This window comes from Prionailurus viverrinus, chromosome F1, assembly GCF_022837055.1.
Source record: "Prionailurus viverrinus isolate Anna chromosome F1, UM_Priviv_1.0, whole genome shotgun sequence".
NCBI lineage: Eukaryota > Metazoa > Chordata > Mammalia > Carnivora > Felidae > Prionailurus > Prionailurus viverrinus.
Window position 1 is genome coordinate 33276395 of NC_062577.1, and position 71409 is coordinate 33347803.

At 45.6% G+C, this 71409-nt stretch overlaps 1 protein-coding gene, 2 long non-coding RNA genes and 1 other non-coding gene across 6 annotated transcripts; 1 reads left to right on the forward strand and 3 right to left on the reverse strand.

Moving 5' to 3' along the window:
* Positions 1-3593: 3593 nt before the first annotated feature.
* Positions 3594-3700, reverse strand: LOC125155915 (U6 spliceosomal RNA). The gene has a single exon (XR_007148423.1). It is a non-coding gene; the product is annotated as a U6 spliceosomal RNA (small nuclear RNA).
* A 43470-nt stretch (positions 3701-47170) lies between these two features.
* Positions 47171-52017, forward strand: IL10 (interleukin 10). 2 transcript variants are annotated; one of them, XM_047841145.1, is made up of 5 exons: positions 47171-47781; positions 48574-48633; positions 48889-49041; positions 50055-50120; positions 51194-52017. In XM_047841145.1, exons 1-5 carry the CDS (start codon positions 47617-47619, stop codon positions 51284-51286), a joined length of 537 nt encoding a protein of 178 aa, XP_047697101.1. In that variant the 5' UTR covers positions 47171-47616; the 3' UTR covers positions 51287-52017. The 2 variants fall into 2 exon arrangements, with proteins under 2 accessions (XP_047697101.1, XP_047697100.1); XM_047841144.1 differs by having other exon boundaries at positions 50055-52017.
* Positions 48499-49636, reverse strand: LOC125155667 (uncharacterized). Its single transcript, XR_007148300.1, has 3 exons — positions 49551-49636; positions 48895-49169; positions 48499-48716 (listed from the first exon to the last, which is right to left on the reverse strand). It is a non-coding gene; the product is annotated as an uncharacterized LOC125155667 (long non-coding RNA).
* On the reverse strand, positions 49917-59961 carry LOC125155668 (uncharacterized). 2 transcript variants are annotated; one of them, XR_007148301.1, is made up of 4 exons: positions 59797-59961; positions 56054-56146; positions 53591-53723; positions 49917-50068 (listed from the first exon to the last, which is right to left on the reverse strand). It is a non-coding gene; the product is annotated as an uncharacterized LOC125155668 (long non-coding RNA). The 2 variants fall into 2 exon arrangements; XR_007148302.1 differs by lacking the exon at positions 56054-56146.
* Between the last annotated feature and the right edge of the window lie 11448 nt (positions 59962-71409).

The window sequence follows — 71409 nt, forward strand, 5'->3', positions numbered from 1 at the left end:
CAAAATAAATAAAATACAAAATTTCTTTTAATGTTTATTCAGTTTTTGAGAGAGAGAGAGGTAGTGAGCAAGCGAGGGGCAGAGAGGGAGGCACCGAATTTGAAGCAGCCTCCAGGCTCTGAGCTCTCAGCACAGAGCCCCACGTGGGGCTCGAACTCAACGAATCTCGAGATTCTGACATGAGCTGAGCTGAAGTCAGACGCCTCACTGATTGAGCCACCCAGGTGTCCCTTAACATGAGGTTTTAAAAAAACAAGCGTCCTTACCAGTGTGGGCCGGTGAGGGTGGGGAAAGAGGGGATGGGAGAGGAGGGGGAAGACATTCTGCTCTACTGGAAACAAAGCTCTACGAGAATTTTCTCTTTTTTAACCATTAGAAAAGTGATCCTTGCTCTGCTAGGGAAAAATTGTGGAGACAACAGAGAAAAAGAAGCAAAGAAAAGTGGTTGCTCACAGGCCTTCTATCCAGGAATAACCTCGATGTCTGTTGTTTTTTTTAACTTGGGGTCACCGAGAGAAAAATGGAGGGTGCACACAATGACCTATAACCCTGTGCCCCAACCCCCACAAGGGCCCTAACCTGAGCTCACCTTAGTCACTTATGCAGTCATTCAACAAATACCCACTGGGCCCCTGTCATGTGCCAGGCACTGTGCTAGGTTCTGAGGACACGGTAGCAGACAACACATGCAGCCCTGGCTCCCCACAGGCCTCTCAGTGGTAGACGAAACAGATGGTTAACCAGTCATTGCCATCACGTTGCCCTTACCACTCAAGAGCTGGCCTCTGAGCTAAACACTTTCAATGTATTGTTTTATTTCCTCTTTATAGCCCTGTGAGGAGATACCATTCTCGGCCACATTACACAGATTGAGGGAATTTAGGGGAAAAGAGCTTAAATATTTGGACAAGGGCCATAGAGCTAGTCATGGAAAAGCTGGGGTCTGCACCCACAGCGTCTGACTCTGGCGTGGGGTGAGGATTAGAACAGTGTTGCCCTGGGAGACCCTGTGTGATCAGAGAAGAGCTCCTGAGAAAGTGAGGTTGACCTGAAAACACAAGACAGAAGTACCAAATTCCATTGTTTCCTCCAGATCACCCACCAGACTCTAGCATCCCTCCTCAGCAGTCTCCCTCTATCTTTGCCCCTAGTATGGTTCTTTAAGACCCTACATCTGCCATTCTCACATGCCTTCCTTCTCAGCCCTTCTATCCTGGAGTATTTCCCCATCAACCCTTCTCAGACCCCCTCTTTGCACTCAAGCTTCTTACCCAGGACCCTGCCCTCTTTCCTGTCAGGGCCATCTTGGAAATTCCCCTTTCCTCCCCTCATCCCCAAAATTTCAAGCTTAGCTTGGAATTCTGGCTTTCCCAACACCAAATATTAATCACATTTCAGGCTAAAACTGCCATGCTCAAGTTTCCCCAAATTCCTGGGAGGGTGGGGCAGGAATGGTATGAGGAGGAATCTGGGACTTTTCAGCACTTGGTCACCCCAGAAAGGCAGGGCAAGAGTCAGGCCTGAGGAAACTTGAAGAACCTGGCACTTCTTCCAAAGTGAGGTGCAGACCAAGCCTTCTCCCCAGGGGTAACTGGCTTTCATTCCAGAGGGTCCACTCCACCCCAATGACCCAAAGAGAAGGTGGGTGCTGATTCCAGGGTGGCAGATACCAGGGACATGTGTCACTGACTCGCACCGGCCTCTCCTCAGCACTGCCAGGCCTGGGGAAGCTCAGAAACACCCGGCAGGTGGAAATGCCCGCATCCACCTGCTGCAATGGAAGCCAGTAGGAGAAAGAAGCTGACGACACTGGCACAGGGACTAAGCTTTTGCCAAGAGAAAGACACACCCAGACTGTAAGCCTTGAATACTTCCTCTTCCAGAGGATTCCTCTTTCGGGAATTCTAACCTCAGGGAACTCCCAGAGCCTGAGGAGGAAGAGTAACAGGTGGAAAGGTGCTGAAGTCACTCACTCAAGGTCTCATTCTAGGGAAACGCTTAATGGAGGAGCAGAAAGAATTTTTAACAAGGTCAGCTCTTCCTCTGAAGACCTGCTTACCGCACATGAGGCACTGCTCAAGAATGTTTTATACACTTGAACTCAAGTCATCTTGGGTCCAGGAGAACCTGCTTCACTGTGGCCTTTTACAGGTCGGGCCCTGCTGCTAATCTGGTATTTTGACACCATTTTCATTTACAGAATCTCTTTTATAGTCACATCCTTCACTGATTCAGCATACTGAGCATTTACCATATCCCACACACTGAGAAGACAAGTTTCTTCTCTTAAAGAGCGGAAAGTCTAGTGGGAGAGACCGGGAAATAAAAGGAATAATCCATTACAGAGGGAGAAGTGCTTTAAAGAAGGGAAACACATGCTGTGGGAATATAATGGAGGGTTACTTAATGCAAACTGAAGTGTGTGGGGATAGGGGGTATCAGAGGAGGCTTCCTGGGGGAGGTAACACCTTGACTGAGTCTTCAAGGATGCATAGGAGTTAGTCAAGGAGAGAGAAGAAAAAACCATGTTAGACCGAGACCTGGAGATGCCTGAGAATGGTAAGTCTGGGAAATACCTGTTGATCAACATGGGTAGAGCTTGGAAGTGGGGTGGGGCGGAGGGTGGCAGGATTAAATGAGGCAAGATTACGAGACCCTCAGAGTTTGTACCAGAGGACCCTCACTATGCCAGTCCCCAGCTGTCCTTCAAGCCACCCCAGCTGATGCCACATGGAGTGAAAACACTACTGAGCCCCTTATTGGGCTTATTGCAACTGAGAAACGGAAATTTTAATTGTAATTAATTGTATTGTATGTATGGACATATATGCTTTCTTTTCTCTTGGGAAAATGGTTGGATCATGTTGTAGATGCCTGTTTAGTTTTTAAAGAATTTTTGGTGAAGAATATGTTCAAATTTTATGCTCTGTTTTTAAATTGAATTGTTTCTTTTTTGTTTTTTTTTTAAAGATTTTATTTTTTAGAAATGTTTATTTATTTTGAGAGAGAGAGAGAGAGCTCAACACCGAGCCCGATGCCAGGCTCAATTTCACACCTGTGAAATCATGACCTGAAGCTGATATCAAAAGTGGGACACTTAAGGGACTGAGTCACCCAGGCGCCCCCAGTTTTTCTTTCTTTCTTTTTTTAAATATGAAATTTATCGTCAAACTGGTTTCCATACAACACCCAGTGCTCAGCCCAACAGGTGCCCTCCTCAATGCCCATCACCCACTTTCCCCTCCCTCCCACCCCCTCATCAACCCTCAGTTTATTCTCAGTTTTTTAACAGTCTCTTATGGTTTGGTTCCCTCCCTCTCTAACTTTTTTTTTCCTTCCCCTCCCCCATGGTCTTCTGTTAAGTTTCTCAGGATCCACATAAGAGTGAAAATGTATGGTATCTGTCTTTCTCTGTATGGCTTATTTCACTTAGCATCACACTCTCCAGTTCCATCCACGTTGCTACAAAAGGCCATATTTCATTCTTTCGCGTTGCCAAGTAGTATTCCATTGTGTATATAAACCACAATTTCTGCTTTTCTCTTTTAATGTGAACCCTTTATTGCCCTGTGAGGTCATGGCATTAAAAAAAAAAAAAAAAGGGATACTTCACAGATTTGCATGTTATCCTTGTGCAAGGGTCATGTTGATCTTCTCTGTATTGTTCCAATTTTAGTATATGTGCTTCTGAAGCCAGCACAAATTGTTTGTTTCTTAATATAAAATTTAGGGGGCACTTTATGTTTTCTGGATACAAGTCTTTTATTAGATATGAGCTTTGCAAATATTACCTCCCGTTCTGTGGCTGGTCTTTACATTCATTCTCTTATTAGAAGTGACTTCTGAAAAGCAGAAGTTTTTAATTTTGGCAAAGTCCTATTTATCAACTTATTCTTTTTTTTTTTAATTTTTTTTCCAACGTTTTTATTTATTTTTGGGACAGAGAGAGACAGAGCATGAACGGGGGAGGGTCAGAGAGAGAGGGAGACACAGAATCGGAAACAGGCTCCAGGCTCCGAGCCATCAGCCCAGAGCCTGACGCGGGGCTCGAACTCACGGACCGCGAGATCGTGACCTGGCTGAAGTCGGACGCCCAACCGACTGCGCCACCCAGGCGCCCCTCAACTTATTCTTTTTATGGACTGTGCTCTTGGCATCGTATCTATGGGATCTTGGTTAAGCCAAAATCACAAAGACTTTCTCCTATGTTTTCTTCTAGAAGTTTTATAATTTTAAGTTGTATACTTAAATTTATGATCCATTTTTGTGTATGATGTGTAGTAGGGAAAAAACATTTATTATTTATTTATTTATTCAAAATGTTTATTTATTTTGGAGAGAGAGAGATAGAGAGTGAGGAGGGGAGGGACAGAAAAAGAGGGAGACAGAGAACCCAAGGAGGCTCTGCATTGACAGTGATGTGGGGCTTGAACTCACCAATCGTGAGATCATGACCTGAGCCGAAATCAAGATTTGGACGCTTAACCAATTGAGCCACCCAGGTGCTCCTCCCCACCCCCTGAAAAAACAATGGATATCTAATTATTACAGCCCCATTTGCTGAAAAGACTATCCCTTCTTCACAAAAAGACTTTACGTCTTTGTTGAAAATCAGTTATCCATATGTATATAGATGTATTTCTAGACTCCTTAGTCTGTCTCACTGATCTGTTTATCTCTACACACTGTCTTGATTACTATAGCTTTATGATATGTCTTGAAGTCAGGTTATGTTAGTCCTCTACATTTATTCTTTTTCAAAGCCATTTCAGTTACTCTTAGTCCTTTGAATTTCATAAATTTAATTTTAATTTTATTTATTTAAAAAAGTATTTTAAATGCTTATTCATTTTTGAGAAATACAGACAGTACGTGAGTGGGGGAGGCACAGAGAGAGAGGGAGACACAGAATCTGAAGCAGGCTCTAAGCTCCAAGCTGTGAGCACAGAGCCTGACGCGGGGCTTGAACCCACGAACTGTGAGATCATGACCTGAGCTGAAGACGAATGCTTAACCGACTGAGCTACCCAAGTGTCCCTGAATTTCATAAATCAGCCTGTCAATTTCTATAAAAAGTATCTATTGCAATTTTGGTTCCAATCTATTGGAATTTTGGTTGAATCTATAGATCAATTTGGGGAGAACTGCTATATTAATAACACTGAGTCTTCTGATCCACAAACAAGGTACATCTTTTCATTTATTTAGGTCTGCTTTCTAGTTTTCACTGTAACTTTTCATATCTTTTGTCAAATTTAAACTTTGGTATTTCACATTTTTATGCTATTGTAAATTGCAGTTTTCAACTTCAATTTCTGATTGTTCATTCCTGGTATACAGAAACACAATTGATTTTTGTACATTTAGAAACACATTTTTTTTGTGTATTAATCTTGTATTCTGCAGTCTTGCTTGACTCATCTACTAGTTCCATAGCCTTTTTGTAGATTCTATAGAATTGTCTATGTAGGCTATGAATAAAGACAGTTTTACTTCTTCCTTTCCAATCTGGATGCCTTATTTTATTTATGTTTTTGCCTTATTGCAATGGCTAGGATCTCAAATACAATGTTAAAGACATGTGGTGAGAAGAAATATCCTTGTATTGTTTCTGATACTGGGGAGAAAGTATTCAGTCTTTTTTCATTAAGTATAATATTAGCTGAAGGTTTTTCATAGGTGGTCTTTAGTAAATTGATGAAATTCTCTTCAAATAACCACTTGGTGCTATAAATTTCACCCTAAGTATTGTTTTATTAGCATTCCACAAATTCTGAGATGTGGTATTTTTGTATTCATTCAGTTCAAAACACTTTCTAATCCCTCTTTTGATTTCTTCTTTTATCCAGGGTTTTGTTGTTGTTGTTGTTGTTTTAGAAGTACATTATTTACTTTCCAAATATTTGTGGATTCTTCAGATGTCTTTTTCTTACTGATTTCTAATTTAATTCCATTGTGGTCAGAAAACATATGCATGTGTGTGTGTGTGTATGTGATCTTCAATTTACTTTTGACTAGTGTTAGTACAGTATATCTTTTTCCACATTTTTTTTACACTTAACCTATTTGTGTGTTCCTTGTGGACAGCATATGGTTGGTGTTTGTTTGTTTGTTTTAATTTTTTTTAACGCTTATTTATTTTTGAGACAGAGAGAGACAAAGCATGAACGGGGAGGGTCAGAGAGAGAGGGAGACACAGAATCTCAAACAAGCTCTAGGCTCTGAGCAGTCAGCACAGAGCCCGACGCGGGGCTTGAACTCACGGACCGCAAGATCGTGACCTGAGCCGAAGTCGGACGCCCAACCGACTGAGCCACCCAGGCGCCCCTTGTTTGTTTGTTTTAAATCCAATCTGATGAGTACTCCCTTTTAACTGGAGTATTTAGACCATTTACATTTCATGTGATTATTGATATGGTTGGGTATAAGTCTACCCTTCAGCTATTTGTTTTCTATTTGTACCATCTGTTTGTTAATGCTTTCCCCCCTCTTTTTCTGCCTCCTTTTGATTTCATTGAGTTTATTATTATTATTCAATTTTATCATCTTTGTTGACTTATTACGTGTAAATCTTTGTTTTCTTATGTTAGTTGTTGCCTAAATTGTAGCATACCTCTTTGAGTTATTACATGCTTCCTTCAGATCATATTATATCACTTCATGTAAACTATAAAACCATACGGTAGCAAACTTTGTTTCTCCCTTCCCAGCCTTTATGTGATTATTGTCATGTTTTACCTGCACTGATGTAATGAACTCTAAAATAACATCTTTGCTATTTTGTAAATAGTTATTGTTTAAAGAGAGCCTTAAAAAAATAATCTGATACATTTATTTATGTAGTACCATTTCCATTGCTCTTTATTTCTTTGTGTACATTCAGATTTCCATCTGGAATCGTTTTTCTCCTGCCTAAAAGACTTTAACAGTTCTTCTAATGCAGGTCTTCTGGCAATGAATTCTTCTAACTTTTGCATTTTTGAAAAAAGCTTTATTTTACCTCTGTTTTGAAAAATATTTTCACTGAGTATAGAATTCTAGATTGACGCATATTTTTTTTGCTTTCAGTACTTTAAAGATAATGCTCTGCTGTCTTTTCGCTTACACTCTTTCCAATGAGTGACCTGCTATCATTTTTATCTTTGTTCCTCTGTACATAATTTGTCTTTTTCTTTTGTTTTTTACCTAGTTCCTTCTAAGCTATGTTTGATTATGGTTTGCCTTGGTGTCAATGTTAAGACTATTTTTCCATAGGATTTATGCTATTCCCATTTTGCTGTCTGATCCCCCAAATCATGTTGATGTTCAGGTAGGACTGATGTCACCAAGAAAGCCATGTATATAACAATTAAAAAGGGGGTATACTTTTAAAAAATGTTTTATTTATTTCTTCAAAGTAAGCTCCATGCCCAATGTGGGGCTTGAACTCACGACCCTGAAACCAAGAGTCACATGCTCCACTCACTGAGCCAGCCAGCCATCCTTAAAAAAGGGGCTATACTTTAACCAGTTAACTTACCAGTAGGTAACCAGTTACCTTGGCCAAGTCACCAGTTAACTTGGCCAAGTAGGTATTCTTAACAGTAAAATTTTGATTGCTTCTTCTACTATTACTGTTTTAAAACATGACCCTGCCCCAGATTCTTTGATATTCTTCCCACTGAGAAGAGAGATCTATATCTTTTGTCCTTGGATCTGGGTTCTGTGACCACTTGACTAGTGGATTGCAGCAGAAGCAACACTGTACCAATTTCTGGGCTCAGACTTTCAGACACTGTCAGTTTCTTTTTGTTTCTTAAGATGCCTGTTCTTTGATCCCAGCCACTCTCCCATAAGTAGCCCTAAACTGCCTGGAGAGAGGCCCATATGGAGAGAAGGCTCACAGCCCATCACTTTGGCTGAGCTCCCAGAGAGCCAGCACCAGCCATATGAGTAACACATTTTGAAAGTTGATCTGCTAACCCCAGGCTAGCTGTTATAGCTAGTATGGTGTGGAACAGAAATAAATTGTCTGCACTGAGCCCTGCCCAAACTTCAGATTTGTGAGCAAAATGAAAGCTTATTGTTTTAAGCTTTCATGTTCTTACATGATTTGTTACATAGAAATAGATAAAGAGAACGTCCTCCCTAAAGAACTGGATTCTAAACCAGTGTCTCAGACAAGTAGCTTCTGCTCTGATCTACTGCGGTTTCCTCTTTTCCAACTTCTAATCTTTTATATGACCTAAGGTGTTCTGCTCTTTTTTCCTTCTGCTCCAGAATAATCCTGTCCCTCTAGAGAACTCACACGATTTGTAGAAAGCACTTGTTCTTCAAATCTGTGTGTGTTTCAAGTGTATTCTAATTACGGCTCTATTAACTGGTTTTTATACAGCTGTTTCCCTCCATTACACTCCACAGGCTCTGCATGTTCATCATTGTCTCTTGCTAAGTTTTCTAACCAACACATTCTACATTGTCGTCTATTTTCTCTGACTAAGCAATGTTCTACTTACTGGCTGTAATATTTACCCACGTTAGCTTTTTAAACTCACATTTAGAGTAGGAGTCTTTATTTAAAACTTGCACCAATTCTGCATCACTGAATAAGTTAAGGTTCCCTCAGAACATCAAAACCGTGCCAGCTATTTGGATCCAGAGAGTCTAATATATATTAATACATCCAAAGATCCTGACTTGATAACTGTATCAGTATGTCTCTCCAGAGAAGCAGAACCAAAACCTCTTAATAGATTTATTTCAAGGAACTGACTTACATAATTATGAGGGCTAGCAGATCTGAAATCTGTAGAGCTGGTCAGCAAGCTGGAAATTCTCCAGCAAGAGCTAAGGTTGCATTCGTAAAGCAGAATTTCTTCTGCCTCCAGGAAACCTCAGGCTTTGCTCCTAGAGTCTTTCACCTGAGTGGATGAGGACCACCCGCATTATTGAAGGTAATGTCCTTGATCTAAAGGGAACTGATTGTGGATGTCCACCACATCTAGAACATATCCTAACAGCAACACCTGCATTAGTGTTCATCAGATAACTGGGTACTATAGACCAGGCCCAGTTGACACATAAAACTAACCATCACAGTAAACAAAGGGATAAAAGAGAGTTGTAAAATATCATGGAAGTTGCAACTGCAGGGCTCTGAGGAAGCAAAACAAAGATTAAATTATTAAAACTTAGAAACTTAGTAGATAGGCCATGAGGAACTGAAACTCAGACCTCTGAGTAGGAGGCATCGCTCAGCCAGGATTAGTTGTCTGAGTTCAGAAGAGGGGACTTAGGTCACTGGGACCCAGTTCTTTGTGGAAGGGCAGTGGCTGGCTGTTGTTGGTGTCCCCAAGGAGACACGATGAAGGTGATTCCGTAGGTGTTAGAATAACTGCAAAGCGGATTCAGTTGCCGTTCCAGGGAGAAAACGCTTATGCTATGATGACGAAGTTTTGCTGGGGTAATACTTATAGGCAACACAGACAAAAAACCCTCAGCAAATATACAGCAAGGAGCACAATTCTTGTTCCTCCTCCAGCCTTGTAGTCTCCATCTAGTGACCAAATGGCAGAGCCAACTGGAAAAGCAAAATATGGCTTTAGGAGTCCCAGCTCTAGGATCGTTGGTGTTCAAGGTTACCAAGGCTGCCAGCATGAAGAAGCAATCCCAGAAGTTCTGAGACTAGATGCCTGCCCACTTCCCCAGACAAAATAAAGTCATTTTCCCATTTTAAAAAACGATTTGAAACCGAGAGGCAATAACATAATAACTGATACAGTCCATTCCTTTGGCTGGCTATTCAGCATCCATAACACTACTCTACAAATTTTGAACTTTGACATTACCCCAAAAACCTTTGTTCTCCCCCCGAAAGGCAACTTTTCTGCCTACAAACCAAGACAATGTTGCCTTCTTACCAAATTCAAATCTGTAAAGTCCTGACTACCATTGCACCCCCCGTCTCTGAGCAACATTTGTTATTTTTCAAATTCAATTTCATCTGAACATATGTTTTCTAAAAACCCAATTGACTTCCAATAACACTTGAGAAAATAGTAAGGATAAGAAGGAGAGAGAACAATAAAATAATATATACAATTATATATACACACACATATACACGTAATAAGCAAGTAATTGGGCATGAGGCCACAAATGATGTTTACAACTTCCTTCTTTCACTATCCATTTCATGTTTCCTTTGTCTTCATCCAGTACCTCAGATAGTTGGTTTTTTGTTGTTTCTTTGTTTTGTTTTTGTTTTTATCGTGGGGTAATCCATCTTGCCTAAAGGGTCTGAATCATCACTGGATATGCCTTTGGCAGGGGTGGGTGGGAAAATTGTCATCTATTAACTTTTACTGTTGACATGAAAATACTAAAGTCACCCCTGAGAACTCCCTGGATTCCAAATATAATCCTCCCCATCGAGACGCAGTCCCTGATTTTTCTTTGTTAATCAATATCAATCACCCCAGCCAGTAGAGTAACTCTCCTCTTCGCCTGTGGGTTTAGTAGCATGAGGAGCACAAAATGATCAGGTGGCAGTCTCATTTTCCACATCAACGCAGGATTGATGTATGCTCTAGAAGAAGCGTTTGATTTTTGGGAATCAAGACTCCAAACGAACAGAGGTCAGAGTCACAGGGATTGGAAACCAAACGTCTGTGGGCAGGCTCTGAGATCTAGTAGTGAGAAGAGCCAGTCCGCTTCTACCTCTCATTCCCAGACTCATGTAGATAGGCTATGGGACATTCAGAACTACGTATTTATCTATGATCCTAAGTATAATCTACATCTCTTGAGGAAGAACTGTCCTTTCAGGATATAATCTCTCAACTGGTACCATACCTTCAGTAGGCCATTAAATCTTCCTACAAATCAGCTGCTTCTGGGTAGTGGGGGATGTGGTTATACCAGTGAATTCCATGGGCATGAATCCATTGCTGAAATGACTTTCTTGATCAGAAGCAATCTTGCATACAGTATGCCATATTGTGTAATCGCAGATGATGCTGGCAGAAGATTGTTGGGCAGGAAGCGTGTACTCAGAATACATATCTCCTCCAAGGAGGAAAAAATTTTGCTCTCCTCCATGACAGAAGGGAACAGTCAACTCACCCCTGTGGGCTGGTTGGGCTCATTAGGGAATGGTGTCATATCAGGGGCTTTGCGTAACTGGCAAGTTAGGCATTCAGCAGCATTGCTGGTCAGAAAAACCTTGATTAGGGCAAGTTCCTGTTGTTGAGCCTACACACACCCCCATCCCTGCCATTACAGCCACTTTATATACAGATCCATTAAACAGGCACTGGAATAACTGGAGAAAGATGTTAACTGAAGTCCACAAGATAGGTCATTTTGTCCCCCTCCAACCAAGGGACTCTTCATCTGTAACTGACTTGGGTCTAGAAACTGGATGAGAGGACACTCAAGTTAAATTTTTGGCCACCAGTCTTTTTATATAGATTAAACAACATTCTGGTAGTCTATCCATCTTTTTCATTCCTAGGTGCACCATGATCAGTTGTCCAACTGAAGATTCCTAGTCTCAAAACAGTTTGATTACCACTATGTTCATGTTGTTTTTTATGGTAAATGTCCCCTTGTCTTTGGTGGCTAAGTTCTGTCATTTGGCCTCTGCAGTGTGGGAATCCCTTCATTCCCATTGACATCAGCGGGCCCAATTCAGTGTAGGTATCTTCACCACTATATCTGGCTTAGAGAAAACAGCCACCACTGTAGAGTCTTTTATTTAAAAATTTTTTTAAAATGTTTTTATTTATTTTTGAGACAGAGAGAGACAGAGCATGAGCAGGGGAAGGGCAGAGAGAAAGGGAGATACAGAATCTGAAGCAGGTTCCAGACTATGAGCTGTCAGCACAGAGCCCGACGCGGGGCTTGAACTCATGGAGTGTGAGATCATGACCTGAGCTGAAGTTGGACGCCCAACGGACTGAGCCACTCAGGCACCCCTAGAGTCTTTTAGAGATGCAAGTGCTAATATCAGCAATGCATTTCTCAATGTTTTGTCCTCTGGGCCCTCCGGTTGATGTGCTTGGGGGGTAGGTGTGCAGATCTCATGCGATAAGGTCACTTTATCATTCCTTTCTTCCTGTCCTGAATGCCTTCTTCTACGTCATGTCAGGGAAGTTCTAGCATTCCAACCTTATTAAGCACATTCCACCATTGAGTCCAAGGTTCTGTCAGCCAACCAAGAAATTTTTGCCACTTCCAGTTGCAAGAACTAACACATTAAACAGAGTGTCTGATAAATGCACCCAATAAACATGATCTGGTCCAGTTCTATATTCTATCATCCTTGGTCTAGAGCCCATAGAACACACTTCTACATATATTTCCCAGGTTTCTGCCAATTTGTATTATAAAATCTTGTATTTCTTTTAGCAGATAAATTATTTCCTCTGAGTCAGATTTTGTACTATTCCCCCCCACTAAAGAATGCTATTTGACTCCACTAATAAGTCTAGTGGAAACAAAAATGGTTGTGATGGGTCTTGAGAAGAAGACCCCTTGAAGGCAACTGCCCCAGGTGAAGTAGCTATAAGGTTTCCAAAAACATGGATGGGATGGTCGATTCCATACCTGGCAATTGCTGAGCTGCAACCCACCAACCACCGATTGATCTGGGGAGATTTCTCTCAATATAGAAACAAAGGGAAGTATCCTGAAAGTCATTTAAAGGAAATATATCCTTCCACCACCCCCATCCCAGTCCTACAGTGACTATATTTTAAAAAATTGAAGTATAGTTGACACGTACTTTTACTTTACTTTCAAGTGCACAACATAGTGATTCAACCAGTCTATACATTACGCTATGCTCACCACACGTGTAGTGTAGCTCTGTCTGTCCCCATATAATGCTATGATAACACCATTGACTATCTCCCCTATGCTGTATATTTTATCACTGTGACTTATTTATTTCACAACTGAAAGCCTATACTTCCCCCTCCCCTTCATCCATTTTACCCATCCTTCCACCCTCCTCCAATCTGGCAGCCATTAGTTTGTTCTCTGAATTTATGGATCTGTTTCTGCTTTTTCTTTGTTTATTCACTTTTTTTGTTTTGTTTTGTTTTAGATTCCACATATAAATGAAATCATGTTATTTATCTTCCTCTTTCTGACTTATTTTACTTAGCTTAATACCCTCAAGGTCCATCCATGTTGTTGCAAATGACAAGATCTCATCCTTTTTTTATGGCTGAGTAATATTTCATTGTGTGTGTATATATACATACCACAACTTCTTTATCCATTCATCTATCCATGGATACATGGGTTGCTTCCATATAGCTACTGTATTGGTCTAAAGCAGGTCTCATGTGATGCACCGAGACTCCTATGGTGCCATCTAGTGGCAATTGCTCATTGAACCTTATCTTCTCACACGCTACTTTTAACAGGTGGTAAACAAAGCAAAGATTCACGTTTTCTAGTGATTCTCCTAAAACTAGATACATATTCAGAGGTTGGGAATGGGTAGGTTGCAGAATTTCTCAGAGACAAGGTGAGGCTCACACCCTCCCCACTACACCCACATTCGCCAGGACCAAGTATAGCTGACATGACAGATCCCAGAGCTTGCCACATATGGGATCACACATAAAGGTTTTGGGGGTGGGGGTCATTCATCATCCCTTCCTTTCAATGAAAGCAGCCTTAAGATATTGAACTAGCTCGAGGTTAAATAGATACAAAATGGCAGTGACGGGTAATCCAGCCCAGATCTTCTGCCTGAAGATGCTACATCTGTTTCTCTTCTCTATTCCTTAAGATGCCCTGGTCTGCAGGCAGCAGCACCCATGGAGCCACCTTGAGGGACGTCTTTATCAACATACTCTTGATCTCTGGGTCATGAGTTCAAGAACCACATTGGGGGTAGAGTTTACTTTTTAAAAAGCACACATAACAATTGTTTTTCAGGAACAAAGAGCAGCTTTGCTTGCTCCCCCTAAACGAGACCTTACTCCTGGGTTCATAAGGAGTCATGGAAGTTTGTTTCCAGAACCTTCTGCCTTCCTTTCCTGTCATCCAGGATCATCATGCACCCTTTCACTCATGATACCCATGCCCCCTGCCTTTCTTTCTTGGGCAGCACCTCTAACACCTGTAGCCTCTTTGTTACATATTTCTTGCCTCTTCCTTATTGTGCCACAAGGTGTCCTTGTTGTCTACAGCCCAAAGGTCCTAGGGCTGATGCAGGTACACATACAGAACACCAAGAGCCTCCAAGGGAAAAGCTTTGTCCTTGTGGCAGCAATTTCTGGATTGCTCTAAATTTTAACCCATGGTGAGTCCTATGGTAGATGGCAACCTTGTTGTATTCCTCACACCCTTACTTCACTACACTCTATCCATCTCAGTTCTAGACCTCTGCTTATTAGTCTTTCCCTAACTTTCCTCTACATCAACACCAACACACACACACACGTATGCGCACACATACACATGAAATGCCCTCTTACCTCTCTTCCTACTCCACTGAGTTCTATCCTTCCTTCAAGGTCACAATCACTGTACATGCACAGCTAATTCTGCTTTCACATCATTTTATATGAATTTTTATGGAACTAACTCAAGAACTGAGACAACTATATTCTGGACTTGCACATTTAATCTAGAACTTTAAAATCTACCCCTCTCCCCCCCCACTCCATTGTTTTAACATTGCAGGTCACTGCTTAGACCTGGAAATTCAGTGGTGAACAAAATAGGTCCCTGCCTTCATGGGGTGGGTTCACACTCTAGGGCAAGACAGATCTAATACAAGTGAACACAGGTAAATATATAATTACAGGCTGCGATGGTGGTTTGAGATAAGGGTGCCAAGAAAAATAGAAGGAAGTCTATTTATAGATTGGTGAGACCAGAAAACATCTGAGGAAGCAATGTAAATAAACAGACGCAATAAAAGAGAAGGAACCAGACAGAGAAAGAATCAAGAGAAGATAGTTACAAGTGGAGGGAACAGCACGTGTGAAGGCTCTGACAGAGGGAGGAGCGTGGCACCCTCCCAGAAAGAACTGATAGGTAGCTATGGGATTGTAGTGCAGTGAGCAAAGGACAGCGTAGCTGAGAATAATGTGCAGAGGCTGAGTCAGGCAAGGCCTCAAAGGCTATGGTAAGGAGATTGAATTTATTCTACATGCCATACAAAACCATAACTTATTTTAAGCAAGGAAGTAACATGAGCTGGTTTATCAGGAGACCATTGGATGGTATGTAGAGAACGGCTTAGAAGGCTTCAAAGTGGAAGAGGAAGGCAAGTTAAGAGGCCGTGGCAATGGTCCACAAAAACAATGATGGTAGCAGTAAAAAACATGGTGGAAACGGACCAATTTCAGAGGTAGAATCACAGGAAGTGGTGATGTTTTATGCCTGCTTTTATCCTTATTGTTCTGGGGCAGATTTTTAACCAGCTTGCTCAAGGAGAGTCCTGGGAATTGTGTTTTCTGAATACATATATTACGAGTGACAATTTGGGTGAAAGATTTTTAGGTCACACAACCTCTTTCCTTTGCCATGCAGAAGACTGTGTCTTTGTCTTCCAGGCTGTAGGATTCTAGAGGAGAAATCTCGGGTAAATGTGACTTTTTCTTTTCTTGCTGCATATTTATTTATAGGGTTTGGGTTACCTTTTAGAGATCAGAATTCTGCATGAGTAGGTCTGGGAGTAGTTCTTTTATTAATCCGCCCAACACGATGTTATTTAGCCTAGCCACATCCATTCCCCTTTCTTTTGGTGTCAGCAGCCCCGTCATCCTCCGGGAAACCATCTCTCCCTTACTTGCAAGTCATGTGGACACTGGATAGAGCTGACAGGCACTCATTCCCTGAGTGAGAGCATACGGCCAATGAAACCAATACCGCCATCCTTCTCAGCTGCCCAAGCTGATTCGATGGTGAGTACCTGACCCAAGCCCAGCCAATCAGAGTCTGAGGATTAAGCCAAGGTTAATGTCACACAGATATTAGAAAGGAAGAACTCTTCCCTCCCACCGGGCTTGGAAAGCTGGAAGAATATCAGTATGGAGTGACTGGGTGCCACCCCATGGGAACAACCTACCCAAGAATGAAGCCACCCAAGAGAAAGCCAGAGCTGGAGAAGTGGATTCCTAGTGAAACTTTGAACTTCATTAGGTGAGCCAATAAAATCCCTCTCCTCTTTTGCTTAAGCCAGTTTGAGCTGGGACCCTGGCACAACCCAAAGGTTCCTGACAAAATACAGCTAGCATATTGAATTTTAAAAACAGGATTTTACTTAAAGCCAATAAATGTCCTATCTATGGCTCCTTCTACAAATAATTTTGTTCATTATTTTAGGAGCTCCTGTTATTTGTGGGTTGGCTTTTTGCTATCTGTCTTTCAAAATTATTCTATTCTTTCATTTTCATTTCTTCGTCTTTTGCTTTTGTGTTCTAGGAAATTTATCTTCATCTTATCTGTTACTAATTTACTTCCCTGCAGTGTCCATTTGCATATCATGGCTTCCATTTTAGAGCTTAATTCAATAACCATGTTTTCCAGCCTAATAACATTTTTCTTCCACTTAGATTGTTTCCTTTTTATAATGGCTTGTTTTAGTCACACAGGTGTAATTTTTTTTAGCATCTAGCATATGACGTTCTTTGTTTTTTAATTGTTTTTAATGTTTATTTATTTTTGAGAGAGAGAGAGAGACAGAGACAGAGCATGAGTGGGGGAGGGGCAGAGAGAGAGACAGAGATACAGAATCCAAACAGGCTCCAGGCTCTGAGCTGTCAGCACAGAGCCTGACGCGGGGCTCAAACCCACGAGTTGTGAGATCATGACCTGAGCCGAAGTTGGACGCTTAACCGACTGAACCACCGAGGTGCCCCTGGCGTTATTTGATAAATAAAAAAAAAGTGAATAGAACTGTCATTTATTTTCTTGATCAATGATTTCCCTTATTATATTATTTAACTCCCCTTAGTCTACTTTGTCTTTATAGCATCTACTACCTGAAATAGAAAATAGATAGACTGTAGATGGATGGATGGATGGATAGACAGATAGATAGATAGATAGATGATAGATAAATAGATAATCTCCCAGGACCTAAAACAATGCTTGGCACAAGTTGGCACTCAAGAACTATTTGTCAGACGTGTAGATGAATGATATAAGTGCATTCATTTGCTCACAGCATCCCTGAGAAAGTTAACTAGCACAAAAAGATAGGCAACAATCCAGGGTAGCTGAGAGCTGTAAGAAATACATACATGATTAAAATCCAGATAAACTATTCAGATACAGTTATACACTGGAATGTGAGCCAGGTGTGGGCACAGAATATCACTTAGTGCTTTAAATGATCAGAACAGTTTCCACAGAGACACCAAGGATTGAGTGGAATTTGAGGAAGGGATACGATTTGGAAAAGAAAGGGGCTGGTGAAGTTTTCTTCCGAAAAAGGATTCCTCTGAGACTCAGGCCAATGCACCCACTGCAGTCAGTGCCCATTCAGTCCTTCAAAGTCACAACTCCCATAAAGTCATGAAATTTCAGGGCCCTAACAGACGCTTTTAGAGTGAAAAATCCCAGCCCATCTTCTTTTCCTTCACTCCCAAATGAAGGTGCAGAAAGCAGCCGAGACTGGTTGAGAGAGGTTTGTTTGCCAGGGTTCTTCTCTCTTGTGTCTCTGATTCTTGGGTTGTTATGACAGGCATCTCTGATCAGGACCACTTTTAGGCACCAAATCCTCTCCTTATTGGGCCCTATACTATCCCTGGAAAGATGCTGACATCAGTAAAAGCTTACTGAGAGTTAAAGATGCAGTCTATGACTCAAATGATGCATACCTGTTGTGATAAATGTGCTTATCATCATTAATTACAATTTGAATGGTGTCTCTAGAATCGTGCAGTGTACAATTGAACAGCTGCCCTGGGCACTTTTGTTATGACTAAAACCTGCCCCAATTCCTTCCATCTCTAGTCACTTTCAGCTTCTCACTACACATATGATTCAAGGCACCCAACCTGGTGGGGACTGTAAGGAGACATAGAAAACAGATGAAAATCAAGAAAAGAACAAGTTGAAATGGTTAACATTGAAGCCAAGGAATGTCTGTGTTGGGAAGGACTTCATTGGCCTCAACTCTCCCAGTGCCGGAGTTCTCTATTGCCATGACTTGGACAGATGTCATCCAACTCGGCTCCGTGAATTCCAGAGTCTGCGATCGTCATCTGCAAACTCAGCGGGCAGGTGTAAATGACAAGCAACTCATATTTAAATATAATGAAAATCAATGTATGTAATATAGTTAAATTCGTAAATCACTTCCGGATTTCACACAGTTAGATAGGTTCCTGTGCTGCTCTACAAGACAGATGGGAGGGGAACCTTTCTGAGCCTCCTGCCATGAAGGGAAGGGAGAGACAAAGATGACTTGGTATTATAGTGCTCAGACTGGTGTGATTTTTCCCTCTTACCCTGGTGGAGTGGCTCCCAAATGCCGATCCCTGGAACAATGCTGGACTGGCTGCTCCAAAATCCCCAAAGAGCTTGATATAGTTTCCCAGGTCCAACCCCCGCAAGAGCCTGAATTTAGCTGATCAGGGGTGAGGCCTGGGCATCTCTATTTTTTTAAAGCTTCAAATTATTTTGAGGTACATCCAGGCTGAAATTCACTTCCTTAGAGAGCTCAGCCTGGATAACCCCATTCCTGGTGATAAAAAACAAACCAAAACCAAAACCAAAAATGTTATGATCCCTAAAACTCATACAAGCAGATAGTTCTTATATCTTCTGGCAGCGTTTTCTGAAATCATGTTGTTTTTTTTTTCTTTTACTACTGAAGGCAGTTTGAGTAATGCTTTCCTGCTCTCCCCAACCCAGCCATGCCCCCAAAGCATCACCTGTCACACGCCTGTGACTGGGCCTCTCCATCTCAGCTTGCCCTCTTTGTTGCGGGCCAGCCAAGATGCTGACAGGAACAAAACTGACTTGTTTTTGAGAATAAAGATACAAGCGATGGCTGAGATGACGCACACATGTTCACGGAGGGAGACTCTCACATCCGACCTGCCTTCTTCCGTCCACAGAGAGTCACGTTGCTACTCTAACCACATCACTAATTCCGAAAGACGGGGACTCCTACACACAGCCTCCAGGTCAACGCTCCTGGTTGGGGCAGGCATCTGGAAGACATCCAGTCCCAAGTTCCTAGCACCTTAAGTTATCTCAGCACTAACTGCTAAAGCCCACGGGCGTAACTGCATTGTGGAAAGCAGTATTCTCAATTTGTAGAATCTCTGGGGTGCTTGTTGAAAAATGTCAACCCTCGGGCCCCACAAAAAAACCTTCTGAATATCTGAGGTGGGGCCAGGAAACCTGCCTTCTGAACAAGCAAGCCCAGGTAATTCTGAACAAGGCTGATTTTGAACTTCACTCATTCAGGAAGGATGAAGGAAAAAGGAAAGGAAAAGTATGTAGAAAAAGGGAACAACTTCTTCCCTGCCCTCCCAGGGCCATTACCATCTCATTGTGAGATCTTGGCCAGACATTTCCCTCCCTTTCCTATGCATTGTCTTCCTTAGGAAAAGATCTTACCAAAATATTGGTCTTTTTTTTTTTTTTTTTTTTAGGCTAGCTTGTTAACCTTGCATCGGGGTCCAGTTCTAGCCATTTGGGCAGAGGGGACAGAAAAAGGAGAAAGGAAAGTGGGTAGGAATATACAGGGAGAGAAGGACAGTGTTGGAAGAAAAGCCCAAGCTTGAGACATGCCTATGTAAAAAAAAAAAAAAAAAGGAGGAGGAGGAAGAGAGGAGGAAGTGGAGGAGAAGAAAAGGTAAGACAAAAGAAATCCATACCCCTATTATGTCACTTAGAATCAAATAATTAAGTGACGATTTATCTATTAAGTTCTTTCCCAATGAGCCTGGGTTGTAAAAAATCAAGTCAAAAAAAGTCACAGCTCCATCACTTATTGGGTAGGTGACCTTGGGCAGATGACGGAACCTCTCTGATATTTAGTTCCCTTATCTGTAAATTGAAGGTAATCACCTTATAAGGCTGACTGTTTATTTTAATGAGGTGATATATTTAACATGCCTAGAGGTGCCTGGGGTGCTCAGTCAGTTAACCATCCAGCTCTTGATTCTGGCTCAGGTCATGATCTCATGGTCGTGAGATTGAGCCCCATGTCAGAGATTGAGCTCTGTGCTGGGAGTGGAGCCTGTTTAAGATTCTCTCTCTCTCTCTCTCTCTCTCTCCCTCTCTCTCTCTCTCTCTCTCCCTCTGCCCCTTACATGCTTGTATTCCTTCTCTTGAAGAAAAGATAATGGAAATAATTAAAAAATTAAAATCAAATATCTAGCACAGGTGTTGGTCCACAATAAGGCCGTCAAAACCCCTAGATATTATTAACAATATAACTCTGTAATATACATCTTTCTGCACTTCCCTCCCTTTGTTTCTTTTCACTTACTCCAGGCTCCAACTTGAATTGCTTACTTTTCTCTAAAGCCTTGATAAGCATGGGCTTTAGAGTCTAACAAAACTGGTCTACTCCTGTCGCTATCACCAACTTGAGCTATATGACTTTTGTGGGCCTCCGTCTCTTTGGTGAGGTGAATAGTAGCCACCTCACCAAGTTTCTGTAAAGGCCTAGTGCAACAATGCATGTGAAGGAGCCCAACTCCATGCTTGGCACTTAGCATTCTCTCTCCTTCCTTCTCTCCTCCTTCCCTCCAGGCTCCCGTATTCGTCCATGCTCTCCACCTCAATGCCTTTGCTCATACTATCTCTTCCATCTGGAATGCCCTTTCCCCACTTTCTGCTTGTTGGAATTCTTCCCAAAGCCATACTCATACTACCCAATCCCAGCAGACAAGATGCCCACATAAACCACCCTCTATTAACAAATAGAGCACTCACTGAGGTCAGGCACTGTTGTTAGTGCCTAGGAGTGCAGAGATGATTGAAGTTTAATCCCTGAACTCAAAAAAAAAAAAAAAAATTCAGTTGACTAAACATAAGAACAAAAGTAATATTATGAGGTGAGAGTGGTAATAGAAGTTAAGTCTAAGGTGCTAGGAGAATACAGAAGAAGGGGCTATGGGGTCAAATGGATCGGGGATGTCTTCACAGAGACAGGACCTTTGGGTTTGATGTGGATGATAAGTGATGTTTGACAGGCACAGAAGAGGAAAAATGTTGTCTAAGACTGTCCTGCAGATATGAACATCTGAGAGAGGCAGGAGGGCCAACATGGCTGAGAAAGGCTCATCTGGAGTAGGAAGAGGATGGACACAGGGCTGGAGAAGTAGGATGGGACCAGGGTATGAACAGTGTTGACTTCGACCTGGGAAAGCTCCCAAGAAGTTGGCTCCCTTCTACCTCTGCTTGGCATCTCAGGGCAGCAGAGAACAGACTTGCAGTCCCATGAGGAACACTATCCCAGGACAAATCAGTCTCTGGAAATCACTCATCTCTAACCCTCATCATATCATCGGCTAAGAGGACATGGGGAATAAGACTGTAACTCAAAAGATGTATGGGTATACAGATCCCTTTCTGCTGGCTTTTTTTTTTTAAACTACAAATGTATTTTTCTTTTGATTTCTTAAATTCAATTGCAAAATCTAGAAAATCCCACTCTACTCATGAGGGAGTGAAAGTTGGAAGATTTGGTGCTTTCTGAGGAAGATTGCAATTTGAGAGTGAAAATGTCATCTCACCATTCAGCCATCTCTCTCCATGAGCCAGAGGTCAATGACCGCAGCACTGGTGCAATGCTTTATCTTGGGACCTTCTAGACTATGTTCCTGACCAGGTATTTTTGTTGGTCTCCAGGCTCTGCCTGGCCCCATGCCTAAAGTAGCAATCATTGCCTTCCAGATGCTGACTCTTGATACTTATGACCTCCTGGGTTTAGCACACAAGGCCAGGCAAGGTCCCTGGCCAACTTCACCATTATTTTCCCTCATGTTCCTTGTGCTCCAGACACACCGAATGCCTCACCATGTTCTAGACACAGTGGTGGTTTCACAGTGCTTGAAATCTGCTTTGTATGTGCCTATCTGGAAGGCTCTGACCACCATCACTCCCAGCTCCTTTCCCCTGTTCCCAACCCATCAGACACACTCACGTGTATAACTCACATTCTCCCTAGCAAATTTATACTCACCCTTCAAGTTCAGTCATGTGTCACTGATCTCAGTGAAACCACCCTCGGCAACCCCCTTCTCTCCTAGTAGTAAAACGACTCTCTCTTGGAAGTCTTGCAACTCTTCTCTGCCCTGGAATACAGTAACATATCTGAGGACTTCTCGGTGATTCCCAGGGAAGCTGGGCTCCTTGGGGCAGTGCTAGAGACTTACACATCTCTAGCCTAGCACCTAGCATGAAGGTTAGTCAATAGTAAACACTGTTTGTTGATGGTCTCCACCACTAACTTGGAACCTCAGTGGGGTAAGGACTCCCTTTGTCTTGTGTAGTGATATAGCCTCTGCACAGCCAAGACAGTGCTTGGTATGTAGAATGCACTCAATTAAAATTAGTTGAATTAATTAACTGGGTGAATTAATTGTATTTAATGAAATTGTGAGTGAGATTAAATGAAAGACTTGAGCAAGTTAAGTTTCCTGAAAATTGATTTATTTGGAGATTATCATGATTTAAACTACTTATTGATCACATGTTCAATTTTTGGTTTGCACGAGCTGTGAGATATATGAAGATAAATGAACAAGAAAGTTATGGATATGTGGGATGGTGGATAAGATTTTTATAACAGCAATATTGACACAAGGTAAGAAGCAATAAGTTCCATGGGAGAGGGGCAGATAAAGTGCTATGGGAACCCAGGGGAGAGGGGACTTCTCCCATAAGATTAGCTAAGGGTTTTCAGGGAGAACAAACCATTTGACTTGGGACACCATTTATGATGTGTTCCCAGTGTGACTCTGGTCCCCTGGATGTGGCTGATTGGAGGGTGGACACCTGACCTGGACTGAGTCATTAGTCTCTCTCCCAGGAACTGGGATTAGAGACTTCAGTGCATTAATCAATTTTTTCTGATCCTTTGAATTAAAGACAAGAACCTCTGGCGCTGTGTAGTTGCAGTCTTTTACAAACCACTCAGAATGCAGAAAAATCAGGCCTGGGGAGAGAGCAGAATGCAGGAGTGCTGAGGAAAGCAGAAAAGAGTGGCCATGTGGCCTCAGTGAGTGAGAGACTGAGGCCTGGCTTTCTGATGACTCACATTCCTGGTACCAGCCCCTCAGTGATCTGCAGCATCTCGGTCCATGAATCTTCTGGAACCCTCCAAGATCCTTGCAGTAAATACCCCTTCTCTGCTTCAGCCAGCTGAACTGTATCATTACAGCCAGCAAACCTTGGTGAAGGCTGGGTAGGTGTGAAGAAATGGGCCACGTCCAGGATGGAGGCTAATGAGGAAGGGATATGAAGGCATAATTTATTGGTCTTCACTTCCACTTCATATTCCCTCATTCCCCTGATTCCCCTCAGTCCAGAGCCCCCTCCGTGTCCTCTAAACCTGTCCCACAATCTAGTAGTGAAGAACCTGTGTGCCTCTAGCTAAAACAGCCCTGGTTGTTCGTGGATGTCTAGAAGCCCAGTTCTATAGACCCCTGGAATAAACTGGGTATCTTTGGTCCCAGAGAATGACTCTACCTCCAAGGTCCCTGTAGCAAAAGTGACTCACTTGATGGAACAGATCTAAGAAGCGTTGGCACACAGGCATGCTTACGTATGTCCACACACGTGGATGGTCAGGAGCTCATGGACTCGTATGTAAATAGTCACTTTGTATGTCTTTGTGGAATCGTATCGGTGCCTGCAAGCTTCTATCTATGGATAGAAATCATAGAGAGTCATCGTTACAAAGAAAGTACACTAAGCTCCTACCTTCTGGTGGCTTTGAGGTCTACTAAAGTGCACACCCGGCAACCTCTTTACAAAAACTTAACCCAGCTACTCCGAGCTGAATCACACCTTCAATCAAGGCTCATACTGTGTGGGAGGGCTCCAGGAGGAGAGGGTTTCACTGGTGTTTCTCAGGGGGTTGTGGGATTCTGACATTTAGCTGATTAGAGGGGAGGGGAGGGGACAGGTTTGATGGGGTCCTGAATCATATATGGTTGGAAGGGAAGCTCTCTAAGAAAAACATATCTAAATGTGTGTGTAGTTACTAATGTAATACTAGGTACGGGGCTTTGGGTAGGGCTGGTGCCAGTGAGAGACTCTGAAGCTTTAGTTTTATAGCTTCGTAGGAAACTGACTTGGGAGTGGGGCAATGGGAGCTCAAACCTACACTTCACTTTTCTTTTGTCTGTGCTTGTCATTCCCATACAAATTGAAGTCCCTGGAGGACTGTAGTTCTGCAAAAGTACCACGTTGCTCACAGAGGTGATGTCAGGGCCATAGTGTGGGCTTGCACAAACCTCCTGCAGGCTGGAGAGGGTGAGCCTCAGTTACACTTGTCCACGTGAAGAACAGGAGCTGAGTAGCTTGAGAGGGAGAGAAACGAGCAGTTGCCACCACTCGCATCCAGCAGTTCCTAAAGTCTCTCATCCCGACCCCTTTAGTTCTTCCTCTCACGGATCTTCCCTCTTACTCTCCAGGTCACACAGTCCCTTCCTTTGGGGAGGGGGAAAGACTCACTTTCGTTTTGTACTGCCACTTCAAGCTGGGGTCTAGGGAAGCACCTTAGCTAAGAACTTGAGCTTGGAGTAGGGCCGCCTGGGCTTGAAGCCCAGCTCCACCACTTAGCTGAGTGACCTTGGGCAAGTTATTTCAGCTTTCTCGCTGACTTCCAGTTTCTTCTCCATAAAACAGATAAAATTAGACCCCACACTATAAGGTTATTGTGCAAATAATTCAAGAGAAATATCTAACACAGTCAATACTCATGAGGTTGACTCCCATGCATTCTAACTGACCAGCACTGTAGGCCAACAGCTGTTGGATTTTAACGCGCTGGTCTCCCCACCTTCATGAGAATCACGCCCTCTTGTTGGAGCAATCTCTTCCCTCACCCCTCCCTTTGAGGAACTCAAAGTATTTCTTAGATGTACTGCCTTGGGGCAGTAGACAAGGCAATTGGGATGATTCTCCCCATTTTGTAGCCAACTAAGATAAGGCCCAGATTTGGTAAGGGCAGAGCCAAAGCTTAAGAAAGAGCACAGACATATCTACAAGTGAAACCAAAGCCCCATGGCCCCTTAATACAGGTCTCCGAACTGGAAAGCAGGGTAGGACTGCACCTGTGGAAGCTTTGACTCTGCCTGGTACCTTGTTGGGGACAAAGGAGTAGGCAGCAAGTGATCCATGGGGAAGTCATCTGTCCCCACAACTTACAGCATGTGTGTTTTGCTTCCTCCTTCAATTCCAACACAGCACAACCAAACATAGAAGGTTCTGGTTTCCCTGAGCAGTCAAGAGGTCTGTGGCCCTGATCAGTCCTTAGCTTTGCCACTAACTAGCTCTGAGATTCAGTTCTTTGTTTCTAAAATCAGAGATTGGGCACGATGACATCCAGGTGCTTACCTTGGTGCTTAGCTTAAACCTCTTCAGAAATTGCTTTATCTTAAAGTCATTTGGAAAAAGTCCCAGAATGTTGCACTTCCTATAAACTACTGCATCTTCTCTGGGTTTTCACTGTGTCGCAAAGAGCCCTAGTCCCTGAAGGGCCATGGCCCCAAGTGGCCAGCTGCTGTCTTCCTTTGGCCATGGAACCACTAGTGTTTGTGAGTGATAAGAAGAGATGGGTCTGGACTTGACAGCAGGAAGTTGGGCTGGGCCTTGAGCAAGGGGGAAAAAAATCAAGAAATCATGGTACTTTAATTTGAAAAGTAATTTTTCAAGTAACTTTTTTAGGCAAATGAGCATAGACATCTGCCCATTCCCATATTGGCAGGAAAAACAGAGTGAGGGGCTCAGAATCAAACTACAGTAGCAGAAATTTAGACATTTGCAAGAATAGCTAAACTGGGTGTGGAATGTTGAAATGGGTGACCACAGGTAAATGCACAACCCCTTTGGTGGCTCTGACTTCTATGTGTTCTGTTTAGGAAAATGTATGACATGACCCCACCCCACCTACCCCCACCATGGATTCCCTCCCTGCCTAAGAATTCTAGAATTCTGCATGGGTTGAGCAAGAAAGCACATAGGAGGACTGACTTGACAAAAGGAACAGGTTTGGCAATGAATGTGTCACAGTGTGACCCCAGACAAGTTACTTAACTTGACCATGAGAAAATCAAGGATGTTCACATCCTGTCCAGCAACAAAAACCTCTGCACTGCAGGGGGTGACCCCGGCCCTTAGAGACTGATTCCAGCATAGGAGTCACAGAAAGTTCTTCTTCCTCAAAGTCTTACCCCAGACGCACCCTTGGCACAAAAAGGCTTTGTGACCTGGGTCATCATGCAATGCTACCAGCCTCTTGCACTAAGCATCCTTGAGTTTATAGCTCTGAGCTGGACAAACGATGAGGATCCAGAAGAAAAAGATGATGGCCTTCAAGTATTCCTAGAATGGACTCTACCCCCAGGCGCTGCCAGACTAACGGGGATGACAATGAACACATTGAAATAATCCTACAGGAACTCATGGAGAAAAAAAAATACTAAGTGAAAATTAACAGAGCACAAACCACCCACTAGTAAAGGATGAACAATGAGCTGAATTAATCAAAAGAGGCTTCATGGAGAAGGTGATTTTTAAGATTGGTAGTAGAAGGAATAATGAGAAGGGAGTCACTGATTCAGACACAGCGAATATGAGTGGGTGATGGGAAATAACCTGAGGGTAGGCTCTGATCCTGGGGTAGGCAAGCACACAGCTATTTATGTTCAGAGGCCATATGAGCACACAGCAAGTTACTCCCAGGCCCTGGGTCTCTCTCCCCATCCATGGCGAGAGAAACAAGGTAAACTAGGTAGTCTTTCCAGCTCTAGCATTTTACATTTTACAATCCTGAAGTATAGGGAAATGTACAAGGGTGATTTGGTTTGGGTAGAGTAGAAAGCAGATGGTAAATAGGAGGAGATAGGTCAGGCTGTTGAGGCATCCAATCTGAGCATAATACAGGTGTATCAGCTTGGGCTGAACAAACTCAAAGCCTACACCTGACCAAGTATCATCCAGGATTGGTCCTTGAATAGCAGTCCCAGAGCAGAAGGCAAACCGTGTAAATGACAGAAGAAACCCAGATGGATGAAAAGAAAGTAAAATGTGTCAAGAAAATGGTTAGGGTCTCATCCTAAACAACAATCACGTCTAACAGCAGACCACTGCTCACAGACTGTTGCTGGATGAATAATCCCAGCCCTGGATGCCAGAGCTGTTACTCTAATTCTCAGATTCTTCAGCTGGCCCATGTGTCTGGATCTAGACTGTCCCCCTATGCCTGAGCTGTTTGCAGAGAGAAAAGAGAGTTCTTCCCTGCGCCCCTCCCCCACCAAGAGAGATGCCTAGTCCAGAGCAGGACTGGCAGGATGGGGGTAGGGCTTGGGAAGCCTTGAGAGATCTGAAGAGCATAAGATTTTAAGGGCCCTTCATCCTGCCTGTGAAGGATGTACTCACTGGCCTATGTCTTGAGATTCCCAACATTCTCCATCCCACAGCACCTTTGCCAATTCAAAGAGGCACCATGGGAAGAAATAGGTATAGAAAATAAAGGGCATGGCAGGATTACAAAGCAAGGGGCTTGGTACAGGTCATGGTCCAGGGAAATCCCCAAACAGAAGTGCCCCAGCTGGTTTCCCCATCACTTTGGGTAACTTTCCATTGCCACACACCCACCCATACCCCCAGGTCTCTTCTAAAACACTATTGCTCACTTAGTGACCTGTTGGGAATCATACAAAGCAACGAGCCCAGTTTCCTAAACTTGAGAAACTACAGTCTACATGGAAGACAAAACTTACACCCAGTGTCCTAGAAGGGAGAATCCAAGAGGGGATACAGTGACCAAGGGCCAAACTGAAATCAACAGGCTCAGAAAGGGGTGTATCAGTGAGAACGAAGCCGTGGGAGGCAGCTTCCCTGGGGAGACACAACTAGGGCACCATCGCGTGGTAATCAGTGAATGTACAGGAGACAGGAAGGAAGGAAGAGTGGTTTAAGAGCAGGGAGCAGAACATTGGGGTATTTGAGGGGACAATCCATAGAGAGAAACCGGAGTGAAATGAACAACCATTTGTTGAGTGCCTACTGTATGCCACTGGCTATACCAGGCACTTTCCATCTTTTATTTCATGTTATCCTCCCCCCAAAGGTGACAGTGTCTTTATTTCCATTTTGCAGTTGGGGGAACTGAAGTGTTTGTATGAATTTAGACTTGACCTGGTGGTCCATGAGAAGCGTCTGCCAGTGACTGGGGACTACCTTGATGGTAATGATGCAGGGGTAAGACTGGCTTGGCTGTGGTCTCCGGGGTGATGGAAAACATTGCCTATCTATCACCTAAAGGGTCAAGAGGGGCTATGACCCTGAAGCCCTCTAGATGGCTTTGGGGCATTGAATGATTGATCTCAGACCTGGGGTTTCACCCTCATGACTCAGGTGCACTAAAATTAGCCTCTGCCCCAAGGGCCTTTTACCCACACCTGGTGTCCCACTCTCCTTCCCCTGGTGCTCAGCTTCTCTGTCTTGTGAACAAGCACGCTCCTCCCTGGCCCGGCAATTGGATGAGGTAATTAATCATCACTAACTGTTAATGAGGCCAACGAGGTGTTATCATCACAGCCACCAAATTGCGGCTATGACTAACGGACTGGTGTCAGAGATTCAGAAAGCATTGATAATTATTATAATTATTTTTTCCAGTCTTCATGTTTTTTCCTATTTTTGAGGTCCCAGGTGTGAGCTGGAGAGTAAAGGGAAGACCCAACCTTTCCCAGAACTGAAAAGGCGCACCATTTTGTTCAGCCTCCCACCCAGCCTGTGGCGGGACAGGGGAATGCCTGCTGTTGGCTAGGGTCCTATTTGACTCTCCCAGCAGCACCTTGATGAAGGTCAGCTTCACTGAGCAATCTGGAGGCTGGGGTGAGTCAGGCCAGATGGGGGAATCGGAGGCATTCTACCAGAGCATGGCCGACCAGGCATACAGCTGGGGAATCCCTCAAGGGAACCGTGGACCCGTGCTGACCAAATCCGGCCTGAAGGAAAACCCTGTCTTGCTACATGACTCCTGATTCATGGCTTTCCCCTCCTGGAACTTGGCTCACGTGCTATCCCTGAAGCAGCCATCACCAGCTGCCTCACATTATTTTAAAAATAGCTCCCCCAAAACCCCCAATTCCTCAGACAGCAAACTCCACCTGAAATAGAGACACTGAAGTATCAGCAAGTATCAAAGTCATCTTCAGGAGGCCTTGTCAGATGCAACCCCAGGACCTCGCCAGCTAATTGTCAGTGGCCTGCTTGGTTGAGTATCCTACAAACACTATCCATAAATGCTTCTAATCCATGCGATTGATCCTGAATGCCATTTGTTCCACGGTTAATAAAATGCAAACCATTCTCTAGGGAGGGATAGAAAAAGGAACAAGGGAACTAACCTTCAGAGGGTACTTTCTTCATTCTGGCTACCATGGGGTGGACTTTAAATACTTCATCTCAGTTCAGGTTCGCACAGCCCTGTGCGATGTAGAATTGTGACTCTGATTGGAAAGAGGCTCAGAGGCTCCTGTTTGGCCAAGGCCACTTAGAAGTTGGCAGAGCTGGAATTAGGACTAAAACGTCTTTGATTCCAAAGCCCCTGGTTTTCCTAATATGCCACTGGCTGCTCCAAATCTCTATTAAGGGACAACAGAGGGTGTGGTCTCCGCAGCCACACTGCTCAGGTTCAAACCCTGCTTCTGATACTTACCAGCCGTGTGAGGTTGGATTGGGCACATCCCCTCTCTGACACTCAGTTCCCTCGACTGTAAGATGGGCCAGTGGAGATACCACATCAATTACACAGCTCTGTAATAGGACTGTTGTAAATATTAAAGGAGTTAATACACACACACCTGATACATTCCAAGGGTTAGCTTTTGTTTTGTTGCTATTACTTGAAGAATACGTGATGCATATATTAGGCTCTGTCCTGGAAACAGCTCTTTTTCAAATATTTTTACTTTTTATTTTTATTTTTGAGAGAGAGAGGGAGAGAGACCAAGCAGGGGAGGGGCAGAGAGAGAGAGGAAGAGAGAGAGAGAATCCCAAACAGGGTCCACACCGTCAGCGCAAAGCCCGATGCGCGGCTCGAACTCACAAACCATGAGATCATGATCTGAGCTGAAAATCAAGAGTCGGATGCTGAGGCAACTGAGCCATCCAGGCACCCCTATGAAAACAGCTCTTAAAAAGGGAAGGAACATGCATGTGCTGAACCCCAAAGGGGCAGTGAGGGCAATCATGTTTTGTCATTACCCAGTTTTTCCTAGGGTGACCCTGTCTGAGAGCATAAACTACTACTAACAAATACAGCCCTTACCGTGATGGGAGGGGGCCGAGGCCATGCCCGGGTTGGTACTGGGGAAAGAGAAGATGGCTTGAGGAATTCAGATCTGTCCCCAAGCTCAGGAATACTCAGCCACATTTATTCAGGAAGTGGGTAGGCGGTTGGTATGCTTGTATGTTATTTCCAGGGTGGACCACTTCTGCTCCTCCCTAGGCTTCCCAGTAGCTTAGGACAAGGAGAAGATATCTCAAACCCAGCACTTGAAGTCACACTATTACTAGGATGGGGTAATTCCAGAGAAGTGAACATCTGCCCATGCCAGGCATTATTCATCTGTCGGCTTGGGAAGGACAAGTGAGACGAGAAATCCAATCAATCGGGAAAGGCCCAGAGCCTGCCCCCACCCTGTCCTCAAATGCATGCATGCGTACTCACACACACACACACACACACATGCACGCACGCGTGCACAGGGGAGGGGAGGCATTAATGCCCTAGTGTACCTAGACACCCTGTCTGCAACATAACCAGTGAAAACTATAGAAGTTTTCTTGAGAGAGTGGGAAATTGCAGTTATGACCTACTTTTTAGTATTCAGTTGACCAGTCACCTTTGAGAAAATGGTGTTTTTCCAGGGAGTGGGGAAGAGAGCACCTGGTAAGGGTAAAGCTGTGGGTGAAGGAAACCACACTGAGGCTTTAGAAGCCAGAGAGCTGATGAGAGGGCCCTGGAGGGCTGTGCCTGGGGTACAGGAAGAGATGGGGCTGGGCACAGTAGGCAGAGAACCAAACTCAGATCCTGGGGACCCTCTGGACTCAGCCAGCGGCAAGGCCCCTGGGAATTTTCCCAGCCTTGCCCCAAGTATGAGCAGATTGTGTTCGCCGACTAGCCCTCTGTGTCCGTTCCTACAGCCACATCCCTGGAAACAATCTCCTTCCCAAAGAGGAAGTGAAAGAAGCCACTCTGGGCTTGTGATTGGAACCTGATTATTAGTGGACGTGACAGGCATTGTTCATCCTTCACACGGTGATCAGCAGATGAGACAGTAAATCTGAGCAGTCCCGGGAAAGGCCTACTGTCCACAAATGCCTCACACACACACGCGCTGCACAAGAGAAGACAACTTAACAAGAAGGAATGAAGAACAACATCAAAGGTCATCGATGAAGTCACCCTAAACGTGCTGGAATTTGTTCTACGAAAAACCCCTATGAACTCCAAGATCTTGCCTTGTGTCCTGCCTGCTCTGCCTTCAGACTCCAGGCACACGCTAAGGAGATTCTGGGGGCGGCAAAACCCCAGCTCCCTACCTGTGCCTCCAACTGCTGCTTCCCCAGCGGGTCTGGCCATGTCGGGAAGGGAAGGGGGAGGGGGAGGCGAGGAGATGAGGTGTCAGAGGCCCGAGATGGGCTTGTAAACCCCCAGACACCTGCCAGAGGCCTAAACCTGCGTCAGCGTCTGCACTATCAAAAGGAAAGAAAGCAAGTGTGCCGCAACAAAATCACAGTAGCCAGAGTGGAAAATATAGCTCTGACACAGGCCGTTGGCTCTGGGGAAAATTCTGCCGATGAACCACATTGAGAGTCAACGTTATTTATCTTCTATGAGTGCCAAGCTTGGGGAAAATTTTCTCCTCGTGTCCTATTTGGGAAGTGGTGGGTATTTTCCATTAATCGCATGCCCTTAGGAAGGCCACAGACAGGAAAAGGGGCTAGATATCAGCAGTGATGGAGTCTCAGGGGGCTCGGGTTTCCTTCTGGGACACCGAGAGGATGGGGGGAGGACCATGCCCTTATAGCATCTTTTTTTTTTTTTAATTGAGATATAATTTCTTATTACGTTAGTTTTGGGTGCAACGCCGCCTCTTAACATCTTAAAAGTTCTTGAAGCCACATTGTTCATCTCAGTATGGTGACATGGGCAAAGAAATGGACTAAGTAGCAGGAGACCCAAGTTCTAACTCTGACTCTGCCACTCAGGCAAGTTCTTTAAAGGCTCCGGACTTCAATTTCCTCATCGGTAAAAAGACAGGGTTAATACGGAAACTACCTGAGAAATTAAATTCCCAGATCCCTCCCAGTTCCAATACTATCTGGGACTCTGGGTGCTCCCTGAAGCTAGCAGCAGGCTTAGAGCCAAGCAGGATGGAGTTTTTGTTGAAGAAAATTTTCTGACCACCAGGATCATTAGACGTTCCAGACCCTTTCCTGAAAGGCTTCAGGGCAAACTTGGTGCCAGGTTGTGTAGTCGTGTCTGGAGAGCAAGGACTTGAACCAGATGACTGTGACTTCCAGTTAAGAAGTCTTCTGGGTCTCCTATGTAGGAGCTAGACTGGGGGAATGAACTACACGGACAACAGCCCCTTGGATTTGAACTGGACTATTTCTGAGTCTTGAGGCTTCTTGGAATCTGGCGGTGGCCTCCTAGAAGATGCTTTTAGAGGGTGAGTGCGTGGCCGAAGCAATGGGTTGGGAGGAGGGGTGGAGTTCGGAGCGAGTGAGGTATAGAAGGAATGTAGAGGAGTAGTGTAGCAGTTTCCAAGAAGGAAAGTTTAGCGAACAGGTATGGCTACTTTGAGATGAGTCTTGCACTTAGGGGAAGCTATATGGCACAGTCTTTTGAAGGGTCCAAGCTCGGGGGTCCAACGTGGCACATGGTAAGAAGTCGAAGAGTCATCAAGGTAAACCATCCAAGCTAGGTAGTAGTCGAACGTGGTTATCAGCACAGGCCTGTGGACTCACAGCCTTGGGCTGGGCAATGGCAGGTCCATGGCATCAGTTATTCATAGAAGAGCTGCAGAGTCATATACATGCACACACACGAGCGCCCCCTCACACTCACGACAGATCCCATTGCCTAAATTTGCCATCTCCGGATTAAGAAGATGAATGATAGATCTGCAGACAAGTGTGTTAAGTCAGATACTTAGCCAGCTGAGCCACCCAGGCGACTCTGTAGGGTGTTCTTACAAAAGAAAGCAAGCTCCGTGGGATGAGACTGATAAAGAGAGGCTCGGAGAGGAGGCACCCTGAGGGATACGCCTCATGGAGGGGAGCAGGTGGGTACGGCCACTGCAGATCAGTAAAGCCACGAATGACGGAGGCAGAGGAGTTGCGAGAGAGCAGGGCGTCTTCTGACAGTAGGCGAGGGAGCCTTCTCTTTGGGGCCAGAGACCTTGTGCAGAAAATCTGTGGGAAAGAAGGCAGCGAAGACCTTTGGGCGTGTGAATGCCCAGTTTGGATGCAGGGATTCTGTTCTGAAGGTTCGTGCAAACGGGAGATGGGTGATGAAACTGGCGCCTCAGGGAGACGAGCCTACGGTCTGGAGAAACCGGAGACGACTTAAAGAAGGCCTTCTGTTATCTGGCGGGCTGGGGTTGAAGGGAACAATCCACATAAAAAGTTAACTTGGTTAGAAAAGTAATGCCAGTAACCACCAGCTAGGGCTGAAACTGCACGTGGGCTTTCACTTGGCCAGTGGCCGGGCGGGGGAGGAGTAGCATAGGGGGCCAAGGGTGGGGTCGATGTGAAGAAGTCGGCACCCCTCACACCATTTCCGCACCCCCTAGATCTCGGCTGCAGCGCCCCGGTAGCCTCAACCCCAGCTTTCCTGCTGCTGCGGCCTAGACGGGGCAGCCTCTGGCTCCGTGTGGCCTCTCGTGTACAACCCGGGCCCTCCTCCTCACCCCCGGTTTACTCGAAAGCCCTTTGATTTTACATGAAATGAAACAAAAGCCCCAGCTGTGGTTAGAGTGACCAGAAGCTCCTGGGTCCCGCTCCCCCCAGCCTAGGCCTCCCCCCCCCCCCCCCCCCCCGGGGCCCTGCCTCTTTATTCCCCTGCAACCCCCACCCACGCAGGAAGGGCTCGGCGAGCAGACCAACTCTTCCTCCACTGGTCCCACCCTTTGGGATGTTCAAAGTCATTTCGGGAGGCCCAGAAGGGAAAGCGAAATTGTGGTAGCATCAACAGTCATAGCTGTTCTGATAGTAATAGCCGTGGTAGCTGTCGTACCTGTAGTATAGTGACGGAGCAGTCTGGAAGCAGTGGGTCTTGCCAGGGAAGAGTCACAGAGTCCTCGTTATGTGCCAGGCACCGCGGCAAGCATCTATCCCACATCCTTCTCACAGCCAGGAGGCGGCTATCGCTCTAACACATATGATCAGTTCTCCTCGGTGGAGGCATATGTGGGGCTCTAGATGACAATGACAGCGCCCCATCCAAGCCAGCCAGCCGGTGACACACCGCTAAAGATATGCTATTATCCCTGTCCTGCCTTATCGCAGGCCCGAGCCCCACCCGCACCCCCTTCCCCAACACACAGTAGGACCTTGCAGTTCCCTTGATCGGGTACCTGTTGGTTCACTGCGGGGCAAGGAGCTTATGTATGGCTTATGCACAGGTGTCTGAGTCACTTTTTTGGAAACTGGAATGAGGTCTCCATAGGAACTCATTTTACGAATGCTGATTTGTCATAGCATGTGATGCAACTGGGTTATTCTATATAAACAGCATCAACCTCAGTTCAGGTTTTTGGGAGCTGGGGTCTACAAGATTTACAAAAGATAGTCTCTTCTGTTTTAATTGAGGTACAATTGACCTACAATGTCCTATTAGTTCATGTTTACTACATTTGTACACACTGAGAAGGGGTCACCACGATACATCTAATTATCATCTGCAGCCATAAAGGTTAATACAATGTGGTTGACGATATGCCCCATGCCGTGCATTATATCTCTATGACTTATTTTATAACTGGAAGTTTGTACCTTTTTTTGTTAATTTTTTTTAACTGTTATTTATTATTGAGAAACAGAGAGAGACAGAGCATGAGCAGGGGAGGGGCAGAGAAGGGGAGACACAAAATCCGAAGCAGGCTCCAGGATCTGAGCTGTCAGCACAGAGCCTGATTCGGGGCTCAAATTCACAAACCGTGAGATCATGACCTGAGCCAAAGTCAGACGCTGAATGGACTGAGTCAGCTAGGTGCCCCAGGAAGTTTGTACCTTTTGACCCCCTTCACCCGTTTCACCTGCCTCTCCACCCCCTATCTCTGGCAGCCGCCAGTCTGTTCTCTGTATCTGCAAGCCTGGGTTTGGGGGTTTTCATTTTTGTCTTGTTGGGCTTTTTGGATTCCACATATACGTGAGATCGTATGGTGTTTGTCTTTCTCCATCTGATTTATTTCACTTAGCATAATGTCCTCAGAGTCCATCCGTGTTGTCACAAATGGCAAGATTTCACTTTTTTAAGCCTGAATAACACATCTACCACATTTTCTTCATCCATTCATCAGTGAACGCTGGACACTTAGGTTATTTCCGTATCTTGGCCATTGTCAATACTGCTGCAATGAACATGGGGTGCAGATATCTTTTCAAATAAGTTTTGTTTTCTTCAGATAAATACCCAGAAACAGAATTTCTGGGTCATATGGCATTTCTATTTTTAGTTTTTTGAGGAACCTCCATCCTGTCCTCCACAGTGGCTGCACCAGTTTGCATTCCCACCAACAGGACAGGAGAGTTCCCTTTTTTTTTTCCACGTCTTCATCAACACTTGGTATTTCTTGTCTTTTTGATGCTAGCTCTTTGACAGGTGGGAAGTGATAGCTCATGGTGGTTTTGATTTGCATTTCCTTGATGATTAGCGATGTGGAACATCTGTTTATGTGCCTCTTGGCCACCTAAGGAGGATTCCTTTCTCTTACTGCACACACGACCAGCCTTAGGCAACATTCAAAATAAGACAAAATGATCTCGGGTCACTTCCTATCACACTGGGACTCCTCTCTGGGAGGCATCCATCCACTTTCTCCTCGGAGGGGACCCTCTGTTGAAACCCCTGCCTTCTGCCCTGCTTGATCAAGAGCTGCCCAATGACCTGTTCACCTTCCCACCTATCCCAGATCACCACCCAGCCCCGCACAGAACTCAGCCTCTGGGGTGAACACCTAAGGGGTCCCTGCTTTATCTTCCATAGCTTCTCCCCCACCTCTGGATCCGATCCACTCCTTGCCTTTTCTTCTTTTCCCCATGGGACACACCTGAGGGCTTGAAGGACTCTCACTCATTGCTCCAAAGCCTGTGGCAGCCGTCAGCTACCCCACCCCGGGACTGAGGCAGGACTCTGACAGGCTTCGTGGCGCTCTGCCATGGCAATCTGGCACCACACGGCCACCTCCACCAGGAAGACCTATTACCTGAGACTCATGGCACAAGCCAACGACACCAGGAACACCTCCTCCCCAGCACTGGCCTGCCTCACAGCAGATACCAAGATGACACAGCCATTTTACGGCAAGGTGCAAATAATTTCTTGAGAATGTGAAGGCCCTTCTCAAAGAGACGTGAAGCGATCTCTCAGGCTTTCCAGTAATATTCTTTCTTCCCAGAGACAGTCAATGTGAAAATCCACTTCCTGAGGGTGATCACCTCCCTCGCACGCCCCCGCCGCCCCCCAGACCATGCTCTTGAGGAAAAGGCAGCATCTTGTCATCTGGTTTCCACTGCGCTCAGCAGACCTGACTCACAATGAAACTGCAGCCTCAGGCACGCTGGGGGCCAGGATTGCGAGAAGGAAATACAGGTGAACACACGCAAACGTCGCCCGAGGAAAAGGTTTTGTTTCTATTACAGAATGATGCTTCCAGGGCGGGGTAGAAACTATGAACCGGAAGAAGGGGCCTGGCATGGAGCTGACTCGTGGGTTTGGCATGTGTGCATCGGAAGCACGTGTGGTGGCTAGCTCCTGCCAAGAAGGATGGGGAGGGAGGGAGGAGTACCACAAAATCCTAGGATGCTCGATTTGGAAAGGACCTTAGAGAAACAACTCTGTCAAGCCCCCCAATTATCGATTAAGAAAGCAAGGCCAAGGGGTGGAAAGGAATGGGTCTGGGGTCTCATGGAGGAGGCCCGGGGCTGGCTGCCATTCTCCTATGGGGCGGACATCTGTGTAACGTCCTCAGAATGTTGGGGTGGAGGCCCTGTCCCGTTCTGAGGCGTCAGGTCCACAAAGAGAGAGATCGAGCTCTAGCAGCTGTGCATGCCGATGGAAAAGCATCAAAAACCACCGCTCATTCCGTGCTGGGCATGCACGGAGCACTTGCATCCACACACTGTTGCGTTCAGTCCTTGCAACAGCCGCGTAGGGCCAGTCACCGTCTCCGGTGGTAGATACTACAGCATGAGAAAGTGCAGCAACTTGCCCGAGGTCACACTGATGGTAAGAGGCAGAGGTGGGTGGCAAAGTTAGCTTGACTCTAGGACCCACACACTTAACCAACCACACTCTACTGCAGAGACCAGCTCAAAGGCAGGGCACATCGTGTGGTTTCCAGCAACCGAACACTTGGGCCCAGGGCGTGGGTCTGGCAAATTGGGGAAGATGGGTGTTTTGCTGCCAAAGACCCAGCCTTTGCCGTCAGAGGAGACATAAGGTCTGCCACGTAAGAGAGGCTTGAGTGCACCATCCCTTAGCCAATCAGGGAATCTTCAAAGCGATCAGTCAACTATTTGATGCCAATTTATATCCAACCTCCTGCGTGAGAATCCTGACCTGACTCCCAGGAACAGTCTGAGATCACCCAAAAGTCAAGGCACGAACAGATTCTCCTTACCGTTTTTAAAGAACAATATATATTTTTTAAAGTACTGATATAATTGCAAAAGCATTGATACATCAGAAGTATCAGAACCTTGGTGGACTCCCTTAAATATGTTGTATAGTTTAGTGATGTGTCATTTTGAACTTTTTAAGAAGTTTATTCATTTATTTCGAGAGCGAGAGAGAACACAAGTAGGGGAGGCATAGAGAGAGAGGGAGAGAGAGAGAGAGAGAGAGAGAGAGAATCCTAGGCAGGCTCCACACTGTCAGTGCAGAACTTGGTATGGGGCTCGAACCCATGAACTGTGAGATCATGACCTCAGTTGAAATCAAAAGCCAGGGGTGCCTGAGTGGCTCAGTCGGTTAAGCGTCCGACTTCGGCTCAGGTCATGATCTCGAGGTCTGTGGGTTTGAGCCCCGCATCGGGCTCTGTGCTGACAGCTCAGAGCCTGGAGCCTGTTTCAGATTCTCTGTCTCCCTCTTTCTCTGACCCTCCCCTGTTCATGCTCTCTCTCTGTCTCAAAAATAAATAAATGTTAAAAAAAAAGAGAGAGAAATCAAAAGCCAGGACCCTTAACCAACTGAGCCACACAGGCGCCCCTATTTTGAACTCTTTTCGAAGGTTGAAGCATATCAGGGCCTTGGGAGTTCTTAGTCCAGCTCCATAAAAATAGAAATTCTGCTTCCGCTCCTTTTTTTTTTTTTTTAATTTTTAAAAAATGTGTACTTATTTTTGAGAGAGATGGAGAGACAGATCGTGAGCGGGAGAGGGGCAGAGGGAGAGGGAGACACAGAATCCGAAGCAGGCTCCGGGCTCCGAGCTGTCAGCACAGAGCCCAACACGGAGCTGGAACTCAAACTGTGAGATCGTGACCTGAGCCGAGGTCGGACGTGTTACCGATTGAGCCACCCAGGTGCCCCAGCTCCCACTCCTTCTACACAGTTTCCCACGGTCAGATGGGCAACTAGGAATCAAGCTTTAATTTGAACCCACAGTGTCTGACCCAGTTCCTAAAAGGGTGCGCACCTCGTTGAAGTGATTTGTCAGTTAACCAGATCAGGAAGAGCTCAGCGACTGTGTACGCCCCTTGACTTTGCATGGGGTAAGAAGAACAGTGGAAAGCAAAGCGCATTGTTTTGGGTGGATAAATCCCGGCCATCAGACTGGAAAACATCTGATGGTATTTTCAGTTTGTTCTGAAAACTGAGAAAGCACAAGGCTAACCAAAGAGAAAGCAGAGAGAGCAAGAAAGAGAGAGAAGAACGAAAAGTGGAAGTGGAAAGTAGAACCCCAAATAAGCCACAGTAGAGTCCCTCTGATAGCCCTGTGGCCCCTGACCACGCCCAGCCCCGACAACCTGGGCTTCAGCCTGGGGCCCCTTGGAGAAGGGGATTTACAGTAATAGGTAAGGCACTGCAAATCAGCCCCAAAACTCCCATGGGTTCTGACTTGAAACCACAAACCCCGCGTGTGAGGCACTTCAGCTTCCATGACATACGTTGATGGTCGCAGGAGCTGCGGCGCGGCAGGACCACGCTGGCCATTTGGAAACTCTGAATAAGGAAGGCAGCAGTGAATCGGTGGGCTTCTCCCTCTCCACCAAGGTCCGGTGTCCTGCTGCTATATCCTCCCCTCCCCCACACACCTTTCTCTGAGACCAAACGTTGATCACCCTCCTCCCACTCAACGTCAGCCAGAGATTTTTACTGAACACTTAGGCAAGTGGTTCTCAAAGGAGGGGGAAGTCCAAGGACCACTAGGGGGTCCTCCCCTTTCCAACTGTACATCTTTGTGGCGCTGGATTTTCTTCATACGCTTCAAGCTAAGGCAATGGATTGCAACAGATTGAATGGAGAAGAGGATGTAAGAATACAAGCTCTTCTATTAAGCCGGATATTTCAAAAAATGTGGAACAAATGTCAGACAGGGTCCCTCTTCTCACCAAAGGTGCTCTGACTTGGAAAATATAGTTATTTCTCATAAAAATATGTTATTCGTGTTAATGTGTAGTTTTTATTACGACTTGGAAAACTCATAAATAGGTATTTTTAATATCCCAGTTTTAGTTACCAACACAATAAATATTGATGGATAAAATCCACATAAGTAAAAGCTCTTTGGGATCTCCGGTAGTTTTTAGGAATATAAAAGGGTCCTGAATCCCAACAGCTTGGGGACAGCTGACTTAGGGAAACTGGGACCACAGCAGACACCACAGCCCAATTCCACACCCTTCCCCAAAGAGTTTATTACCTGAGGCTTCACGTAAATGACACAGTCACAGCAGAAGTGTCGTGAATCCAGTATGGAGGAAGCATCTGGCTCTTCACACAAGTAATACGGTTGTGCATCTAAAGCACACATCAAAATATGTGGAGTGTGATAGAGGATTTAGAGTCAGGGGTATGTTTTGGAGATCAAGACCAGAATAAGCAAGATGAAGGGGCATACTCAATTCTATGCTCTCTTAAATAAGGTTTCTGGAGAGAGATGGTGTTTGTGGGGTTCCTTGGTGGGAGGGCATGCCAACCTATGCCTCCTAATACTATTGCAGTCACATCTCAGATAAAATACAGTAAGAAACCCTCTTCTGTTTGCAAATATCCTAAGGCTTCAAGTATTTCCCTAGGACTAACCTATCGCAGCAACCCTCGCCCCCATCTCTAGGTCCCAAGCACAGAGCTACATACCTGGAGAGCACATAATAGATTCACAGTTGGTTTGTAAGGGGAAACTTATTTCCATGACTTTCAACTTCTCGGCATTACAACTACACACAGCGCTCGCGTCTTAGTGCCCTCTAGTGTTGGTGCTGGCCATGAGAATTCAGAGTGATTTAATGCTCCTCTGAGTCAAGGAATTAGATGCTGATTTGAGAAGAATAATGCAAAGAGAATTGAGGTCAGATTCCACCCTTGCCATTGACTATTTCAAGTGCCTGGGAAAGTCACTTTCTTCTCGGGGCCTCAGTTTGCCCATCCATAAAATGAGAGGAATGGGTTATATAATGGCTAAGGCCCTTCTTCTGATACTCTGTGACATAGGACATTTTAAACCCTCCAAGAATCATGGGGGGTTTGGTTAACAACATCCTGCCTGGATGAGTGTTGAGTAGCAATGAGACTGATTTTTCAAAATGAAAAAGCTAAATGGGAATAACCATGTAGTTTGTGAGGGTAGCTATTTCCCCAAGGGAATTCATCCCCTACTTTCTGTGAGATGGGAGACAAAGGTAGCCAGTTATAACTACAAAAAGTTTAGGAAGCACATACTCAGTCACTCAACAAATATTTAGCAATAACCTTGGATGTGCCCAGCATTGTGCTAAGTACTAGGCAAACAATGGTGATCAAAAACAGACACGAGTCCTGCCCTGTGGAGGACAGTCTAATGGCAAGTATGGAGCCTAAGAAATGGCCACAAAGCCACATGTATAATTATAAACTGCCATAAGTACCATAAAGGAAAGGAGCAAGATGTTCTAAGAAGATATACCCAGAAGATCCAGCTGAAAATAAGTTAAAACTCATCTGAGGAAGTAACATCTGAACTGATAACTGAAAGATGAAGGGAAGGGAATGAACAATCCATAAAGGGGAAACTACATGTGCAAAGGCCCTGCAGTAGGAGAGAAAGCATGGACTATTTGAAAACAAAAAGAAGAAAGCCAATGAGGCTGGAGGGCAGGGGCAGTGGGGAGCGCTGAAAGTCGAGGCAGAAGGAGGGTCAGATGATAAAGAAGTCCTAGACAGCGTGAAGAATACAGGTCTTTGTTTTACTAAGAAAGAGAAAGTGGAAGCCATGGAAGGGTGGAAGCAGGAGAATCACGATCAGATTGCTATTTGCAAATAATCACTCTGCCTACAAGGTGGAGAACAGAGAATCCATTGGACAATGGATATTGGAATTTGAATTAGGCATTTATTTTAGAGCCCAGGAGAGACGAGATGGTCGTTTGAATCAGACAGTTGCAGCTGCTGCTGATGGAAATGGAGAAAAGTGAGCAGATTAGGAAGATGTTTGTGAGGAAAAATCGAGAGCACCTGATAATAGATTGGTCAAAACTTGGCAAGGGAGAGAGAGGAACCAGCAAGTTATTTTTAGGTTTCTGGCTTGTGTGTCGGGTTAGAGGGTCATGTCACTCGCTGCGTTAAGGAACACCAGGTGAAGGGGAAGCCAGAGAAGGAAGATGGCTTCAGTCTCATATACAGAATCAACTGTATAAATTGGGGGCCCAGTGCAAAGTGAAAATATGGGGCCACTTGTTCAATAATCGCTAAGCATCTCAAAGCAGTAACAGCTGACTGTTTGGGACCTGTGTCCAGACCATGGGACCCTGTGCAACTACACAGTTGTTCTACACTAGGACTGCTAATAACTACCCTAGTACTCTATTAACTACACCAGTTATTCTAGGTAGTCATACAAACGGATCAGAAACAGCTGTGTCCTCGCGGGGGGGGGGGGGGGGGGGGGTTGGGGGCAAAGTCTCCAACACCTGGTGTCCCGGCCCCTGTGCACCAAATTTCTCATGTGAGAAGTTACAGATCACAGTGTCTGTCCCCTAAGGAAAATCCAAATTGCTTGATTTGGCGCCCCAGTTGCACAAAGGGGAACTCCACGTTGGCTGTCCAAAGATCAGCCCTTCCGCTGTGGTTTGCAGCGTCTGTGGGCCAGGCTCCTAGGACGGGCACCCGATACAGTTTGCATAACCCTTGCTTGATTTGCCCCAGGGGCCAGCCCTACTCAGGCTCCTTTGAAACTTCTGATCCACCTGGTCCATATTCTGAAGCACCCCAGTCGCAAGGGCAAAGTCAGAGAAGCCCAGCGGAGGACAGTGCCACAGAGCCCTGTCCCCTGCGGCCCCCGCCCAGCACAACTTGGGGTTGTGCTGTCAGCCTTTGTGCTGTTGACCAGGCCTGTTGCGGCATAGCAGCTGAGGAAGCTTCTGTCCGGGATGCTAAGGAAGGTTATTCAAGGGAATACTAGAAATTTCAAGCTGGGGAAAGCATTGTGCATACTAGATGTCCCAGATAAGAAGAAATGAAACTCCCATTATCAGCCTTAAAATAATAACTACTAATGGGTGAGTAGAAGCCAAGCCCCAAGGGGATTCTTCATCAGGATAGTCATTCCCCTGTCCCGGGTGGGCACCATCCCCCCTTCTCTGCCTGTATCACCAACCTGCCTGCTCCCTCCCGAGTGGCTCTGGTTGCCAGGCAAGCTAGTTAAACCCTGAGTCCAGCAAGCCTACATTCTTAGCCTTCCATCTGTGGCTCCAATGGAGGCCCACAGGGCTGTTATAAAATTTTGGCAAGATTCAGAGCAACAGTGCCAGGAAGGCTTCCATTTTGCTGTTAGGGTAGCTGGAAGATGATTCCTTATGAGTTCTTGTGCTCTTAGACGGGACCTCAAAATCTATTTACATAGCACCCAACACATACACACACACACACACACACACACACACACACACACACTAGCAGTGCTTGCTTGCCTGGACCCCTCTGCAGCTAAAGTGGTGAAACTCACTGAGGGGAGCTTTTTGGAAAGATTGTTAGGATCTTCTGGGCTGACACGCCTTTGGACCTTTGGGCTTTACCCACCTCCCTTCTCCCCAACATCTTGCAACAGAGAGGAGAGGAGGAAGGAGAGAAAAAGCAGGTTCTAGATGATGTGGGTGCTGAACCGGCCCCAGACTGCCTGCCTCTGACTTCATGTTAAATGAAACCAAAAAAATAATATCCTTTTCTTTTTTAAGCCACGATTAATCAGATTTTCTTTCATTTGCAGCTGAATACAGAAATTCGGGAATATTCTGGAGGAGGGGTGGAAAAGGGGAGGTATTTCCTCTCCCACAATATTCCTCTGATTCTCCCAGAGAGTCCTCACTGGGAAAAGTCATTTAAATTCAATTTAATAAGCATTTATCAGACCCCTGCTATGCATCTGGACTTAAGGGAAGATTGGACTCAGGCCATTCGCCCTCATGGAGCTCACGGTGATCAGTGGCCTTTGGGTCCTCATGAACTCCACAGAACCAAATGGTGCCCAGACTGACACTTCATCATCCATAGTTGCCCACTCTCTCACTTCCTCCCCTACATGGGCTCTACTCTTGTACTAAAACCCAAACTCAAACTCCTATAACATGCAGACTGTTGACCTTTATGTCTCAGATGTGACTGTGAGTTTGAGACTTGTCCCTGTGGATCCTAACGACTTTTCAAATGAATGGATACCTTCACGGCCTTGAGAAATAGAATGATGCCTACTTTTTTATGTTTATTTATTTATTTAATCATTTATTTATTTATTTTGAGAGAAAGAGACAAACAGAGCATGAGTGAGAGAGGAGCAGAGGGAGAGGAGGACACAGAATCCGAAGCAGGCTCCGGGCTCCGAGCTGTCAGCACAGAGCCCGGCACGGGGCTTGAGCTCCCAAACTGCGAGATCATGACCTGAGCCAAAGTCTGACGCTCAACCAACTGAGCCACCCAGGTGCCCCAAATGATGCCTATTTTTATTGTTCATGTTTTGTCCACGTAAAAGCAAGGGCTCTTAACTTTTCCCAAAATATTCATCCCCATTTTCTCCTATCAGCTTGACGTCGACCCTCTATGTTGACAGAAAATATATTGGCATCTCCATTTGTTAATTCAGGAACTGCATCCCAAAACTTGCTATGGTTATCCTCAACCATTTAGATTCTGAAGTTTTGAAATGAGAGAGGACAATGATTTCAAATCAGTAGGGGAAAGATCAACTATTCAGCAAATGGCTTGAGGTAATTGCCTACGCATTCCAAAAGAAATAAAGAAGTCAGAGCCTAAACCTAACCCTACCTAATGGATTATGGATTAAAGAAATGGATCAAGAGTCAGTGTTTGACTCTTGATTTCGGCTCAGGTCATGATCTCACGGTTCGTGAGTTCGAGCCCCACTTCAGGCTCTGTGCGGACAGCATGGAGCCTGCTTGGGATTCTCGGTCTCCCTCTCTCTCTGCCCCTCCCATGCTCGTGCTCTCTCTCTCTCTCTCAAAATAAGTAAATTAAATAAAAATAAAAGAAAGATAGAAATGGCTTTGCCTACCTTCCCCCTGCCATCCTGTGCATTTGTGTGTGTATGCGTGTGTGTGTATCTCAAATTATAAGAAGAAATTGTCAAAGATGCTGGACTGCCTCTCTGAGTTGCTTTCCTATCCTTCTGAGAGCCCAGACCAGCCTCCTGCACGTTACTTCCTGCAGCCCTGGTATAGGCTCATCATGTACTCTGCTATGCCCAACACAACACAGAAAAGAGAAAGCTGTATGGCCAGGAGCCTTCTTCCATGGACCAGACCCTGTGCAGGGAGAGGGGCTATGAGAGGGGCCTCATAGCCTTGCCTGGGGTTTGACTCCTCTGACCTGACTCCTCCACCATGCTGAATCTGCACCCAGAACACCCAACTCAGAGAGGCAGTCAGCAATATGGGCTAAAGCAGGCACAGTCCAGAAAACCCGGAAGGAAAGAGTGAAGGAGAAGGGTAGGAGGGGGTGAAAACTCAGCTCCTGACTTCTTCTTTGCTTCCTGGCAGCAAAATTCAGTACTCCAAAGCCCAGTATAAATCAGGAGCCAAAATTCCTACATGAGCTCCACCCTTTACTCCCTTCACTATTCTTAGGTTTTTGCACTGACACTCCCCAAAGTGTTGGGAGGAGAGGTCGCAGCCTCCTGATCTTGATGCACAAGGTACATCCACTTGGTACATCCAGGTTGGGCATGGACCCCCTCGTTTGTTTCCCTTGGACTCACTCCAGACTGGCCTGGCCCCAGTATGTCTGCCCGATTTGCTCTGCCCCAGTGACCTCCTCCACTGGAGCAGACTCAGGAGGTGTCCCGGGTGCCATCTGAGGTGTCGCGAGCGCAGATGCGGGAGGGCCAAGGCGTAACAGAAACACTGGAGACACCCTATATCTGAGTCCACTTGTGACTCCCCCAAGCCCCTCCCATGTGTAGCCCAAAGGCTGCTGGCAGGCAGGAGGGCAAGTACTGCTTCTACCTTGGGACAGAAGGGATATAGACATAGGGAAGCCAAGTGACTTTCCCTGGTTTTAAAGAGAGACAGAACCAGGGAGAGCCCAGGCCTCCTGCCCACCCAGGTCAGTGGTCTTCCTCATTACTATCTTCACTGGGGAGGTGGGAAAAGCTCCTGTAGAAGGACAAGATCAAGGCATATCAAAAGACTTTCCAGATATCCGAAGAAGCGATGTCACTACCCCTGTCCTTCCCTTATTAGAGGCAGAGCAACCTTCCTCACTACGTCTGGCTACCCTACCTGCTTACCCTCAAAACCCCGCATGTGCAAGTCAAAGATAAGACGGCTAAGACTTCTTTGGAAGGCAGGGGAAAGGAGAGTAGAGACAGGAAAGGGCCTGCTGTCCCAGTCTTCATGGAACCCTGACTTGATTTCCTTGTTGTTTCTACCTTCCCTCCCTCCTCACCCCCCTCCATCTTTCAAGCGAAAGTCTCCAACCACAGAAGCTCACAACTAAAAGAAACCTTAAGGATTCTTGAATCCAACCTGTTCATTCCACAGTGTAGAGAAGAGTAAGAAGCATGGACTTGGTGTCAGGCAGGGCTGGGTGCAAAGTCTGACTCTCTCACTTAGCCTCCGTGTAACCTTGTGCAGGTTACTTAACGTCTCTGTGCCTCCGTTTGCTCACTACAAAATGGAGATTGATAAGGGTCACAGTGACGGGCAGGTGCCAAGCTATCAGTCAGGGTGGACTACTCTTGCTAACGTCCCCCAAGCATGGGGACCACCGAGGAGGTAGAGACACGGATCTGAGAGTTGAAATGAACTCAGGGCTGGAGAAGGAACCTGGAGCACATCCCACGACCTTGCTAGTTCTGTGGGAAACCGGCCTCCGCGAGGGGCCTTCTTGGAACATAAAACAAAAGAAACAGGGAATTTTGAGGCTATTTAGATCACCCCAGTTCTCACTTGGGGAAACTGAGGCTCTTTCCAATTCAGCAAGGAAAAGCCTTGGGTATTCGGCTCAGGTTGGGGAAGGGATCCAATTATTTCTCAATTCCAGTGCATTCTGGAATGGCCAATGTGTTCACGTCACTGTGACCTAGGAGCACGCGAATGGAACCCACAACCATGGGCCTCTCTGCACAGGACAGCTGTTCGCCCCAGGAAATCAACTTCTTTTTTTATTAAGAAAAGCTGGAAAGTTATTTTAAAACAGAGAGAGAGAGAGAGGTAGCTCGTCCTAAAAATAGCTGTAATGCAAAAGCTCATTATTCAACAATCCGTGTTGCTTACGATGCAAAAAAAAAAAAAATTAACAACTTTAAGTTCAGCGAATGCAAAGTTGGAGAGCTCGAGGGAAGGGAGGGGCTGTTTGCCAGGAAACCTGTGACTGTGGCTTTTTATGAATGGGGAGGCCTCGCCGAACCCACAATATAAAAGGGGGACACAGTAGGTGAAGGTCTGCACACCAGGGGCTCTCTCTTGTGACACCAAACCACAAGGCCAACTCTCAGAAGGCAGAGCTTCGCCATGCCCAGCCCAGCACTTCTGTGTTTCCTGGTCTTCCTGGCCGGGGTAGGAGCCAGCCGACACCAGAGCACCCTGTCTGAGGACAACTGCACCCACTTCTCAGTCAGCCTGCCCCACATGCTCCGAGAGCTCCGAGCTGCCTTCGGCAAGGTGAAGACTTTCTTTGTGAGTATGAATGCCCTCCTGTCCTTCCTTCCTTGCCGGGACCACCTCAGCCAGGCATTCTGCTGGAGCTCCAAGGACCCTCCTTCTCGTTCACCTCCATCCCCGGGATCCATTCCCCTCAGACTTCAATTCTTAAGGAGTCCCAGGTCGAGCCCTAGATGGAGTGAGTTAAGCTAAGCCCAGGTGATGCAACAAATGTGCGGGGGGGAAAAGCCACCTCCCAGGCAAATGCACTGGGACTCCTATGCTTAGCGACATGGGAGAAATCACAAAGGGTCTGACTGAAGATGAAGATATCCCCCAAACCTTGTGGCAGGGAAACATAAATGGCCTCAGCCGAGCGGGCTTCCAGAACCAGGCAAAGCCTGATGGCTTGGGCAAGAGCCGTACAGAGGGGAAACCTGCATGAGGGGATGCTTCCCATCTCCAGACGGCTTTCAAAGCTGCCGCTGGATGTCCGCAGCGAGGAGAAAAGAACAGCAAAGAGCACCGAAGGGGGTGTGGGTGGCCCCTTTGAACCTGATCCAGCTCTGCAGAAAGGAGAGCAGGACCGAGTCAAGCTTCGGCCTCGGCTTCGAAACCCGGCCGAATTTTAAAAATAACTTGATCCTGATGTAACTAAGGGACCTGATTTAACTCAGGGTTCCCGCACTGTTGAATGTCCTTGTTTTGAAAATCTCCTTTCCTGCACTAATGAAAACTCAGAAGCTCTATAAATAAGAGGGCATCAGAAAGACATTTATTTCAGTTATTTCCTCAAACCTCGGGCTCACTCTCCTTTTGTTCTTGCAGCAAACCAAGGACGAGCTGCACAGCATATTGTTGACTAGGTCCTTGCTGGAGGACTTTAAGGTGAGGGCCCAGGGGGTGTGTGGGAGGCGAGCTTGCAGCGTGACTCAGAGAAGGGAGGCCGGGAGCTGGGTCTGCTTCCTTTGCTTTGAAAAGGAGAAGTGGAAAGATCTTAACTCAGCACACAGCCAAAGGGCTGGCCCTGGGGGAGGTGGCTGGTTAAGAAAGGTCCCTGGGGACAGAGCTGTCCCCTCGAGAGCCGGGGCAGCCGTGCTTCCTCCCAGTCACCAACCGCATGCCCACCCCCCCCCCCCTTAGGGTTACCTGGGTTGCCAAGCCTTGTCCGAGATGATCCAGTTTTATTTGGAGGAGGTGATGCCCCAGGCTGAGAACGAGGACCCAGACATCAAACAGCACGTGAACTCCCTGGGAGAAAAGCTGAAGACCCTCCGGCTGAGACTGCGGCGCTGTGTGAGTGCGGATAGGTTCTTCCCCTCGGGGCTCGGCAGCCTCTTCCCACTCACACCCGGAGAAGCAGAGACAGCCTGGCGGGAGGACTCTCCGAAGGCGCTAGAGTTCTGTCTCTTGCTCATTTCTTTCTGAGCGGGGAGTGGGGGAGGCTGCTAGGCATTTACATGTTTGCAAACAGCTTTCCTGTTATTTGTGAGTCATTTGTGGGTTATTAACTATTCCCCTCTCTCTTTACGAAAGGGGCCCAGAGTTTCAGTCTGGGCTCCCTTTTCCCTTTGGATCTAGACCCCGAGCCCAGCCAGATGGGCCAGGAAGCAAGAGTCCCTCGGAGAAGAAACTCCCCTTGCTTCTTACTCTCCACCTTTGGAAAGCAGAGCCCTTAAGCGGGGCCCAATTGACAGGAGTTTCCCTGGCATTTTAGAAGGCCCAGGGGACTACTCGCCACCAGGCGAGTGTCTATGAACAATTCCCTAGGATAAAAATTTCTCCAACTGAAGTGATACCCTCACCTCTGGTTTCCTCTGTTCTCTCACTGATAATTGGGGAACCAGTTGGTCTCTATTTGTAGGACGGGACCATGCGAAGGTTTTGGTCAGCATGACTAAGTCTCTGCATCTCTCTTCCTTGGAGGACTTAGAAATGGTCCTTAGTGGCTGGAACTGAAGAAGAGGGACAGGACAGGGAAGCAGGAAAGGACAGAATGGCTGGCTCAGCACTTGTCAGCACTGTGGTGTTCGAAGAGGAAGCTCCAGGCTCCATCCCCTGGGTTTTCATGCAAGCTTTGCAAACATCTCAGAGAGGCTCCTGGAGAAGCACTTTTCATCTCCCTGGGCTGTTTCCTCTCTGTCTAGTGGGCCAGGGTGACGGAAGGCTCAGTTCTCCCCAGGCGCTGTGGGGGCTAGGTATCCAAGATGAGTCTGACTCCTTCTTCGTGCTTCCAGCTTGTCCCCCAAGTGCTGTGGACACAGGAGCTGGGAGCCCACGGCATTGACACTTTCTCTTTTCCTCCACAGCATCGATTTCTGCCCTGTGAAAACAAGAGCAAGGTGGTGGAGCAGGTGAAGAGTACCTTTAGTAAGGTAAGTGGATGGCAGCAGAAAGGGTTTGGGGAACGTGACCTCTACCCACTCCCCAAGTCGTCAGGTGCTGAGCAGGCCCCGTCCTTCTCTCAAAGGGGGTGTGGGAACCCCACAGATGGTGTGACCTCCCCAGCCAGTGAGGAGCTGCCGCCTTGGTTATATTTGTTTTCTGTGAAGTGTCTTTGGGGGTTTCTAAATGACTGCTCCCCGCCTTTGCAGGCGGGTTGAGGGTTGAGACAGCCAGCCAGCCTGCGAACGCAGTGAGCTAGATGCTGGGGAGAGTGACAAAGGAAACAGAAAGTAGCTTGTTGGGAATCTAGACTCAAGCCACACGTGCAGGAAGCCAACACGTGAATGTGCACACACAAACACACCCAGGGGTTCAGCCTGGACTCCCCAAAACTCAGAGCAGGAAGTAGCATTCTCATCGACCTGGAGTTGGTCCATACTCACTTTCCAGGTGCCGTTCACACCTGCCAAAGTGCCTGAGAATGTCAGCTCTCAGATTGAGTGGGGTTTCACGCTTCCAACTGTCGGTGAACTCTTCAACCCCACTGCCCAGAAGCCATGTGGTCTTGTCCTCTTTGTGGGCTGGGGACAGACACTGGGCAGGGTTCTGGCATCAGGGGACATAAACCCCCTGATAATGGGCCAGAGGAGCAGGGCAGGGCCTGCTCCGTCCAATGGTGGGAGAGCATCAACATAAAAGGGCTCCCTTCTCTCTTCTTACTGTCTTGCTGTCAAAGTTGTTCCCCTAACGTCTTTTCTCCAAATTCTGAATAAGCGTCATGTGAGCACATGACCTTTAAAATTGTTGAAAAGGCATCATTTTGTAGACTGTGCCTTATGAAGTGAATGTTCCTCTTGTTACTTGCTAGTCATGTTTTAGGTAAACATGTAGCCTTTCCCAAGGCACTGGGAATAGCCTTGGGCTTCTAGGCTCCGTCCTTCACCTCCCAACGCATGGGAGCAAGGGTAACTCCTGGGTCCCTGAGTCATGCCCATCCAAACCAGGGACTCATTTGCTCACTCAGATGGGGCTTTCACTAAACATTTTCTATCTCCCTACACAGCTCCAAGAGAAAGGTGTCTACAAAGCCATGGGTGAGTTTGACATCTTCATCAACTACATAGAAGCTTACATGACAATGAAGATGAAAATCTGAAACATGGTGGGGAACGAAACATCCAGGATGCAACTCTTCTGGACTCTAGGACATAAATTGGAGATCTACAAAATCCTACTCAGGGATATGGGAGAACCAAACAGCTCCTTGGAGAACCCGGTCATACCTCTCTCTTAGAATATTTATTACTTCTGATACCTCAACTCCCATTTGTATTTATTTACTGAGCTTCTCTGTGAACTATTTAGAAAGAAGCCCAATATTATAATTTTTTTCAATATTTATTTTTTTTCACCTGTGTGTAAGCTGTTTATGTAGGGTGATACCCTATGATATTTGAGTATTTTAAGAGAAATTGTAACTTATATAAGGAAAAAAAATGTTTCTTGGGGAGCCTACTGATGCTTCCATTCCAAGCCTGACCATACTTATAGCTGTTGAGCTATTGTTCCTGACCTCCCTATAATTTCTCTGGGCCTGGGGCTCCTAGAGTATTGTAAAGACTCTTACCCTCTTAGGAGGAGAAACTAGGGAGCCCCTTTGATAATTAATATTCCAGTGGCTCAGAGGGATTCCCTTGACCTCATTCCTCAACCTCTTCATTCTTGAAAGCTGTGTCCTGCTTGTTATTTTATAACAACCTAAAGTTGGTTCTAATAGAACTCAGTTTTAACTAGAAGCAATTCAATTCCTCTGGGAATGTTACATTGTTTGTCTGTCTTCATAGCAGATTTTAATTTTTAATAAATAAATGAGTCTTATTAAAATTATGTTATGGCATCATTTGACTTCTGTTTGACTAAAATTATTCCCTCAATGTTTCCAAGATAGAAGAGCGTAGGGAAATGAATTCTGCATTTCAGGTAAAGAAAACCAACTACACTCTCCCAGAGAGGAGGCAAGTTCCAAATCTGATCAGAGGGGGAAAAAAAAGTTTCACTTCAAAAGGCAATAGCAAAGACCACCACAGTTTTCCTACAAACTCAGTCCTTTAAAGAAATTATCCTTAAATTCTTAAAGATCATGTTGATTTTCAAGGCTAAGGATAAAGTTCTGTAGATACCAAAATTAGAAAGACTGGCAGAGGACTTTTTTCTGTTTTGTCTTTGTTTTCTGGGGTCTTGTTTTGTTTTGGTTTGGGTTTTTGTTCTGTTTTGTTTTGGCTTCTTCAAGCCCCAAAGGTCTGGGTGAATCCTAATTGACCAGGGCTGTTGAGAAAATTAAGATAAAGAGCTAACATGGCTCCTAGGGCTAAGAGATGGTCCCTATACACGTTTGATTGTTGGTATTCACAACTAAAAACCCCTACCAAATCCTCCTTGAGCTGAGATCAGAGGCCCACCCAACCGAGAATATAAGCAGATTAGCCCACTTGATAGAATACCCAAGGATTCAAGCAGCTGCAGTCCCTTCTCTTCCCTCCTTAAGCTACCAGACAAATGTGAGGTTGGCTTTTGACTGCGGTCTATTGGGAGGGGTGTGGTGGCTGGGGAAGCCCTACTCAAGGCCCCGTGACTTGGAGGAGAGGGAGGGAAACAATGGTCTGAGTAAACACTGATCACCCTCATACTCTGCCCAGGCAGCCCTGGTCTGGGGGAGGATAGGGGCCAACTGGCTGTGGTCAGTTTTTCAGTAAGACCTGACTCACTTTAGTTAAAGTAACCATAGGAAGGAAGTGGGAAGCATCAAAGCTGAAATTCTGAGATGAAAGGTTAAGAATGGAGGCCAGCTGAAGACCAGGAGAGAGGAGTGAGGCTCTCTACAGCAGGACTCTCTGTACTAAAATGGAGAAACTGAAGTCTAGGCTGTTAGGGCCCTCTGCTAGGCAATGCATACTAACTTAAGGTTGAGGTTCACACCTCATGTGAGGGAAGTGGGCATCTGAAACCAAGAGACAGAAACTCACCTAAAGAAGCCACATGGCTGATAAGATGTTGACAACAGCCACAATTAATTGAGCGCTTTTTTTTTTGAGCTAGTTGTTGCTAGGTATATATGTATCAGGCATGCTATGGGGTATTATTATTGCTATCTTCTGTAAGAGGAAACAGATGTTCAGAAATGTTGGTGTGCCTTGGCCGCATAGATTATATGGAGAACGGAGAACTGAGAATAGCGTCAAATGCTTTTCCCTTCGTATTATCTATCGATGCCTCCAAAATTTAGCAGCTTAGAGCAGCACACATTTTTTGTCTTTTCCTGTAGGTCGGGAATCTGAGAATGTCAACTAGGGGTTTTGGTTCAGGGTCTCTAATGCGGTTGCAGTCAAAATAACATCCAAGGCTGCAGTCATCTGAAGCTTGGCTGGGGTTGGACAAAACACATCCAAGATGACGCACTTACATGGCACGAGGACTTAGTTCCTCACTGGCGACTGGCAGGTGGCCTTGGTTCCTTGCTACGTGGTCCTTTCTGTGGGGCTTCTTTGGTGTCTCCACAACACAACACAACAGCTGTCTTCCCCAGAGCCAGTGATCTGAGAGAGAGCAAGGAGGAAGTCATGGTGTCTTTTCGACCTAATCTCAGAAATCTCACACCACACTTCTGGCACGTTCTGTTCCTTAGAAGTGAGTTGGCAAGTATAGCCCATATTGAAGGGGAGATAAATTAGATTCCACATTTTGAAGGGAGGCGTCTCAAAGAATTTGTGGACGTCTTTTTAAACTACCACATCTTTCTAAGAATTTAGAAAACATAGCTCTGTGCTCGAATGGCACATCAGGCTCCTGGGTTGGGAGTGGGGGTAAGGGGAAGAGTCAGGTAAGCATCTCACCATGGAGAGGGCACCATCATGGACATAGCCCTCCTCCAGTCCTCTCTCGTGGGCTCACTCTAATATGTTTACCTCTTTGAGCCTCAGTTTCTCACCTGGAAAACTAGCAGAAACTTTCTTCCCAAGTGTTATCTACCGAATGTTTGTGTTCCCCCAAAATTCCTATATTGAAGCCCCAACCCCCAGTGTGATGATATTTGGAGATGAAGCTTATGGGAGATAATTTTGTTGAAGGAAGGTGGAGCCATCCTCCTATAAGTGCCCTTACAAAAAGAGACACCAAAGACCTTGCTCTCTCCATCTCCCTCTATCTCTCTCCATCTCTCTTCACATGTGCCCAATAAAAATATCCTATTGAGCACACATAGAAAGATGGCAGTGGCTACAAGCCAGGAGAAGAGGTCTCAGAATGAAACCTACCATGTTGGCACCTTGATCTCGGACTTCCAGCCTCCAGAACTGTGAGAAATAATTTTGTTCGTTTGTTTAAGTCGTGCAGTTTACGGTATTGTGTTATGGTAGCCTGAGCTGGCTAATGGACCAGACTTGATATAAGGGTCCAATAGAATGTCAGGTATGAAGGTACATATGTCTTATAGATTGGAAATCTAGAGATGAGAAGATGCGGTTTAGATGATCGGGAATTTTTTTTTTTTTTTTTTTTTTTTTTTTTTTTTTGCAACAAGCCTTTATTCTCTGAAAAGAGCAACCACCTCTTCTCCCTTGGCCCTCTTCACCTCCCACTAGAGTTTAGATAGAAATGAAGAATGAGAATCTCAGTCTATGGCCCAAGCTGCTAAGGTGAGGAGGGTGGGACCAGGGAGAGAAGCTCCCAAAATTTGTGATGACAATGTGGTTACCCTACCCAGCCACTGAAAGAAATCCAACAGATCGAAAGGTTCTGGAAGGAAGGGGTTGATATCAGAGATGTGAAGAAAGAGGAAAGAGAATTGGCTCAATGGCAGAAGCTACTCACTCTATGGCTTGTTGACCCTCAAAATGCTTATAAGAGTGGATCTAATTGTGGGACACGGGGACCGGCTTTAAGCCTGAGGGAGAAGCAGGCATAACACTCCAAGAGAATGAGAGCTGATCCTAAGAGCAAACACTCAGAATTAAAAATGAAACGAAAATCTTTAAACTTTCACAAGCTGCAGAACTGGCTACAGAATGAACCAGTCAACTCTACCTTGGAGTGGGTAGTGGGTCCCAGGGGACACAGGTATTCTATTATTTAACCATCCTTTTACTCATCAACTCAACTTGGTGACTTTGGAAATTTTACTTCCCCTCTCTGGGCTTCCATTTCCTCAATGATGAAACAAGGAAGTAAGTCTAAATCAATGATTTTCAGCTGGGACCACTAGAGTCACGCACGTTCCTGAAAGTATTCATGGTGGAGAGACTGTGGGAACAATTTCCCAAATTTGAAAAAGTCTAATGAAATTGTACGTTTGCTATCCCCACCTCCTGTAAGTCTGCACAGTTTCATTAAAAAACACTTGTATGTGCTCGGCTGAAGCAAGAGCCCCTTGGTATGGAAAGGCAGGTCACCTCATGCTGGCCAGAAGCTCTATTTTTCTAGTTGTCTATTATATCTTTGATTAATAAAAACAGAAAATAGAATTATTTTTGTAAATTTTTTTAACCAGCCAAAATATTTTAAAATAGAGAGTCTCTGGAGGAAATTAATAACGGCAGTCCTTTGTGGTTAGAAGCTTCAAAACCACTAAATTAGATGAACTCCAAGTGCCCTCTGAGCCCATAGTTCCTAATTCCAGTATCTGATTCCTCCAATCAGCCAGGGATATTCCCACTTGAGCCCTTTTCTGGGACACGTTCCTGTCCAGAGAGTCTGCACTGTAATTTTCCAGACAGATTACCAGTCATCTGTGTACTATCAACAGCTCCCATCTTCCAGCAGGGTTGAGCAGCCACAGAGCTCTGAGTTTCCAGAAGCCTCCTTGACATTCTCTCTGGAGAGGATGGAGGAGACAAAGACCTACGGGAAAATAACACAGCTTGTTTCTTACTCCACAGCACAGGCATGATGTGGTCAGCCTCTGGAATCTGCCAAACCTTCAAGCTGCGTGACCTTGACACATCGCCTTCTTCGGTATTCTCCTCTGTGACACGGAGAGAATAATCATTCCTTCCAGGTGTTGTTGTCATAAGAAATAGAGGTATGAATACATGTAAAGCACAGAGCAAATACTTAGTAAAACCAGCTTTTCCCTTAGGCATTTGGAAAAATGCTCACCTGAGACCAGATGGTGAGATCACTGCCATCACCATGAGAAACAGCCAGACACACCCTGTGTGCCCATCACTGAACCTGGACTTTCCTTAAAGTGTTTTCTGCCTCCCTACCCACCACTTCTGGATAGGAAGAAAAAACGGACCATCCTGGCACTTGGGAAGGACAGAAAGGAAATGACATTTTCTTGAGTGCCTGAAGAACTACTTGGCTTGATGAAGTGAATATATACATCAGTTATAGCTACTAGAGTTACATTGGTTCAGTGGGCAGAGGCTTACTAGAGGTGCCTAACTGCCATCTAAAGCCATAATAGTTACACATACCATTAAATAAATATTAGGTTAATTACGTCGAAAGTTTTTATTGATCACAGCCCTGGCCTTTGTTCATATACGTTCGTTATCCATCACGGTTACTAATCTGTTAGCACCCTAAAAAATGAGACAGTCTACCACACTGCATCTTCCCTTACCATTATTCAAGGAAAAAAATACATTTTTCCCCCAAAGTCAAGAAGTCATTGTATAACAGAGCCCATAGTCCATCAAATATGCAACCCAGAATCTCACGCCTATGTGAAAAAGTCTTTCTGGATTATTTAGAAGAAACAGATGTCATGCCCCCAGCTGAACCCTATCATACCTCTACCAAAACTGAATTAGTAACCGTGGCTAGTATGCAGCGTAAATAACTAATCAGGTCTTCTCGCAGAATATTCTCTACATTCGTATCTAACAAGGATGAGATCAAATCAAAACAGGGGCAGACTGGTTTCTCCCTGGCCTTTGTCCCGAGTCAGAGTTTTTATGAGATGCACATTTATTTACTCACAACCTGTCATACTCTAGGTACTGTGTTGGGTATTGGGGAGAAAATAGTGATCAAAACAGACATCATGCCTACCTTCATGGATTTAGCAGCTAAATCCATATGGTCGGAAAAAGACATCACAAGTTAACTACACAATGTTAGCATAATTGTGAAAACTAGTAGATGAGAAGCGGGAGGTGTCACTAAAGCAACTAACCCAGACTCGGGGGAGGGAGGGCTTCCATGAGAAGGTGACATCCAGCTGGACATGAAGGATGAGTGGGGTTGGTCAAATAAAGGGGGAGGTGCTGAGAACCTTTGAAAGAACCACATATTTAAAGACCTCTTTGAACAGCAAAGAATGAAGGGAAGGAATGTCTCTGAAGCAAGGGTAGATTTGTACTGATACTCAATATAGCTGGGCCCTGGGCCCTCTTCAGAACCCTCTGGCTTCTCCATCTCCTCTCATATCCTGAGTCTCTGAAGTAGGAAGGGACCTAAACTGTTTAAGGAACTAAAAGGTGACACACAACAAGTGAGGCATATTATACATGAGGGAGAGAGATTTAACATGAACTGGAAGAAAAGGACAGACTTTAAGCAAAGAGAAGCCATTAAAGGCTAGTAAGTAGACAGGAGAATATATATCTTCTGAATGAGACCCTATAGGGTCCGTTGGCTTCCAATTCAGACAAGAGGAAATTCTAGTATGGACTATGGGGGTAATAAATAGGAATTTAGTGAAGTACAAGGGTTCAAGTATTCGGCAACTACTTAGGTGAGAGTGGTGGTGGCAAGTGATGGCCAAAAACCCCTCAGATCTGGTCTGGACAACGGGTAGGGGAGAAGAAAGTTGGGAGGAAAAGAGTACATTCCACCTTGTTCCCATTGAGTTGGAGGTGCCTCTGAGACTTCGAATTCTTCCACAGTGGTCAGCTGGACATAGAGATGTAGTCTGAAGATAAATCTATGAGTGTCATTGCAATAGAGATGGTAAGTGAAATTGTAGGAGTGGAGAAAATCACCAAGGGAAAGAGTGTGAGAAAAGAGCCCAGAACCAAGACCTGGAGAACCCAGATATTTATAAGTCAGAGCAAGAAAAGCTGACAAAGAAACTTATAAAGAATGGCCTGGGTGATAAAAAGAAATACCAGGAGAAAGTGGCACTCCTGAGCACAAAGAAAGAAAGCATTTTAAGGGAGAGAGAATGGTCAACTGAATCAAATGCTATCGAGAGGTCAATTAGGATCAAGACAAAAGAGCTTCTATGGGATATAGCAAGTGGGGGCACCTGTCACTTTATCAAGAACAGTGCAGAAGAGTGGCAGGGGATGGGAGATAGATGGGATCACGCATTAAATGGGAGGTGAAAAAGTGGATCACAGGACACTGGGCCAACACAGGAGAAAAAGTTGAAGATAGATGAATGAGATATAACTGATGAAGACAGTTTCCTCAGAAGGCAGGAGGGGGTAGGGTGCAGGTAGAGGAGTGGATGAAGAGATTAAGAGGAACACCTTCATTGAATAATAACAGGAAGGAAGTAGGGACAGTGGGTACAAAAGCAGGTTGGGTTGAAGATTTGTTGGCAGGAAGTTGAAGTTGTTTCCATCAGATGGCTTTTATTTTCTCTGAGAAGAGTGAATAAGAAGAGAATGAAACAAGTTTTGAGGACAGAAACAAAGATTTGAAATGATGCTTGCAGATATGTGGAAAGCAAATGATTCTAAAGAAATGTGGAAGACATCCAGGCAGTGTTGAGCCCAGGTGAGGTAGGTAATCATGAATTGCAGTCTGCCAGATTGCATACTTTTTCTCAGGATTCTCTTGGCAGCCTAGAGTGAACGCATGGTATGCAAAATTGTTTTGACCCATGAATATAACAAAAGGACAAGGGGGAGAGGAAGTTGAGAGTATAAGTAAGAGCCTGACTGGAAAGATGGACCCAGGACTCAAAGTTGAATAATGTGCCTACAAGACAGAACTGATGAAAAGAGATAGTGTAGATGAGCCAATGGACTGGAGGCTCTGATGCAGTCAAGGAACAGTTGGGAAGGTAAAAGCGGAATCCCCAAGGAGAGGCGGTGGTGGCCAGACAGGGAAGAGACTGAATCAAGACATTTTGGAGATGGGCAGTTTTGAGGGATAATGAATTCCAGGCTATAGCCATTGGAATAGATGGTTGAGGAAAAGCAGGGGGAAAGGTCATCAGCAATGTGGAGATGATGGAATTGAAAAGCCACATTTTGGAGAAGTCACCCACAAGGACACTGAAATCCACCAGGCTTGTGGCAGTAGAAAGAAGGCCAGTGGAAGGCGATGTAAAAGAAGAGTGGGAGGTAGGTGCTCAAATCATTTGGGAATGAATCGGAGAGGTAGATGTTGGAGCATCCTGGAGCTTCTGGTGGATTCTAATTTTCAAATATGTAGAGTTCTCAGAGTTTCATACACTTGACAAATTAAATTTCCTAAATCTTAGAGCAGTGCAGACCTAGATTTCTTAGAAGATGCCCTAATATATAGATTTCCTGGTATTTCATAATAAATAAAAGAACCTATATATTTGTAAATAGATCTTAGCAGATTGAAGTCATTTTTACGTCAGAAAAACAACAAATGTCTAAGCATTAACCACACACAATCCGAGTCATTCAAATCAAGAACCTTATAATTTTTGCCAAGATGAATCATCACCCAATGACATACCCAACTGGTCACCTCCAGCAAATCTCCAAACAGGTCTTTCCTATGATATGCAGGGTCTTTATGCCCTGAGTCTTTTCTATTTCACGTACAGTTGTCCCCTCTTATCCACGGTTGTGCTTCCTGTGGTTTTGGTTACACGTGGTCAACCGTGGTACAGGAGCAGATGATCCTCCTTCTGACAGATTGCCAGAAGGTCAACAGCAACTGAGAGCTACATCACAATGCCCGTGTCATCCACCTCACTTCCTCTCTTCACATGGGCATTGTGTCATGTCACATCATCACAAGAAGAACAGTACAATGAGATATTTTGAGAGAGACTACATTCACATAACTTCTATCGCGGGATATTGTCATAATTGTTCTGTTATCAGTTATTGTTGTTAATCCTTTACTATTTCTGATTTCTAAATTAAACTTTTTCATAGGTATTATGTACAGGAAGAAAACATAGTCTATATAGGACTCCGTATGGCCTGCAGTTTCTGGCACCCACGGGGGGGGGTGTGGGAATGTACCCCCTGTGGAGAAGGAGGGACTACTGCCTTACTATTGTGCTCAATCTCTTTCCTACACAGCCGGTAAATAGAAAATCAACAAGAAAGTGCTACCACAAGTATGAAATCTGTTGGTGACAGTAGAAGTCCCCAAGAAAACAGCAGTGCAAAAACTTAGCCTTTTCCTCTGATATTTGGCTCAATAATTATAATGGGTAATTCGCCCACCCTCATCTCAGCTGAGGCATCCAAGCATCAAGTATCTGGAGTTGCTGTTGAGGGAGGAGGATGGAGGCAGAAAATCATCTAAATCAGCACCACTCAGTGTGGCTGGAAGACCACTGCTGGTCCATGAAGTGTTTGCTACCCGTCTGTGGCAAGAACAGCACAGAAATGAAGTTTAAAAAACTTTACAGCAGGGCGACTGGATGGCTCAGTCGGTTAAATGTCCAACTTCGGCTCAGGTCATGATCTCCCCTTTTGTGGTTTGAGACCCGCGTTGGGCTCTGTGCTGACAGCTCAGAGCCTGGAGCCTGCTTCAGATTCTCTGTCTCCTTCTCTCTCTCTCTCTTTCTGCCCCTCTCCTGCTTGCGCTCTGTCTCTCACTCAAAAATAAATAAATAAACATTAAGAAAATTGAAAAAAAAACTTTATAGTAATCTGATAGAATATTTTTTTGTTAGATCGAATCACTGAAAACAGGGGCTCGCATTCTGTCTATCTTTACATTATTTTTCATTTCATTACTTCCCTAGTAATTCTTTTGATTGTATTTTACTAAAATGTTGATCCATAATGAATTGAACTTCTTTAAAAATCGGATTCTTTACCAAAGACGGTTTGAGAAACTCAGGTTTAAATCACACTCCCCAGTTTATTCCCAGACTCAGGGAACCTCAGATTGGGAGAAAGAGGTAGTGAGATACCATTGGTGGAAATACATAGACTTAGACTAACCTGGTTCCAAGTCCCCACTCTACCACTTAGAGTTGACCCTAAAGAATTTAAAATCCTCCTCAGGAAGTACATATTGCAGCCATGCTTGGCTGCCATTGTCTTCCTGTCTCTGATTTTGTTCAGGTATTGCATGTATGCACTTCAGGGGAGCGGGGCTCCTCCCAAGGTTATTGTTTCCCCCATCCAGTGACTGACTTAGGAATGGGTTTGCGATGTAACCTGGTCAATGGGACATGAGGAGAGCTTGGATGACGGGCTACTGGGAAATATTCTTCTTCTTCTTAAAAGCAAGGAAACTAGGCTTTTTTTCTGCCTCTGGATGTTTTCCACGTTTCAAGCCAGGAATTGCTGAAGCCTTCTCTGAGACCATGAGGGGACTCAGCCTGAGGAGATAAATCAACAAATGGAAAATGGCAAGCAGAATAACAGAAAGAAGTAAGTCCTTGGTAACTTTGTCAAACACATGAGTTAACCAATCCTCGATGAGAACTATTTCAGAATTTTCTATATATAAGATAATAATTTCCCTACTAAGTCACTGTTGATTGGGTTTCAGGTTACTCGCAGCCAAAAATATGTACAAAACATATGCGTGAGCCCTTGGGCCATAAACAGTCAAACAACTCTAATCCTGGGGCTTCCCCTCCTCCCTTCCTCCTTCCGGGTAGCTAGCTGAGTCACCTCTGACTCGTCCACTGAACCCCAAATATTTGAGGGAGTTCAGGATGGTCAAGGAGTTCATTTCCCTTCACCACAGCACATGACTCCCTAGTTTCAGCCAATTCTCAAGCCAGCCCCCATGTCATCTTCTTCAATGTTTTCACCCAAGGAAACCAGACCTTTGTAGAGCTGTGTGCACACTGATGCTGTAAGTGAAATGTGTGAGGAACACTCGCTTATGCCTCTGGCCCACATCTGCTTTCTCCCAGGGCTCTACCTTCTCACCCCCTTCTCCTGAGGTAGACTCTCCTTTGCATCTTCCACTTCCCTTTACAAAGGCCTCCTCTCCTACAAATCCTTCCACCGCAGTGGGAGACGAGATAGTTATTTCCATTCATTGAGCAAACCACTGAGCCACACATTTAGACAGTTGATGTTATTCTAGAAGGTTCTATCTTCTCTTGAACTTCACATTGTCCCTCACACCTGACTACACCTTTGAGGGCAGGGAGGAGTCTCGCAGTCCTATATCCCTAATAGTATCAAGCACAGAGAAGGCATTATTTAAATGTTTGAGTTCAATTAAAAAGAAGATTTTCCTTATAGTTACCAAATCACAGATATTTTGAGTTAGACACTCAAAGGCTCTCTTATCCACCTGCCATCCACAATCACGCTAACAGACGGACAAGAATTGTGATGTGTATACGTCAATATTTGCAATGAAACAGAACTCATTACGTGGTGTTACACCTGTTTCATTTCTGGACAGCTCTCATGATTGGAAATCTCTTTCGATTTTCTCATCAGGCCCAAATTTGCTTGGCTATACCTTACCTTCAGTTATTTAGTTACACTTTCTGGGATAAAACAGAATAAATATATTTCATTTTCATATGGATAGTCCTTCAAATATTGAAAGCAGCTATTATATCTATTCTCAGTCTTAATTTCTTTAAGTCAGCCATCTTCAGTTACTCCAGTTATTATTCAAAATGTATGGTTTCCAGTATCTTTTCCATTCCTGCATTTTTTTTTCTTGTATGCACTCATTAAGAAAGTCCTTTCTTTTTTAACCCTCACATATTAATTCAATATTGACTGGATTCTTACTATGTGCCAGGTACACAGCAGAGAATCAGATGTGGAGCTTACAGACCCAGAAAGGAAGACAATTAAACGATGACAGTGAGGAACAAAGGGTGCCTGATCACTGTGTTGCACAACTTCGGGGGCACTCTTCACACACAATATGATACAAATTTCACCCCTTGGAGTTGTGCAACATGGTAAACCGGTAACTGATGGAAGCAAGCAAACTGGACCAGGAAAGTCCTCCCTGGAAGAAAAGAACATTTAACCTGAGACCTAAAATATGAATATCCATCAGTTAGGCAAAGGGGGAAAGGAACAATGTGCTGGGCCGAGGGAACAGCAGGTAAAAAGATGTGGAGGCGAAGGGGGAAGGTATGAGACTAAGAAGAGGGAATAGAGAGAATGAGACTTGAGAAGTAAGCAGAGGTCAGGCCATCCAGTTTCTATTAGGACACGTTAGGGAGGGTGACTCATATCCTAAAGAGAGTGGGAATCCATTGAAGGGTTTTAAGCAGGGAAATAACATGATTGTATTTGCATCGCAGCTGCTATGTGGAAAGTGGATTTGCAGAGGATAAGACCAGAGACTGGAAGACCGAATCAGAACCTGTTACAGTAATGCAGGTAAAAATACAATACAATACAATACAATAATGAAAAATCAGACAGTGACTTGCACAAGGATAGCAGCAGTCGGAATAAAAAGAAAACTACATAGACATATTTGTGCAGTCGGTCATGTGTAGTGTCAATTAGATTTGACGGCTGTGTGGACGTGGAGGGTGAAGCAAGGAAGAAATCAAAGATATTAGACAAATGGGGAGATGGTGGTGCTATGGACCGAGACTGGAAACTCTGGAGGAGGTCCGGGTTTGCACAAATGAGGAAGATGAACATTCCAGTGTTGGATGTGTTCGGTTGACATACTTGGACATACCTAAGTGGAGGCGTCTAATTAGAGTTCAGGTGTATGCACCAGATTCTGGAGTCATCAGTCTGCAAATGGTAACTGAAATCATGGGAAAGAACACCGACTCAGAGAAAAATATGGAGAATGGGAAAAGACAGCTTAAAGCACTGAGGAATACCATCATTTAATGGGTGACTTGAAGTATCAGCCATGGAGGGCAAGGAGAACCTGCCAGAAAAATGGAAGGAAAAATGGAGCGTGATGCATGGAAGTCCAGAGGAGCAGATGGGGCCGGGTACTGCTGAGAGTCCACTAGCTGTGCCTCCCTGGGCAGGTTAGACCTACTCACCGTCCCTGCCCAGGACCATTCATCATGTCACAGCCTCACCACCACCATGCAGATTCTTTAGCAGCAGCCATAGCACATTTTTGGCCATACCGTGTGTTGCATGTTGAATGGTGTCTCCCAAAAAGATATGTTCAAGTCCTAACCCTTCAGTATCTGTGAATGTGATCTTACGTGGCAGTAGTCTTTGCAAATGTAATCAAGACAAGGTTATGCTGGAGTAGCGTAGGCCCTAATCCAATGACAGGTGTCCTTATAACAAAAGGGAAACTTGGATACGAGGCCATAAACACACAGGACAGATGGTCGTGTGAAGACGAAGGCAGAATTGGAACTAGGCTGCCACAAACCAACGAACAGCAAAGATTGCTGACAATAACCAGAAAGTCAAAGAAGCAAGGCCAGTTCTTTCCTAGAGCCTTTCAAAGGAGCACGGCACTGTATTTGCTGTATTTGTCACCTTGATTTTGGATTTCTGGCTTCTGAACTGTGAGAGAATACATTTCCATTGTTTTAAGCACCACCTCCCCCCACCCCCACCCCCCGTTTGGGGTAGGGTTTTACAGAAGTTCTAGAAAACTAATACCCTGGGGTCAGCTAAAATTCCAAGTCTTGTTTAATTATGACCAAGTTACCTCATCCTTATCCTGTGTTGCACATTGAAGTTTTTAAAATTAAATATATGACTTATGTTTACCTATGTCTGCTTTACTCTTAGATATTTGGGGCAATTGATCTAGCTTTTGATACCCTTGACCTCTATACCTTTGCCCAGAATGACAGAACATTAAATATGGTACATCGAGGCAATAGCACATTAGATATCAATTAAGGTCCTGTTCCTAGCTAGAAATAATAGACAGCTATAGCTTATCTGCACATTGATCACATAAGACTTTCTCAGATTGATCATGTAAGACTTTCTCAGATGCCTTGATGAAATCCAGACACATCAAGTCTACTGGGAGTCCAAATCTACTAGTCCAGGGACCATATAAAACAAGTAACTTGTCTAGACCAGAATGACCTCAAACCCACTTTCTCCGCTCAAGAGAGGCCCTGTGCAAAAACATCAGTTAATTTTGATGAGTGAACTTGAATTTCTCTACCCTAGCAATCTACCCCCCTGACTATGCTACTTGTTCTGTTCTTGCCTCCGCCTTCAGGTTCAAGGCAATACTTTCAGGGTCCTCTAAAATCTGACTCTGCATCCACATAGGACAGACTCTTCCTGACTCAGTCGTCTCCCCAAGCACAATGTGGGCCAATGGCTTCTGGAGCCTTGAAGGCAGGACCTAAACAGTGAACCTTTACTGGATCCTGGCAACGATTACTTCCTCTTCTACTTGCTCACACATCGTTGGTTTCATAGTCTGCCATCCTTTCCACTCCTAAGGTAAAAGGAAGCAGTTTGGAGCCGTTCACGGAAGAACTGAGAGTGAAAAATGGAGAAAGGAAAGATACACGCATATCAGGGTCAGCGCGTGTCACTGAGGCTGACGCTTGTTAAGTAGGAGACAGAGCAAAAGCAACTCCATGTTACTGCCAGAACCCAGAGCTTTGGGTGAAATCGCAAATGTCTAGAAAGGAGGGAGGGTGGGGAAGTTGCTGACATACATCTCCCTTGGACTCCGGTGACCCCATGACTGGAATATGTTTATTTGATGGCTGATTTTGCTGTACTGGGCTCTTTCTTTCCTCCCCTTCTCCTTTTGTTTCATAACACACGATAAGACTCTCCTCCCTCCCTTCTTTTTTCCGTGGGAAAATACTAAGAATGAATAAAGTCATATTAATACTATGAAACAAGTAATCTATCATTCTAGAATCACAACATCTTTATTCTTGTATTCTGAATCAGATGGCCTTGCTATCTATAATCTCTTTGCAGGAAAAGAGTTGGCCTCTTCTCTTGAGGCAGAAAGGAAAATAACCAGTCTTCTTCTTTTTTTTCTTCTTAGATTTCCCCAAAGCTACTTAGGATATTGGAATTAATTAGACAGAATTCTTAGAGTCAGCTTTATCATGGGCACATTAGTTAAGATAACACTAGCTGCTGTAACAGATCAACCCTGAAATCTCAGTGACTTAACAGAAGTTTATTTCTCACTCATGGAGAGAATGCGTCTGGAGAGGGTAGCAGCGAGGTACAGGCAAGAATTCTGCTTCACCTTCACTCATGCTGATGGAGGTTCTGCGTTATAGTCACTCCTGAGACAGGATGGATTCCCCTCCCAACAAAATGCGGTTCAGATGCCAAGACTGGTGATGCCACACACACACACACACACACACACATTCCAGAAGGGTATGGAAAGGTTTATTACTCACATAATGAGGCTTTCTTGGAGGGAGGAGGGCTGGTTCCAACAATGGCTTGAGCAAAAGCAGGGAGGGGCTACTGGTGTGGGGTTCATGGTCGTTACATGATGGGACTTGAGTAAGGATTCCCGGGTGCAGGCTGAGACTTGTGTGGTTTGAACTTCCGGTGAGTGCCACAGGAGGGGGCGCTCAAACTTCCCTTTCAGTTTTGAGGGGCAGAAAGGGAAAAGGGGAGTAGCGGGCTTGAGAGCCGTGAGCAGACATCAAAAATGGAGTCAAACTCTTAATTACACTTTGGGGCCCTCAGCTCCTGGATACATCCGGAAGACAAGGGACAAAGATGTACGGGAGGTTTTAATAGGTCAGGCCTGAGAATGGTGGCCCTTTCTCTTCGGCCACATTCCACTGATTAGAACCAAGTCACAAAGGAGCAACAAATATGGAAGGTGCAAAAACCTTTAGTGAATAGCTTGCCTTTTCTGCCAAGCACCAATGGATCCAGATTTGTGGGGCCCAAAGCTTGAATAATTTAGAGGTTGTCTTTAAGAAAAAATAAATTAGATGGGGTGCCTGGCTGGCTCAATCAGTTAAGCGTCCGACTCTGGGTTTCGGCTCAGGTCACGATCTCACGGTTTGTGGGTTCGAGCCCTGCGTTGGGTTCTGCACTGATGGCAGGGAGCCTACTTGGAATTCTCTCTCTCTCCCTCTCTCTGCCCCTCCTCTGCTTGTGCTCTCTCTCTCTCTCTCTCTCTCTCTCAAAATAGATAAATGAACATTTTTTAAAAAGAAAAAATACACTAGAGGTTCGAGATGTCAAATTAAAAAGTGGTTTTTGCAAGTCAGGACACAGAAGCTGGGCTTCACCAGCTTCATTAGGTAAAGGTCTCTCCTTGCAAGTCATCGGGCAATTCTCAGAAGGCCATCACTGGCCACTCCCCAGGGTCACCCAGCGGGGAGCCAAAGGGAAGGGGTGTGGTTTCTGGTACATGCTTGTTACACAGAGTTACAGAGCTACAGAGGGAGTAAACTCAGGGCTGCTGACTCCAGCTACAGAGTTCATAGTCTAGTCCAGAGCCTTTGAAAACAGTGCCAATGTGCTGTGAGAACTGGGGAAGAGAATATCGTTACAAATTTGTTATTAGCAGAAACAGCTAAAATGTTACCTCTTTGTGACCTTAAGAAATTACACCCCCTTGGGTTTTGCTCTATATGTAGCTCTTCAGGGGTTTGGGGGCAGGGGTACTTTTTAAGCAAAAGGTTTGTTAGGGGCGAAGCACCAAAAATACGATTTGGTGTTCCATGATTCAGCAAATTTGAGAAACACCAGTATCCCTTTGCAGAGCTCCTGCCTAGAGATTTCTGTGTTTCAGAGATGCCCCCCGAATGTCCATTACTCAGCCTGCTTTCTGACTTGCCTGGGTGAGGGCATGGGATGGAAACCGGAGAAGAGCTAGGACCCCATAAAAATCATGACATGCCACTTCCGCTGTAGGCTCCAGGAGCAAGGGACACGTCCCCGTGCCTGTGATAAGGCTGTGCCCCTGGACGGCACTCAGAACAGGTCCTTGCCAACACATGCGTGCAAGTGCCTAGACAGCGGCAGCCCTTTACAAGTCTGGGTTTCGGCTCTACTCAGATCCCTGGGGTAGGATCTCCTGCCGACACACATTCTACACTCCTCTCCTTACTTTCTCCTTTTTCTTTTCTTCTTTCTTTGACTTTCTCGTGTATTTTTCTCCAGCTATAGTATACTGCACTGGATGCAATTTTGGAAGCTTCTACTTGGGGGAGAGTGGCTAAAAATAAAACACTAAAAACACAAACAAGTCATAAAGCGAAATAACCAACATTTGTTTAAAGGCTGTCATCGCCAAGTCTAGACAGAAGCCGGGTCATTAAAAGGATTTCTCAGGGCGTGTTTTAGTCCCCAGCTTCATCCATCCACTCAGCCAGCATTTCCTGAGCTCGCTGTTCGGGTCGACTCCCCAACAGGGACTGGGGATCGTGCCTCCATGAGTCCACCCTACTCCAAGGGCGCAGGGCTCTCAGCTTGTCCCCTCCGGGCTGCGCAAGGTTATGGGCAATTTGTCTGCAGCAGCCTCTGCTCAAGCCTGCTGGGGACACCGGGTTGAGGAATGAGACGGGTTGGAATGGTTAGTGCGGTTACTGCCACAGGACCCACTGAGGGCAGAACAAGAGGAAATGGGTTGAAACAGCAGCAGCAGGGATCTGGGTTTGACAGAGGAAAGGCTTCCCCTTTATCAGGGAAGGAGACGCTGTCTCAGGTGACGGGGGAGTCCCAAGCATCAAGATGCCCGGCTCTGCCCTCCAGGAGGCCTTGCCTGGGTCTCAGAGCTCTGGGGACCAGTCCTGCCCCGAGCACGTGCTGCGGCGGTGGCCACGCCCTCTGGAACTTACTCATACACAGCCTGCTGCCACCGTGCACGGAACCGCCAAGTCAGGCAGGCAGAGGCTGGGTCTCCTGTGTCTTCCTTCTCTGCGAGGAGTACTGGATGCTGCTAGGTTGCCACCAACATCTCACAAGCATCTGAGGGCCTACTGTGTGCCAGGCACCGGCGATGAGTCCGCGAATAAAGCAGACTCAGATCTCTGCGCCCGTGGAGCTTAGGTTCCGCTGGCGATAAATAAGTTCCACAGGTTTCTAGAAGGGGATCAGATCTTTGGGGGGGAAACCTGAAGTAGGGTAGCATTTGGTGTGTACATTCGATTTCAGTTAAAACGATTTAAAATGTAAGGCCACAGAGGGGAGTGGAGAGTAACGTGAGGGGTGGGGTTTAGGAGGAAAGACTGTAGTTTCAAATAGAGCAGTAAGGCTAGAGGCATCATAGAAAAAGTGATACACAGAACATAAAGGAAATGAATTGTGCAGATATCTGAAGGAGGAGTGTTCCATCTTGGGGGCGTGGGGACAGGGGGGGAATGGCCTATGTGGTGCTGCCCTTCCAAGTCCATGAATGCTGTAGGCCTCTAAATTTGGCGTCAGTTGCTTTCACTGCCTCCTCTTTGCCTCTGGGAAGTGTCCCAACAGGCTACGTTGGGGTCCTATATCACAAGAGATTGTTTACGAGGTACTTAAGCTGACCTCAGTTTACAAATCTATAAAATGGGAATAATAATACCACTAACAGTATAGGGTTGTTGGAGGTCAGAATTCAGAAGAAAAGAGGGATGTCTGGGTGGCTCAGTCGGTGAAGTGTCCAACTTCGGCTTAGATCATGATCTCATGGTTCCTGAGTTCGAGCCCCTCAGGCTCTGTGCTGACAACTTGGAGCCTGGAGCCTGCTTTGGATTCTGTGTCTCCTTTCTCTCTCTGTCCCTCCCCTGCCCACACTCGTCTCTCTCTCTCGCTCTCTCTCTCTCTCTCTCCCTCTCCCTCTCTCAAAAATAAACACTTTAAAAAAAAAAAAAGGGAAAGAGAAGGGACAGTCCACAAAGGGGACCAGAGGTCTCTGAACAGGACTGAGCAGTGTCTTCACCTGGTTCACATTCGCTATGTGCCGGGAACTGGGCTAAGGGTTTCCACTGATTAGCTGGTTAACTGTCACAGAAGCGCCGTGATGGAGATGCTCTCCTGCCACCATTTTGCTAATGGGGGTGGAGGCTCACAGAAGCCGGTGGCCTCAGCCCGCACGCGGAAGGGGCGTAACGTGGTCTGGGCCTACAGGAGTCCAGGGCTCCAGCCTACCCCACCCGGCAAGCCTGACCCACATCACTGCAACTGGGTCTTTTCTGCAAGAGTGAGCAGGGAGGACCGGGTTCAGAAACCCAGACTAGAGATAACGGCTCTCACGTTTCCTCCCAATCAGCCCTGATCTCTGTGGCCTCCTGTGAGGGGGTATGACCCAGTGGTTTTCTTCGCCAAATTCTTATGAGAATAATACCGCTGAAATCGGGGGCCTGATTAATTTTGGCAACTGTGGGAGGGGAGAGAAGGTACACATTCTTAGAACCGGGGCGAGGCTGGGCTGGCGGGCCCCACTTTCGGCACATTCTAGATGCCATGGGCTTGGGAGTTTCGAGAGAAACCCTGTGAGTCACCCTCACTTCCCATGGCCCCTGTTTCACTTGAAGGCACACTGCCTTCCCATCATCACCCCCCGGCCCCCAACTCTGCCAGCCGCTAATGCCCTCCAGTGACACACCCAGCTGCTCCCCGTCCCAGCGTGAGTGGGGGTCCTCTCTGCTAGGTCACAGAGCCACAAACCCACTGGCCCAAACATCCCTGCAGCAGCCGATACAGCGGCCTCCCAGGTCAACCCAAAGCCATGCAGTGTAGATCATCTTTACTCTCCTCTAGTTAAAATCAATCCACTCACACCAATGATACAATAACAGGACTCCGACCTGCGATAGAGGGTAGCAATGATTGCTAACTATGTGCCAGGCATCATTTCCATGAGGTAAGCGATATCATGGTGTTAGTCTGGGTCCTCTGAGAAGGAGCTGCCAGAATGAGATTGAACTTGCAAGGGGTTTGCTTAGGAGAAATGTATTCATGAGACAAAAACGTGGGGGGAGCCTGGTCAAGCTGGGAGAGCCATCAGACGATGGCTGACCCCAAGGAGGAGCAAAAGAGAGAAAGTTGGATGTGCGGTCTAAAGAAGTTTCCCCAGAGTTGCCAGAGAATCCTCAAACCAAAACCAGCCATCACTAGAGTCCCGGTTTCCCCAGGAACTGGGGTGCCTTGGCCTCCCTGCTGGGCCCAGCCATGGCTGGGGCAGATGGAGGGAAACACGGCCTGAGCGTAGATGCAACAGAGGATTTCAGAGCACAGCAGCTGGGGCCCTTCGGTTGGTTATGCTGTA

Coding starts and splice junctions, on each gene's coding strand:
- IL10 (XM_047841144.1), top strand. CDS start 47,617: ATGCCCAGCCCAGCACTTCTGTGTTTCCTGGTCTTCCTGGCCGGGGTA. Junction 48,634..48,888: donor CCTTGCTGGAGGACTTTAAG/GTGAGGGCCCAG, acceptor CCCCCCCCTTAG/GGTTACCTGGGTTGCCAAGC. Junction 49,042..50,054: donor GGCTGAGACTGCGGCGCTGT/GTGAGTGCGGAT, acceptor TTTCCTCCACAG/CATCGATTTCTGCCCTGTGA.